A 72,089-nucleotide genomic window follows, 5' to 3' on the forward strand; every position below is an offset into this window, starting at 1 on the left:
TCCAGAAAATAAATAGAGGGAGAAACCCTCTCTCTCTCTTCCCGGGCCAACAGCCCATCTCCTTCCCTCTCTTACCTCTCATGCGCAGCCCAAACAGCGAGCCCACCTTGGCCCAAGCAGCAACAAACCAGCCCAAGAGAAACCCCGTGGGGTTTTCCGCAAAATCGCCGTCTTCCCCGCAGCTCCAAGCAGTCTGCCCGGCAGCCGCGGCCGCCCGATGGCGCCGGCGGCCGGATCGCTCGCCGCCGCCCGCCGGCGACTACATAAACCGCTCCGCCGCCCTCCAAACCCTAGACCCCCACGGTTTCCCCCTCCCTGCGCCTCCCGCGAGCTAACCCTAACCCTACCCGATGGTGCTGCCTGGCCGCCGCCGTCGATTCACGCCGTCTCCGGCCACCCCAAGCGCCGGCGACCACCGCAACGCGCTCAGGGTGAGGTCCTCGTTCTCCTCGTGCCCGCATCCCCTCCTCTTTCCCCATGTATCGCCGCCTCCACATACAACCGGGCCGCGCCGCCGCAGATGCTCGCCGCCGGCCACGCTCCGGTGTCCAATAAGTGGCGGCGCCACCACCGTTGGGTTCCCCTCGGTCGTGCGCGTCCAACGCACCCACGCGCGAGACCCCTTGAGGCCGGCATCGTCGAGGCCGTGCCCGACATGGCCGCAGATGCTCGCGCTGACGTCACCATGACGTCAGCGTGACACAGTAACTCATTTTCTTATTTTTCCAGAAATTCAATAAAATGGATAAAACTTGTTTAATTCATAACTATTTCATTTTAATTCAGAAAAATGTGTATAATATATCAAAATCTTCAGAAAAATGAGATCTACACTTTAGTATCAAAAGCATGCATTGATAAACAACTTCAAATCCTATTTGTTTTAGAAGAACTAATTGTACCCCTCTGAGGTCTCCGAATCGCTAACCCTAGTTCCGTCAAACCCCAGTTAATCTGATGATCATGTCTTAGGATTAATCCAATAACTTTAACATGTCATATCATCATCTTTGTATGCTCATTGCATCGATGGCATGTGTTGATTGTTATTTCTCTCTTTATAGCATTTGCTTCTTCACGATCGATAGCGCACGAGTCTGAGATGACGAAGATCAACGACACTGATGATCAATTCCTATCCACCGACGAACAAGTCAAGCATGGGATCTCCGAAGATCCATATTGGTTTGTCGTGGACAAAGGCAAGCCCTAGCCTGGTTCATACAAGTTTTACAAATGCTTTTACTCTGGTTCCTACATATTGAATACGATTCAATCTGTCTTTTATCGATAGGTAGAGTTATCCTATCTATTGCATGTTCCACCCTTGTAGCCTCAAATACATGATCCACTCGCTCCTAGCATAACTAGGTCGGGCATGTGTGCGTCGCTAGAGCCTTATATCTTTATGCTTAGCCATGCTTAGTTTGTTACGCTACTACTCCGGTCTTCGGACTGGAGCCATACAATGAAATGAAACTAGCATGACAGGTTGACGTGGTAAGTATAGATATGTTGTTAAACATGATTAAAGGCTCAGACGAGAGGCCACATTGGGATGTGGTGGGTTGTTTCGTTTCTGCCGACCCTAGGAACCGAGTTCTCGCCTCTTGAACCAAGACCGAGCGTACAACCACACGAGGCCCTATTATGGTACCCTCTCGACTCACTAACTTGCCTAGTAGATTCCATGAGTCACATAGTTTGCGCGTTATCTGGACATATGCATTGCATTCTGCTTTGGGGGAAAAGGTACATAACGGGTAGGTAAGCGTGGCCGTGGTGGCTGGGGGTTGCGGCCCCTGGGGAAACCCACCTCGCCTCACATCGTTAAGGACCGACTTCGGGACTTGACCCGTTACGGCGGAACAATCCTTAGCGCGTGACTCATGGTCTCGGCGACAACGAAGGTAAAGGTCGTGGTCAACCACTCTCCGCCGGCTTTCCAAGGAAGAGAGCTAATGTACTCGGCACTAAGAATCGGTTGGCACGTGTGGGTAAAGTTGTGCACCCCTGCAGGGTTAAATCTTTTCGAAAAGCCGTGTCCACGGTTACGGACGACTTGGGAATGGATTCTGTGATCATAGACAACTTGAACCTGATCGTAAAACTTGGCAAACAATGTGTGTTTACGGACACCTTCTCCGGGTGTTGAGGGGGTGATCCGAGGATAGTGGTTCGAGATGATGAAGATTTGGTGGATATTATATGATGATCAATAGAGATAGAGATATCGCTCTCTTATCCCCTTTTAAAGGTTCTGAGTAGTCGAGCTTCTCTTCTCTCTTATCTTACAAAAGAAAATTGGCTTTACGCAAAAGAAGATCTACCAGAAAGCCCGCATACCCGCTTTGCTAAAAGGTTGTACTAAGTCTTGCTGAGTCCCTGTACTCAGCTTTGCATGCTTTTGTTTCAGACGAAGTTGCTCCAACAGATGGTGGTTTCTAGGTCGACCTCGACGAGTAGCTTGGGGTTCCCAGGTGGCGGCCTGGAATCTATGGGCTGGGACGTCGCCGTTATGCTCCTCGGCCTCTTAGGCCTTTTGCTATCTTGCTATGTCTAATAGCATAACTTCGCTTCCGTTGATTGATGTATGTCGAGTCGGTGACCTCTCGCTTGTAATACTTTGGTTCTTCGCTCGCTTATGAGCTTGTATTACTTCTTTGAGTCGTAGAGTCACTGTTGTGTTACCGATTCTCTCACTGTAGTCTCTCGAGCTCTAGGTTAGGCTTATGTCAGACGAAGATCTGGTATTTGTCTAACCCTGATCCCGGGGGTGCCACACCTTGAAAGAAGTATCAATCAAAAATCATGCTTAGCCTCAACAGAGGAGTACTTTAGTACAGGAGAAGCATCAAGGTGAGAAATATGATGATTATGGTGAAGTAGAAGTAGAACCATAGTCATTATGGAAGAGGGAATGCATGGGAAATCACTTAGGATACTATATTCATAGTGTCAGCTAGTGGTTTTCTTGCAAAATAAACCCTGAATGATGAAGGAAGATGATATATGACATCATAACAGATATAAGAAGACCACAGATGGTATCAGAAGTCCACAGTTGGTATAAGATCACTACTGCGAGATAAAGTAGAAGATGTCCCGACCCATTTGGTCAAAACCTATAATAGAGTACACTTTTAGATAACAAATAGCCACAGTTGGTATCAAGTTGTCCGCAATTGGATTATTCGTACCAAGAAGTTGTGAACAAATAAAATTTTGTCAGCCAAATAATTATGACCTCTAAACATATAGTCGAAGGATTCACATTGGATATCCACAATTGAGTGGATACACCACAAATATTCTTCGCAAGACCTTAGAAGATTACAAACCATAAACTAGACCTAGACCAATATTCTAACCATAAGTCCAATGGTTGGAAGAAAAAAGAGTTGACGACCATAAGAAAACTCTAAGGGGTAGAGTAAAGATTGAGTTGGATGTACAATAACTCAATACTTTGAGCAAGATAGATGAAGAAGGTCTGTACTGAGAGGAAGTTCAATCTTATTTACATAAGATTTTTGGACACTACTTTCAAAAGGATGTCAGACCAAAAGCCGAGGTTTATACCTCGAGGAAGTAAGAATTGGACTATAACTTGAGCAAGTGAGTAATATCTACTCAGACGTACGAAAGCTCAAGTAAACCAAGGATAATGAAGTTGGACAAAGGAAATATCCGAGACCAAATAAAGCTTAAGAAGGCCAAAGACCGAAAGAGTTTGACCATACCAAAACCAAAGACTAATTGAAAGAATCATTTCATGGAACCTAAAGGAACCAAGAGAGTTATAGGTATCAATCATAATCCATGATTGGATAGACTAAGTGAGTCTAATCCATTCTTAGTGAAATAAACCGTCAAGACCATCCCATGGTAAGTACCTTACTAAGTACCATTATAGTAGTTTTGGTAGTAAGGGAAAACAAAGACCTATTTTACAAATTAGTAAAGGATATCAAATTAGTCATCAATTAAGACTATAAGCACAAGAAGAAGTCCAAATCATTGAATCTTCAAGGAGAAAGGAAACAAGCTTATAGTGTTGGAAGAATTCATATAATTGATGTAAGAAACCACTGTTTAGAGGCAGACACTATTGGATTCCAGAAAGAATCTGGACAAGGGATATATTCAATTATATCCAGTAAGATTACCACGGAGTTCGAGAAAAGTTGTAGTCTGCACAAGTCAGTTCCACACTCCGAAACGTGAGAGAGTTCAAACTTCGAGGACAAAGTTTAGTTTAAGGGGGAGAGACTGTAATATCCCAGTATTTGGGGTTACAAAAAATAGAGGAAGCAGATGTGTGCATTGCATTCATGCATAGAAAATCCCGGGAATTTCGCGCTTTCAAGTAAAACATGTCACAGTAACTGAAGTTTCACTTGACCTTGATGGAATTGAAGTAGATCATCAAGCCAAGTGTTATAAACCTCAATGTGACCTTTGTGAAAACCTTGTTTTGGGTAGAGATGATTTGATCTAAGGGGTTAGATCAAATGGAACTAAAACCAATACAATAACATATTAATCAAGGATCAACTAATTGATCTTATCAAAGATCATAACATGGTATTCCTTGCCATAACACATGAACATCTATTCAACTGGAAATCAAGTAACAATAAAATGGAGAAACTATTCTTAACTTATCTTTTCCATGTCTTAAACCAATTCATGTTCCTACCATGAACCTCATGGTATTCATTCTACTTTATTCTTGGAATCATGACAAGGAGCTCAACTCTAGAAATGTTCCCTAGTTTCCATTTGCTACATCCTTCTCTATTCAAATTGTTATACATCAAAACCTAGAGGAGAGAGAGTTCTATAATTAGTAGAGAAGCAATGTCAAACCCTGAGCTAAACCTTGGATATACATCTATATGCCCAAATCATCATCTTTAAGAATAAACCTAGGATATTAATCAAGACATTCCCTAGAGAGAGAACCCATTTATGTTAAACATAGATATTGATGATCACATCATTCTCTATGGAGCCTAACCTTAGGTTAGTATTAAAGTCCTTCCCAAATGAGAGAGACCATGCATACCAATCCTAGCTTTACCTATTTAAGAACCAAGGACAACTCTTGAACTAAAGAATTAGGATATAAACCACCTCACCCTTGGAGTGGTGAGATGATCTAGGATCCAATGGAATAATACCATATCCATGAATTGATAAAGTAAGGAGGAGATTAATCCAACTAATATAGCCAAGTGGAGCCTTAACATTCTATTACTAAATGAGATATTGTGAGTACACCATAAACCCTAGAATAACTATTCCTATATGAGAGAGCTCAAGCTATGGTGTTACACTCAAGTTAGTTGAGGCAACACTTGAAATTGAGAGAGAGAACTACCCATATATCCACATGATCATATTATCATTACTTGAGTAGAACTCTTAGTGTATATCTCAGGTATTCTCCTGGGATATAAACTATTGAGACAACCATAGCCATGTCCACCCATGAAAGTATAAAAGAAGTACTATACCCTAGCTGATCAAGACAATACTTGATCTTAGAAGTGAGAAACCTAGTTCATGAGAGATACCTTAGGAAGCCAAACCTTGATCATTATAAATTGAGTAATGATCATAAACCTAAGAACTTGAGATAGAAGACATTAAGAATAAGTTGATCAAGTATAATCATGACCATGCTTTGGAGATATACAATTACCAATTAAACTTTAGTTGGTTAAGCAGATATTATCCACCACATGAAATCATAGGGGTTTCAGTAGCAACCCTAAAACCATTTCCAATATATTTAATTGGAGAAATAACTAAATAGTAACAAACCTTGTATAGTTCAGTCCCTATATCAATCTAAATGATCTTGGATTGAATCATCATATGAGTGGTGAGGAAGAGCAACCCTAGCCAAAGTAATATGATGTTAAATCACATATAAAACCTATACCATATCTCAAACTAAATTGTAAATTACTTGATGATCACAAGTAAAACCCTAAACCATATCTCAATTCTTGTTAGTGTATCACTAGGGTGATCACAATTAAAACCTAGGCCATAATTGAGATTCAAACCATTTACCATTAGGTGAATATAACTAGAACCCCAGAATTGCTCACTAGTTAAATCGTATGCTTCATTTATTGAACATAAGATGAACTTAGTGCTAAACCCCATAATTAAACCCATGTGTGGTGATTGACCACTTATATCAACCACTTATCTTTATAACCATGACCCAACCATGAGGAGAGTAATATCAACTCTAGATATTTCAAGGTGTTAGTAAAATACAATACTAGTGCTAATTTTGAAATAGGGTTATAATAAATAGGATCTACCTAGATAATTCAACATGAGATTTAACCCCACAACACCTAATAGAATTTCACTCAAGATTTTGAGACAACCAAATAAACCTTTATATCTTCACCAATGATCTTTGAATAACCTTAATAATCTCCAAGTCTTATAAATATTTGGTGCTCACATAAAATCATATGCAAGTGACCAACTTCTCAATTAGAAACCAAATCCTAATAACAACCTCTGAAATACTTTGAGTTGAAATTATCAACTCTAATAATTCCAAACATATTTGATTCACAAGAAAAAAGGAAATTAAAATGAGAATATAAATTCATGCCTATTTGCTATTTTGAATAAGTCCACAAGTATGCAATATAATTCAATATAAAATACTTGTTTCAAATAGAATAGTGGTGTAATAATCATTGCAATAAATCTTAATGGAATTAACATAATTGATAAACCTGCAAAAATAACAGAATTCAAATATGAATTTAAATGGGCAAATACAAAATAGAAAATGAAAAAAGAAAAAGAAAAGAGGAGGAAAAAAAACCTTACCTGGCTCACCTGGCCGTGGCAGCCCAACAGGAGCCCAAGGTCCAGCCCCAAACCACGGCCCAACACCAGCCCGTACCCCTTCGCTTCGGATAAACACGAAGTAGACGTGGACGTCTTCGTCTCCTTCTTCCTCCGCATGGACGACAGCACAACGCCGACGAGCCACGTCCTGGCCGCCGAAGTGGACTTCCTCGACCATCGACGACCACCAAAGGGGTATAAATACCCGGAGAAACCCTAGCCATCATCTTCTTCCTCTCTCTCTATTTAATTTCCCCATACCGAAACCCTAGCCTAACCGGCCTCCGACCATCGCCGCCGTTTGGATCATCCCCGAGCCACGCCGTAGTCACCACCGTCCTCACCGTCCTCGACTTGCTCTGTCTGCAAGAGGAATCGACCCTGAGCGTCCCGTAGCTCCGCCGTCGAGCTCGTCTTCTCCGACGATGGGAGCAGGCGATTCCGGCGAACCAGACCTCCCCTTGCCTCGCCATCACACGCGTCGTGATCCTGGTGAGCTTCTGAGTCCCATAGCATGCCTAGCTCGCTCGATTTCGTCTCGTAGCATCACCGTGCCGATGACCTCTGTCCGCCGCCGCAGTACCACGCCACCGGCCATGCTCCGGTGACCAAATCGGAGCGGCGCCACCACCACTAGCATCGTCTCATCGTCCTCGTTCGATTGAGCACCCGCACACGCTCGCGGGAGCCCTACAACGCCGGCGCCGTCCTTGACTGGCCACCGGTGAGGCACATGGTTGCCACGTCGGCACCACGTGGCAGCCAGCGTGGCCACTGCCCCACCTGTCTGTGTCTGGGAGTAGCACAGGACCGGGTGTGTTTAGTATCTTTTTCGGTTTTTAATTTAAAATCTCATAATTGCTGAAACTTTGAATGAATTTAGAAAATTCATCTTAACTCAGAAAAATGAAAATAACATATCAAAATTCTTATAAAAGTAAATACTATCCAATAAAAATATAATATGAAATTTTTATTTTAAGTAAAAACTTAATTGTTTAATACCTATTAATTAAGTCTTATCTTTTAATTCTAAATGCAATTAAAATTCAGAAATTAAGAAAAGTTTCTAAAATAAATAAAAACCAATAAGTAAATAAAGGAAACATTAAAACTAATTTTATTTATTTGTTAACTTGTTAAATCCTTATTATTAGAATTTAAACCCTGATTAATAATTACCTTAATTATTAATCTTTCAAAAATAACAAAAGGCCAAGTCCAATATTATTTTTAACTCAAAGTTATTAATAACTTCAACTCCTGGAGCAAATTATTACCTTAAGAGTTGTATCACAAATATAAAACCCTAGTTCTATGTTGAATAAAGATTACAACCTCATCATTTTATGTGGAACCTTAAAACCCTAACTCTAGTATTTTATATGAACCTTAATTTATTTCTAAACCTAAACCCTAGGTTAAACATGTGATCATGTTACTTTCTTTTGCCTTATAGACCATAATTAGCAACTAAGTACTTGTTCTTGTTTCCATAAAATAATAGAAGCCATAGTACTTATAAGTTGCTATTCCATGAACTCATCCAAATAAAACCTAAATAATTAAGTAGGGTCAACCAAGTGTAAACCCTAGTTCATATTACCAAGGCCATCATCCTTAATGACCCATATTTAGCATCACACCATTGTGATCCATCCTAATAATAACCATGTTTAGTATTGGACCTTACATACTTATACTCACTAAACCCTACTAGTGTTTGATAATTTTGAATTATCCTATTTAGGAACCAATTATTCTTTACTTAATGGATCCAAAAGTAAACCCTAGACAACCTCAACTCAAATTGAGATACTTCTTATTACTTAAGAAGTATGTTCTTCAAAAGTTATTCTTTTGAAGTAAGTAAAGAGTCATCATCAACCTTGACTAATAGGACCTATAAACCCTAGCTATCTATCACCAGTAAGATATAACCAACCTTGATAGCACCCATGTATAATTAATTGATTAAGATAATTATACTTAACTAGAACCATACAAGCCCTAGCTATTAATGAATCTAACACTGTTGTGATCCATCTAATCCTTACTCCAGAAGCTACTTGGAACCATAGTAAACCATAGAACCCCATCAACCTAATTATCATACTTGTTTTTCATTAAAGAACATGTTCTTCAAAAGTTATTCTTTTGAAGTATATAACAAGTAATCATCAACATGCACTATAGGACTTAAAATTGACAACTGCTCTTTACTTATTATACAACTACTATCCTTTGGTGTGTATGATAGTTATTATACATTCTACTACTTGTTTATGATACCAAGTAAGCAAAACTTAATAAGGACCATGTTTGTGAACCATCTCTAAAAGTGCAACACACATTGAACTAATCTTTACAATTCACTAATCCTAAATCATCGGGGTTAGGTCACGCTTAGAGCAATTGCATCTCATACTCATGCATTATTGCATCCTTGCCAATATTTTAAACATCGTCCTTACCGGACGATGATGATATTTCAGAATTTGGAGTTATTGCGTATTGAAGACCTTGCCTGCATAATCTTGCAGTCAAGAAAGGCAAGTTCATCGCTTGCTCATGTCATTTGAATATTTTTACCAAATTACTTGGAAAGTATTATACTTATCACTGTTATCACCAGAATTTGACCGAGTCAGAGGTGGGCCGCGATCAAGATGGTTTGAAGAAATATATCTATGGAAGGAATACGTGGATCGGCCTTTTATACCAAGTTGGGCTTAATTGCCCGTGTATCTGTAACATATTAGATCGCATCTTAGTTTAGAGATAGAATCTTACTCGTGCACGGTTTAGTGCACGCCCACATTAGAAAGTCCCCTGGACTATAAATATGTACCTAGGGTTTATGGAATAAACAACAACACAACGTTCACCCCAAAACAAACCAATCTCGGCGCATCGCCAACTCCTTCGTCTCGAGGGTTTCAATCGGGTAAGCGACATGCTCGCCTAGATCGCATCTTGCGATCTAGGCAGCGACAAGCTCCACGTTGTTCATGCGTTGCCCGTATCGAAGCGTCTTTGATGGCGGGCAACGTAGTTATCATAGATATGTTAGGGTTAGCATAGTTCTTCGTATAACATGCTTACGTAGTGCAACCCTTGCATGTCTAGCCGCCCTCACGCCTATCTCGGGTGTGGGGCGGCACCTCGCTTGTTCATTATTTAGTAGATCTGATCCGTTACGATTGCTCCTTGCTCGCAAGGATTAGTTTAATATCCGCAATAGTTAGGCCTTACAAAGGGGGAGGATCCGAGTGGCACGTAGGGTGGCGTTCGCAAGTCCTAAACAGGATGTTCCGAGGATCAACATCATGTTGGTCGTTTGGCCTTGTTTAGGATCGGCTTACGAGCACCGTGCGTGGCCGCGAGGCCCAACCCGGAGTAGGATGATCCGATTATGCGGTGAAAACCCTAAATCGTCGTAGATCTCATTAGCTTTATCTTGATCAAGCAGGATCACCAAGTATTCGTGCACCCCGCACGGATCATGGGTGGATCGGCTCTTTGAGCCGATTCACGAGATAACCCGAGAGCCGATCGAGGCTCGTATTTAATATTTACGTGTATGCCATGCGAGGAACTAAGCGAGGCATCCCCATCACCTTCCCGACCGGGTATAGGTCGGGTGGCACGCCCTTGCACTTCGCATCGCCGCGTGTGACCAGAAGAGCATTGCGGGCCGTCGCTCGGAGGGGTCTCAGCCAGCCGCAGCTCTAGGCTCTTCCCGGCTCTACGGTGTTGACGAGCCGCTGCCCGCCGGTGGGTTTTGGCAGATCAACACATTCCGGCACGCCCGGTGGGACAATCGTCTACATCAACCACATCGCCATCTACATCCGAGATGGCGGCGGACGGCACGCCGGTCACCTACGAGGAGCTACCTGCCGAGCTCAAGAAAAACATGACGAGATCAAGGTCACCCTCGAAGCCGACCTCATCGGCTCTTTTCGGAGAACCCGCACCCATGGCATCGGATGGAAGGGGTTCTCACCGGAAGGTGCACTCGATGGGATAGATCTCTCCGCCCGTCGGAGGAACGCACCGAGGGCCTACGGCGGGAGATCAACTACTTGGTGGCTCACTCGCTACACCGCCACTCCGAAAACTTGGTCAACGTGTTGGAGCGTCTCGCTCTGCGCGTGATCCGAGAGATCATGAGCCACCGAGTACTCGCCGTCGGGACCAGCTCTCGGGACGCATCAAGGAGAGTTGCCACTCCGAGTCCCGTCCACCACTGCCATATGCGTTGGCAGCACCGGCTGAAGTGCCGGCTACACCGGCATTCGTCGTCTACAAGATCGGTGGTGACCCTAGTGACTACCGGTTCTTGGCTGAGGCGCCCAAGGAGATCCCTCAAGGATACGCGTGCACGTATGTGCCGGATTGTGGCAACCGGCCACTCTCAAACCAGGCCACAACGTCGGGGACTCCGGCGCAAACGGGAGGAACGTCGGCAACGAGCTTGAGAAGCGTACGTGGCTAACTAAGTACGCCACCCCGACGAAACTCCCGAGCCCAGCTCCTGCAGTTGGCTCAGAGCTGGAAAAGCAAACATGGCTGGCTAAGTACGCCACCCCGGCGAATCTTCAGAGTACATCTCCTGCAGCCAGCACAGCGGATCAGATCAGTACCATACTGAGAGACCAGTTCGGCATGGTGCCGAAAAGAAGGGCAATCGGCTATTCCAAGCCGTACCCCGACGAGTACGAGATGATCCCGCTGCCACCTAAATATCGGCTCCCCGACTTCTCCAAATTCGGTGGATCGGATGGCTCCAGCTCCATCGAGCACATCGGCCGATATTTGGCGCAACTAGGACCGGCTTCAGTGTCGGATCAGCTACGTGTGAGGCTCTTTTCACAGTCCCTCACAGGATCGGCTTTTGGATGGTATACCTCTTTGCCAGCAAACTCCATCCAGTCTTGGAAGCAGTTGGAAGAACAGTTCCATATGCAATACCATTCAGAAGCTTCCGAGTCTAGCATTGCCGATCTAGCACAACTACGTCAGAAGCGCGGAGAAACAGTGACAGAGTACATCCAGCGCTTCGAGAATCTTAGGAACCGATGTTATTCGGTTCGTATAACCGAAAAGGAAGCAGTCGAGTTGGCGTAGCTGGCCTTGCGACACAGCTCAAGGACATGGCCTCCCAAGCAGATTATCCCTCGCCGGCGCACATGGTTCGGAAACTATCGGCATATGAACAGCGCCACCCGGCACTGTACCAAGACAAGTTCAAGCGTGCGTAGTCATGGTCGATACGAGAGGAAGGTGAAGTGCCTGCGGGAGACCAAGAAGTAGCAAGTGGCTGAGTGGACTCGGGGAGGAACCCCGTGTCCTCGCAAATGGGTAAAGCCACCGGGGCCGCCCGTGGGATTTGATTTTGACGTGACCAAGACTCGAACAAATCTTCGACCTCCTGTTCAAGGAGAAACGATTGACGATTCCCGAAGGTCTCAAGTTCCCCACGGCGCAAGAGCTAAACGGAAAGCCGTACTGCAAATTCCACAACTCGCTCTCCCATGCTACCAACGACCGCAGGGTGTGGCGTCGGCACATCCAAGCGGCGATAGAGAAGGGGCGCCTAATTTTCAACCAAGTACGCCATGAAGGTAGACACCCAGCCCTTCCCCGCCGTTAACATGGTAGAAGTCATCTACCCCGAGGGTTGCCGCCGAGTCCCACATTCAGCATCAACATGGTAGGACCTGGGAACCACTCTGGCAAAGATGGAGATGAGGGCAGCTGCTCTCATAGCAAGGACACAGAGGAGGCCGCTCCACGCGATCGGCTCCATCATGATGGCAAGCGCTACGTCACAGAGGGAGAAGTGAAGAACATAAGATATCAACGACCTCTCTCTGATCACCTCCTCAACAAATATGTGAGTCAGTATGACCAACGCCGACGGTCCAACTATGATGATGAAGGAGATCGTCTGGCTAGAGAAGCCAGAAGACATCGTCGGCAGGATCGCGATGAGGAGGAGCACGAGCGCCGTGCCACGGACAAGTCGAGGGATCAAGATGACAACGCCAGACACTGGGACTGCCCTTTCTTCAGACACTGCTGGGATTCAGGAATGAGCCGATTGCCTACAATCGGCAATTGCCCAGAATGCAACAAGAAGAAGAAGGAGGCAGCCAACGTGTCTGTATTTGAGCGCTTAGGGCCTCTCCCACCACCAAGCAAACGCGCCGAGTCACTTCGTTGGGCAGATCTTGAGGATTCCGAAGACGAGGGACTAGAAGAAGAAGAAGACAGTACCACCGTCCAAGGTGGTGCCCACGACGGACTCAGCCGTTCACGAAGCCGTAGAGTTCAGCGGTTGCGCGGCCCGGAGGAAGCCGAAAGGTTATACCCGCATACGCTAAGAAAGGCACGGCCCGATCCGGCCGCAAAGGTTCAGCGAGCCCCGGATGAAGAGGGTGGTCCACGGAAAATGGAGTGGCGCCCCAAACAAAGGAGAGCCGATGATGAAACATCGGCCGGCACGAACATGGTGTTCATCCTCCCTTCGCAGTTCGGTGCTCCAGGGTTAGATGAGACATCCGTGGCACAACTTGATCTGCGGCCCACGGCCGGTTATCTTTGAGAAGCCACGAGATAAGAGCTACGAGGCATCCGAAGGCCCTATATTTGCGAGGATATATCGATGGGAGGCCTCGTAAACAAGATGCTCGGTGGACACCGGAGCGGCAGTTAACATCATGCCGTACTCTATGCTACGTCGGACCGGGACGCTCTAGCTCGGATCTAATCAAGACCAATGTGACATTGAGCGATTTCAATGGCCAAGCGTCCGAGGCACAAGGAGTTCCGAACGTGGATCCGACCGTAGGAAGGAAAACTATCCCTACAACGTTCTTCATCGTCGATAGCACGAGCGAGCTATGCTATGCTCGCTGGGAAGAGATTGGATCCACGCCAACTCGCTGTATTCCTTCCACGATGCACCAATGCATAATACGATAGGATGGAGACGAGGTAGAGGTCGTCCGGGCCGATGATTCAGCCTGAAGTTTCAACGGCTGGCATGAACGCATGGGAAGCAACGAGGCCAAGAACCCCTCTCGGGCATCAACTTAGACGATTGCGAACGCATCGATGTGACAAAGGGAAGGGTTAAGTCTGGTTTTATCCACCGGCCCGACCATATAGTTGAAGCGAAGCAACGTGCAATTTGGCGAGGCTGATCCTTGTGATCGGCCCCAAAGATCTATGAAGGGACATTACAGAGCCTTCGATCGGCGCTCCAATCATTGTGGAGGCCGATCTCGGCAATCGGCCAAAATTATCCTCACCACATGTTCCGCTTGTGTTCGCCCTTGACCCTATCGGGAGCCGACGTGCGAATTACAGAGCCGATATCCGCCATTCTTTAACGGATTCGGCTCGGGGGGCACCTAAACACGGGAGCAGATGCAGAGGTACATGTGTGCAATGAAATACTGGGGGCCGATAGGAGAGAATCGGCCGGTAAAAAAAGAAATTTTTTTGCAGCCGATGCAAGGGCATCGACTTCAGAATTGAGAAACAGCCGATGCGCAGTCATCGACTTTAGTGGAATTATGCGATGTTTATCGAGTATCCACCAAACCCAGGCCAACGGTGGTGCCTTCTGTTGCTTCGAGGGAATTTCTTCAGCAGCTTCGAGCCGATCCAGCTTCAATCTTTGGGGCTAGTTCAGCTGAAACGGAAGATTATCGGCTATCTGAGGAAAAAAGAGGATCGGCTTTGGCGCATTCTCTCTGACATTCTCGCCTCAAGTAAGGCTCGGGGGGCAGCAGGCTCGAGCAAGGCTCGGGGGGCAGCAGGCCTGGTGGATGCTCTGTTTTACTCTGTTTAAAGAGCCGATGGGGATACCATCGGCTGCTCCTTCATTACAACCTTCTTCATAATGATGAGTACTAAAGAGGATTATTGTATTTGGTTGGAAAAAGTTCAAAGGTTTCCCTGAAGATCCTGCACTTTCCACCAGATTTGGAAAATCATCAGTTGAAGAAGGGAAAGGTGGATTTCAAAGAACCGATGCGGTGCTATCGGCTCAATTCGCATTGGCAAAGGGGACGAATCGGCAAGGTCAGTAGGAGAGGGAATCGGCTAACTTAAACTCAGAAGAAATCGGCAAAATCAATTTGGGGAAAAGTTCTTCATTGACAAAGCGAGATTTCTTACATAAAGAGCTGATTGCTCTCAAAAGGAAATACTAGGGGATGCATGACCCCATCTACTACTACTGGCCCTATTCTAGAGGTCCTATCTACGGGCCATCACTGCCCTCGTCGTCACCGTCGTCGCCGCTGTCGGCGCTGCTTCCGGCGGGCTCGTCGTCGCTCCAGTGGCCGCCGATCGGGCCCTCATTGTCCTCATCTTCCTCGTCAGCATCATCGTCGCTGTCGAAATCGCTGAGGTTGCCCGGCCAGGGGCAGAACCGTTTGGCCGGCGGCTCGTCGGAGGAGGTGTCATCCTCCTCCTCTTCCTGCTCCTCCTCCTCCCCGGGAGAGGTGAAGTCGCAGGAGAAGCGGTCGTCGTCGCTCTCCTCCTCCGTTTCCCCAATGGCGAGGAAGCGGAGGTCTCTCTCCCCGTCCGTCGAGGATTGGTCGTCTTCGGACCAGATGGAGAAGTCGTGGTCTGACTCCTCCCCGGCCGCAATGGCGCGGCGGGTGTTCTCTGCGTGGACCTCTGCCGGGTTGTACTCCGGCGTCGGCTCTCGGGAGGTGGAGGACTGGCTGGAAGGATCCGATGGAGCAGAGGAGGAAGAAGACATGGTGGCAGGAGGGCTTTTGGAGTGCTAATGCGAAGGAGATGCAGAGGGGAACTGTTCGCAGCGGTTAAATAAAAGGGGATATAGTGGAAATTCAATGCCACAGCAGTTTCCGAGGAAGTGGTGCCTAAAAAAAAAAAACTGCCAAATCACGCGGAGAAGTTGAGAAGGCAAGGCATCATGATGAAGGATACTGCGACGGTTCTGCCACGACATGACCCGACGAAAGAAAGCGAGTGATTTTGGAATTACCAATTCCAAAACCAGGGGGCATGTGTTATCACCGGAATTTGACCGAGTCGAGGTGGGCCGCGATCAAGATGGTTTGAAGAAATATATCTATAGAAGGAATACGTGGATCGGCCTTTTATACCAAGTTGGGCTTAATTGCCCGTGTATCTGTAACATATTAGATCGCATCTTAGTTTAGAGATAGAATCTTACTCGTGCACGGTTTAGTGCACGCCCACATTAGAAAGTCCCCTCGGACTATAAATATGTACCTAGGGTTTATGGAATAAACAACAACACAACGTTCACCCCAAAACAAACCAATCTCGGCGCATCGCCAACTCCTTCGTCTCGAGGGTTTCAATCAGTAGCGACATGCTGCCTAGATCGCATCTTGCGATCTAGGCAGCACAAGCTCCACGTTGTTCATGCGTTGCCCGTACTGAAGCGTCTTTGATGGCGGGCAACGTAGTTATCATAGATATGTTAGGGTTAGCATAGTTCTTCGTATAACATGCTTACGTAGTGCAACCCTTGCATGTCTAGCCGCCCTCACGCCTATCTCAGGTGTGGGGGCGGCACCCTGCTTGTTCATTATTTAGTAGATCTGATCCGTTACGATTGCTCCTTGCTCTGCAAGGATTAGTTTAATATCTGCAATAGTTAGGCCTTACAAAGGGGGGGAGGATCCAGTGGCACGTAGGGTGGCGTTCGCAAGTCCTAAACAGGATGTTCCGAGGATCAACATCATGTTGGTCGTTTGGCCTTGTTTAGGATCGGCTTACGAGCACCGTGCGTGGCCGCGAGGCCCAACCCGGAGTAGGATGATCCGATTATGCGGTGAAAACCCTAAATCGTCGTAGATCTCATTAGCTTTATCTTGATCAAGCAGGATCACCAAGTATTCGTGCACCCCGCACGGATCATGGGTGGATCGGCTCTTTGAGCCGATTCACAGGATAACCTCGAGAGCCGATCGAGGCTCGTATTTAATGTTTACGTGTATGCCATGCAGGAACTAAGCGAGGCATCCCCATCACCTTCCTGACCGGGTATAGGTCAGGTGGCACGCCCTTGCACTTCGCATCGCCGCGTGTGACCAGAAGAGCATTGCGGGCCGTCGCTCGGAGGGGTCTCAGCCAGCCGCAGCTCTAGGCTCTTCCCGGCTCTACAGTGTTGACAGGCCGCTGCCCGCCGGTGGGTTTTGGCAGTCAACAATCACTCTTGCATGAAAAGCAAAAATGCTAATTTCATAATTATGAATATGACTATGTGGTGGGCAATGGAACCATGGCATGAGTATGGTGGAGGTTCCATTGCAATGGGTTTGTATCCATCTAGGATTAACAACAAATGTCGTCCAGTGATTCTTGTGCCATAAGACTCGTGTTAATCATAAGATCTGGAGTGGGACAGAATAGTCAGTTGTGTTTCTTTCTCTCGTTCATCAACAGATGCTCTTACCGTAGTCAGTTGAATCCCGAGGGACAACCGGAGTGGTTGGGGAGCCCTAAGTCCCCACGGTAATGTGGTCTATGATGGGTTGCAACGACCGGCGAAGGTATCGGGTCAGGAAACCTGATAGTAGTCGAGGTCGGATGGTATCCTATGGATACGCTGGCCGGCGAGGACCCAAGGTCGGAATTGCAACAAAGGGTGGGTGTTCGGGGTCGTGGAGAAACACAATGATTGGCTAGGACCTTATACCGGGCCTCACACCAAGGAAGTGTGGACGGGAAACTCGAGCCCGGTTGGCACCAAGGTTAAGATCTCTTATGGGTAAAGCAACACACCTCTGCAGAGTGTATCAAATCGTGACCTATCACTCCCTGTTCCGGGTTATGGAACTGCGAACTTGGCCGGAAAGGAACTCCATGAAGTTCTAGACACCCGGTGAAGGCTGACGGACATAGTTCTTCAGAATAAAAGCAACCACTTGAAGAAATGATTACAAAAACCTGCATAGCCTTGGACTTTCTGGTCCATGGTTGTAGCTAGTGCATTAAACACCTCTTTCCTATAATGAACTTGTTGAGTACGCTCGTACTCATCCCACCCTTAAATCCCCTGCTTAGATATGGAGGCATCAAAGGAGAATCTACGGTGCAACTCGAAGGCCGAGGAGTCAACAACTACTTCAAGGGACAGGACCCTGTCAGAAGAGTCAAATACCACATCTACCATGGAGTAAACCTAGACTAGGAATAGAAGGGAACTAGATTCCTAAACCTAGCTTCTAATTAGCTAGAACCCAGTCATAGCCTCTATAGTTAGTCAAATCCTCAATAGATAGAGTTCGTGATAAGATTAGATTACGAGTCGTTCTTCTGGAGTTAATTTGCAGTTTTACCTCATTGTAAAGTAGGAGGCTATGTTGATCTTCTGTAAAGAGTCAGAGTTGTAATTCTATAGACATACCTTGGACCCGCATATGTTTCTGTTGTACCACTCTGAGCGATGTAATACTAGTGGAACGGTGTTTCATTGGTGTTATGTCAGACTTGCATACTACACCATGCAGTGGTATGCTGGGTCACCAAAGCAAGCTCCGGGATGCCGAGCTCGGCCAAATCGGGCGGTGCGGCGGTGGCAGCGGCGGAGTGTGTTGGCGGCGTGGGGGAGGAGGGAGAGAGTGAGCAGTTGCGTGCGGTGAAATTTTAACGCGCCCTAGATATGGATCCACCGTAACCAAAAGTCCGAACTGATGGAAAGAGACTAGGTAGTGTATTTATATTTAACACTCCCCCTCACATCTAGGCTATTTTAGTCCTTCGTGTGGGTTCCGTGCAGGCTACAGAATCTTTTTTTCCTTTTAGTTTTAAAATTGCGTGAGCAGGGTCTTGAACTTGAGACCTCTTGGCTCTGATACCATGAAAGATTGTTGCACTAGCCAATTAAACCAAAAGTCCAAACTGATGGAAAGATACTAGGCAGTGTATTTATATTTAACATGGCCTTCTACGAGCTCCGCTAGAGATGCTCTTAGGCTTTCGCGATCTTGAACCGTTTAATCTGGCATTGTTGGGTAAACATGGCTAGAGGTTTTTAATGCATCCGAATTCTCTATGTGCTAGAATGTTGAGGGGGAAATATTTCCATAATGTGGACTTAATGCAAGCAACTGTCCCCAGAGGCTCTTCGGCGACTTGGAGAGCTATTGTTGCTGGTAGAGCAGCCCTAGCCATGGGGCTTATTAAACGTGTGGGTGATGGTTCCTCGATCAATACGTGGGAGGACAAATGGATACCAGGTCTGATACCCTGAAGCCGATGGGACGAACTGGTACTGTACCTTTGGTGAAGGTATCACTGATCAACTCTGCTACTGGTACGTGGAAGATTGATGTCAAATGCTGAAGCTATTTTGAACATTCCATTGAGAGCAGATGGTGGGAATGATACTTTGGCGTGGAGTTTTGATAATACGGGCATATACTCAGTTAAATCAGCATACCGTGCTCTAATGATTCGAAAAGAGTTTTCTACTCTAGAAGAAGGGGCGGATATGGGATCCCCATCAGCACAAGAGGATATGTGGAAGCCTCTCTGGAAACTCCAGGTTCTACCAAAGATAAGGGTGTTTTGGTGGCGGGTAATCCGTGGTATTATACTGAAACATAGACATTTAAAAAAGATTGGGAGATGTGAGGTATGTTTGGCGATAGATGAAACTCTTATGCATGCTCTGCTTACATGCACGCATGCACAAGCTTTTTGGGAAGAAGGCCAGCGAGTTCTCGATATGAAGCTGCCTTGGCTGCATCGGGACACATGGGCAAGGGACATCTTATGTGACCCAATGTTCAGCGAAGATCAAAGAGCCATTATCATCAGTATAATGTATGTGATCTGGACTTCCAGAATTCGCTGGGTTCATGATGAGGAAAAATATAATCCGATCACATCTGTTGTAATGTTCATATGAGAAGGCCATCTTAGAAGGCCTCATTGTGTTTCTCTTGACCATGTTAGAAGGCCAGAATATGACATTTAATTACTGGCGACCGTTCAGGTTGCTAGCGATGCTGATTCAAGTGACAAAGGCATTGCTGGCTTACTTAAAAGAATGATCTTAGTCATTAACAAATGACGAATAAGGTGTGCACTATTTACTATGTAAATCAACTTATTTTGATCTTTTGTCTGCATGCTTGGCCCAAGAAGGGTAAAAGAAAGAGCTTCAGCATCTGAACCTTCAAGTCACCTACCTAATAAGATGTCCGATGGCCTGTCTGACCCTTACAAAACCGGGATTAAAGGGGCTTCAGCAGGGCATGGCAGGCCGTGGCAGGCCTCGGAACCCTTTAATCCCGGGGACCAAAAGCCTACCCTTTGGTCCCAGTTTGCCTTACCAACCGGGACAAAGTTCCCATCTGCCTACATATACCTTGCCCCTGCACAAGTGTGAGCCACACTTAGCCATTTTTTCACACTGAGCCATCACAAGAGGGGTGTATGTTGCTTTGCCCTCTTCATATGCACAAGAGGTGATCGATGAAATGCCTAAGAGGTTTTGCCACTTGAGTTCACACAAAACAACCCACACTTAACTGTCTTTTTTCTTCTCCATCGAGGTTAACAACTTTATCCTTTCATCTGTCATTGATAAAATGCATGTGTATATATATACATCGTTTCACTAGCTAATCTTGATGTTCTGTAATGGTTTTTGATAAGCTTAATTATATCATGCAGATGAATCGGCAATGGATGTACATTGACCGACGCTTTAACGAGTTCACTTCAGGCCTGAGAAATTTTATCAACGTGGCTGAGGCAAACAAACATGGTGGCTTTATGTATTGTCCATGTGTTGACTGTAAGAATGTCGTAAATTACTCTTCCTCGAGGACCATTCACAGCCATCTGCTGCGGTCCAGTTTCATGCCACAGTACAATTGTTGGACCAAGGACGGAGAAAGAGGGGTTATGATGGAAGACAATGAAGAAGAAGAGGATGATGACAACTATCCCATGTTCGGTGAATACGGTGATACTGGAAAGGGGGTTGTTTTCCATCAGAAGGCAATGAAGATAATGAAGCAGAAGATCAAGAGGCACCAGATGAGCCTGCTGATGATCTTGGTCGGGCCATTGCTGATGCAAGGAGAGAATATGAAACTGAAAAGGAAAGGTTAAACTTCGACCAGATGTTAGAGGATCACAACAAATTATTGTACCCAACTTGCGAAGATGGTCAGAAAAAGCTTGGTAGCACACTGGAATTGTTGCAATGGAGGCATAGAATGGTATCACTGACTCAGGATTTGAAAAGTTGCTGAAAATAATTAAGAAGTAGCTTCCAAGGGGTAACGAATTGCCCGCCAGTACGTACGAAGCGAAGAAGGTTGTCTACCCTCTAGGATTAGACGTGCAAAAGATACATGCATGCATTAATGACTGCATCCTCTACCATGGTGAGTACGCGAATTTGGATGCATGCCCGGTGTGCACTACATTGCGGTATAAGATCAGACTAGATGATCCGGGGGATGTTGAGGGTGAGCGCCCCAGGAAGGGGGTTCCTGCCAAGGTTATGTGGTATGCTCCTATAATACCACGGCTGAAACGTTTGTTCAGATATAAAGAGCACGCTAGGTTGTTGCGATGGCACAAAGAAGACCGTGAGAAAGACGAGATGTTGAGGCACCCTGCTGATGGGTCCCAGTGGAGAAAAATTGATAGAGAGTTCACATACTTTGAAGAGGATGCAAGGAACTTAAGGTTTGGTCTAAGTACAGATGGCATGAATCCTTTTGGAGAGCAGAGCTGCAGCCATAGCACCTGGCCTGTGACTCTTTGTATCTATAACCTTCCTCCTTGTTTGTGCATGAAGCAGAAGTTCATTATGATGCCAGTGCTCATCCAAGGCCCGAAGTGTAACATCCCAAAATTTTTGAATAAAACAAATGAATTTCCCTAGTTCCAAATTTTGGAACCAACAAAAACTTTTATTCAATTAAGTTTGATACATAGTGATCTTGTTGAATCTTGTGCTATTGCCATGTTTGCTTGTTATTAGTATTGGAAATAATCTTAAACCCTAAACCTCACCCCTCTTTTCATCTTCCTAATTAAAATAAAATAAAAGGAAATCAAATAAGAAAAAGGCATATGTGCCTATGGCTATATTCATAAAACCTTACCCTAATCTTTTCTACTTTGCTTAGAGGTTTGGAAAACCTTCATACACCTTACCTAGTACTTGTCAAACCAAATCCAAGTGGTTTCCAAAGAAAATTGAGGATCTTGACCCTAAGACTTGATGTGAATGGTTGAATCACTCCTATATACCTTTTCAACACTCAACAACATCAAATGGGCCAAGAACACTCAAATCAAAAATCAAATGCCACATATGCATAGAGGCATATGTGACACATAACCATTTCACCAAACTTTGACCTATGACTCTAAACCTTGACCAAATGATGGGAAACCATCTCTCAACCTATTATAACCCTAAATTGACCCTAACCCATGCCCAAGTAAAGCAAGGTGAACAATTTACAAAAATAATAAAATTTAACACATCACCTCTTATGTGTTATGGCCAATTTTGCAAATCTTTGATCAAGACCTTTTGAAATGGATTCAATGGTTTGAAAATGTTTCTAAACTAATAAGAATCACATTTGAGTCAACAAAAGTCAACTCAAATGGGGAGAAATCAAATAGGGAGAAAATCCCCAAAATTCACTCACATACACTTAGCCAAATGTGCAAATCTTCAACCAAGGCCACCATTGCTTGATCTATTATTTGTAGAATACTTATATATGATAAACAAACACAATTGCATCAAGGAAACAAGAATCAAATCAAAGCAAATCTCAAAATCAACATCACATATGATAATGGTCATATGTCACATTTATAATTTCTTCCCCACTTTGCACCCACCTATCTTTTGTTTCTGCAACCAAACTTGGTCAACTATGACCATGTCATCCAAGACCATATGAAGGTGAACAACTTTCATGTTGACCACCATACCTCATGTTGACCAGGTTGACCAGTATAGTGTTGACAAGAGGGGACTTTGAAACAAAGAGAAGATGACCAACTTTTTGAAAACTTGCAAAACAACACCAAATTGACCACCACCACCACCATTCCATCTCTATGATTATATGAATGAGATCCACCAAAGGAAATTCCAAAATTTGAAAACATTTCTCTTTCGGCCATTTTCACAAACACCTTGTGAGCAGAATCATATATGAAGCCCATGCTGGATTTTGGCTTGGACCAAGTCCACCTCTGGCCTCCACTGCCTCCCTCTGCACCCCTGCTAGCCTCTCCATGCCTCTGTCTCCCTGTTGCTTGGTCACCACGACCATGACCGTGCATGCCGTGGCATGCCAAGTCCTCTCCATGCCATCCCCTCTCCTCTCCCATCCAAGCCCATCAACCTTGTCACTGAGCTTGCCTGGACCTTGCTGATGCTGACCATGCCTGCCCTTGACCAAGACGACGTCCACATTGACCGGGCCACGCGTGCCCAGACGCGCCCAGAGACACCCAGTGGCTCGCCAGGACGCGCACCAGGACGCCTCTGGACGCGCCAGAGCATCGCCATGCCCCGTCGCCTCACGCCTCCCCTCGCTCTCCCCAGGCACAGGTCGCTTCACCACGATGCCCTCTACCTCCCAGACACTGCTGCTTGGCCACGGACCTGCTGTAGACGACGCAATCATCCACGACTTTCCGCCACCGTATGCGCCATACTGAGCCGAAGAGGACGACGCGACTACACCACCTCTGGCCTCGCCATGAAGCGCGTCAGCATCGCCTTGACGTCGCCAACACCCTGCACCCCACACTTGCCCCTTCGTCACCCTGGAACGGCGATCTCGCCGTCAACCTACCCCGAGCGCCACGGCCACCCCTTGAACCTATAAAAGGAGTGCTCCTCGCTCCAATTCCACCACACCATTCGCTTCCCCTCTTCCTTCTGAGACGCCCAGCCACCTAGCCCCTCCACATTACCCCGTAGAGCCGCCCAATTGCAAGATCAACGCCGCCGCCAGTACACGGAGCCCGCCGGCGAAGGAGGCCACCCCTGGAGACGAGACTGCTACAGGCTGCTTCCTCTACCTCGCCAACGTCTTCTCCACGCTTCGCCAACCCTCGCCGCGCCGCCGGTGAGCCGTCGACCCCCTACCAGCGCCGCCCGTGCCCTCCCTTCTCGTCGGAGACGACGACGCACGTCGTGCGTCCGATCTGCATCTAATCCGACGGCTCCCTTTCCTCGTACCGATTCGGTGTTTTAAAACACGCTGACGTGTGGTCCCCGCACTGTCAGTCGGCCCATTTCGTGGACGCGCTACTGGGCCGGCCCACCTTCCTTTTTCCCCTGTGCAGCCCATTTAGTTTCCCGCCCCCGTTTGAATTCAAACTTGTTTAATTCTTTTTCATTTAAATTGCAATCTGATGCTAGTTTCAAAATTTAATAGGGACAAATCTACTGAGCCAAATTTTACAAATTTTATATATTTAGAAAGCTCATGAAAGGCCCCATCCAACCACACTGGATTCAAATCAAAATATGTTGTAGAATAAATGTGACAAAAATAACAAGGCAGGGCCTTTTTCCACTTCAAATAATTATTAAAAATTATAGAAAAGTGCTTTTAAGATAATTCCAACTCTCAAAAATCACATGTCACATTATCTACCAGAATATATAAAAATATGACATAGTTGCTTTACATGATCATGGCCTAGTTTAAAGATTGGCCCTATGGCTAGTTCTAGATCATTGAAAATTGGGCAAGATAATTTATTAAAATGTATGAGAGCTTCCCTCTCATTTAAATCTTGTCTCAATTAATTCAACATGAGTTAGATACCCTGGTTAGTTAAATCTCATATTGAATTATTTGATGATATCAAATCATTATTAGGTGTTATTAAAATGCATGAGGTGCACCATCTCATTTAAATTATGTTCACCATTAGGGGTCAAATCTATGAAGTATCGCACCTCATTTAAATCATCTTCTCAAGTTGTATGAAGTAATGTGATGACCCTTGTTGCTTGGTCTCATATTTGCTCACTTAAGAATATTAAATGATTGCCATAGTAGCATTTAAATTGTTCCAGCAAATTATTAAATCTTATGGGAGTGTTTCTCTCATTTAAATATTGTCATGAACAATTCAAAATGAGGTAGAGACTCTGGTCATTTAGGTCTCACATGAATTGTTGATGATATTAAATCTTTACCATGTTAGGATTAAAAGGTATGAGGTGTTCACCTCATTTAAATCATTTTCTTAAATGATAAGTGTGAAGAGGTTGACTCTGGTCAACCTAGGTCATATATTATTCATAAGAGAAATTAAATCTTAATAAGATAATGAGAGGAAATTATTTCTCTAAGTAATTAAAAGTAACACCTTATTTAGTATGAGAGGAAATTATTTTTCCTAAATAAGAAAAACAACACATTTACCCACTTAATAGTAATGAGTGATGCTAGTTTAACTTGTGTAAATTATATGAGGTGTTTCACTTCATTTAAATCTTGTCCCAAGTACTTTCATATGAAGTTTGAACCCCTGGTCAAATACTCTCACATGAAATACTTGGAGATTTTAAATCATAATAGGCATTATTAAATGGTATGAGGTATCCCTACCTCATTTAAATCATTTTCTCAAATGATGATGATGAATGGTTGACTTAGGTCAACATAAATTCATGTGTGATGGTTTGAGAAATTAAATCTGAAAGAAGATTCAATGAGAGGAAATTATTCCTCAAGAACTATATGGAAACTATCATTTACCTATATAATGAGAGGAAATTATTTTTCTTAAGAATAAAACCATATCAACCCACCTGATGACAATGTGATAATGCTAGAATAGTTGGTGTGATTTATGTGTGTGCTTAGTATAGCTCTTGAACTTGTGTGGTGATTGTATCCTCGTATTCGTTTATAGACGCTAGTACCGGAGACTATCAAGAGGAGGAGGTTTTCTACCAAGAAGATGAAGAAGAGAACTTTGATCACCTCAACCACCAAGGCAAGCTAGTATTCTTGCAAGCTATTACCAATGCAAGCTAGACTACTGCAAGTTATATTGTTGCAAGCTAATATTCTTGCAAGATAATACCCTTGCAAAGTGCAAAGCTCACCATGAGCAAGGCATTACCCATTTACTTTGTGCTCATGATCCTACTTCCCAGTTTTACTTTTCAAGTTTATTTATTTCTATTTTATCAAAGTACTTTTTGATTTATGATTCACTTGGTTAGTATTGGATTAGTACAAGAGTATCAAACTTAGCCTAGAAAGCTATAAGCTAAGTTAGCACCCCTCAAGACTAGTTGCTAGTGCTAACAAGTAAAATTGACTACTCTAGATGGGAATAGGTGAAATGAAATGACTTTGAAAACCTTGGAATGATGATTCATTCTATTGAAAGATTTTGAAGGTGAATATGACTTGTGAATGACTTGGTGAATTTTACGAAAACTGATGGTTGGGTTCGGATGCGATACCATTCCAATTTTGCAAGTACCCCCACAATACCTGATATGGGTAGGGCTTAACTAGAAGTTTATGTATCTTAGTATGGGTTCCCTCTAAACAAGCGTCATCGGGGTTATGCCAAGGGCTGCCTCCAAAGAAATATGAAATGATGTGAAATGACGTGAATATGAGGTGAATGTCCGGCCCAAGCCTCCGTGCGGTTCCCAGCCGACAGTTTGTCTTCACTCGGGAGGCCAAGCTCATGGGGAGAGGTGCCTATACTAGGGTATGTAAGTGAAAGGTTATGGTTGGTAGTCCGCACACGGAGTGTGGTAAATCAGGGCCAGTTAACCCTGACGGATTATTGCAAATGTTGTGGCACAAGTGTACGACCTCTGCAGAGTGTAGATCTATTCGAATAGCCGCGTCCACGGTTATGGACGGTTGGAAAGGCCATACTGTTCCGTCATCAGACCATTTTCAAAATGTGACATGTGAAGGGTGACTTGTGACTTGAACTTGAAAAGGGTGAATGGTGAATTTGACATGAATCACAACAGAGTTGTGGGAATGACACTAATGTTTCCACTTGAGTTAGTTAGCAAATGAAGAGGCTTTTACTAAATGTTTGTGAACTAAAACTGGCTTTATGCAAATGAAACTAGAGCTTAGCATCCCCTTCCATAGTTGATAATACTTACCTTAGTATTAGTTTGCGAGTACTTTAAAGTACTCATGGCTTTGTCCCTGGCTATTCAAATGGCCAGACTATGAAGAGGAGTACCAGAACCCGGAAGAAGGACAGCAGGACGTCTACGACAACTAGGATCACTCCTGACGTCAACAGTTGCCTGTGGAATAGATGGACCACAACCGTTACTACTTCGCTTCCGCTATGTGTTTTGTAATTGATCAATAGATCAACTAGTATTGTAATGAGACTGGATCAGGTGATCCCTTGTTGTAAAACAATTATGCGTTGTAATGAATGATGTGTTGTGATATTAATCTATTATGTCTCGCAAAAACAATATTCCTGGGATTGCGATGAATGGCATAATAGGCATCTGGACTTAAAAATCCGGGTGTTGACAAGTTGGTATCAGAGCCATTGTTGACCTTAGGAGACCCTAGTTAGAATGGACGTCTGAAAAACTTAGTTTCAAAAACCAATGAAGTGAATATTTGTGAAACTTGTTCTTACTCTTATCCTTGCGATCTTTTGCAAAAATGAGAAATCTATACTTTACTTTCTTTACAAGCCTACCTAAAATATTGCACACTTGACTACTTCTTTAACTTACTTATCCTATTTGCTCACAGATGAAGTACCAATGGGAGTCCTATCAGCTTGGTTCCGGAGGCGACCTAAGGTTCGAAAAGGAGTTGAAGCAACTAGTGGACTATCTAGGACACCCGTATCCCGAGTTCTTCGGAATACCCCTCAAAGCTCAGTTAGGAGAACCACCTCAGTGGGACGTTTCTACTGATCTACAAAGGAAGCTTGATGCCCCGGTATGGGAAACCATATGGTTTTCTGTAACGGGAAACACTTGGAAGGAAGGACTAGCTAAAGCTATGCAAGAAGCAATTTCCCGTCTGTGTGGACAAAATGAGGACAAGATCAAGAACACTCGCTTCATCTACTACCCAAGACATGACTCCATGGGAAGATCGATGACCATGCCACCACACCCGGAGATGAACCCCTATGTAGCACATCAGGACTTCAGTGCCGTACAAAACCCGCGAGGATTTGGACAACGCCCTCGCCTCTCACCAAGCACCTCACCCGTCAAGACGAAGAATCCACCCTGAAGAGTAGTATCACCCCAGCACTTAAGTAGGTGTGAGTTGTATCAGGATCCCCCTTGTATCGTAGAGCGATGAATGGTTCTTCAAACCAACGGTGTGTTAGAATTGTAATATGTGATGCTTGGTATGAATGAAAAAGTGTTGTTGGTTTCTACCTCCGCAACACTACTCAAATTTTCAATATTATGAACTTTTTAAATTTAACAAAACAAACCATAGAAATTTCCCTCTTATCTTATCATCTACCTCAATGTTCAGATGGCCCCACCAACCCGCAGCGCCAATCAAGATGCCATGATGCAGATGTTGCAAACCATGCTAGAGGATAGGCAAGCTGAACGAGCTGAACGCCAAGCCAACATTACCGCACTGCAGCAGATAGCTCAGAACAATCAAGGCCACGGAAATCACGAGCACCCTGGATCAAAGCTGAAGAACTTTCAGCACACCAACCCTCCGATATTCAACAAGACTGAAGAGCCCCTCGATGCTGATGACTGGCTCCAGACCATGGAGAACAACCTAGAAGTTGCGGGAGTAGAAGCCGCAGAGAAAGTACTGTTCGCCACCCACTACCTGTCAGGACCTGCTAGAGCCTGGTGGACAAGTGCCCGTGCAATGAATGCGGGACAGATGATGACCTGGGAAGACTTCACGCTAAAGTTTAGCAAATATCATGTGCCCCAAGGACTGATCAAGAAAATGAGAGACGAGTTCCGTGAACTCAAGCAAGGAAAAATGTCCGTGGTGGAATACCACGACAGGTTTCTCACTCTGTCAAGGTACGCCCCGGATGAGACCGACACCAATGAGAAGAGAAAGGAAAGATTTCTGAACGGACTGCACGACGAGATGCAGACTGTGTTAGTGAACATTCCGTTTGCTGACTTAGAAGCCCTCGTAGACTCAGCCATACAGATGGAAGGAAAACTGCATCAGGCCAATGAAAACCGCAAGCGCAGAATGATGAACCAGAATGGACCCCACCATACCCAGAAGTACCGCAATAACTCCTCTGGAGGATTCACCCCAAGATACAACAAGCCCCCTGCCCAGAATTATCGCCCCAACTACACCAACAACAACAGAGGACCCCCGAAGCCCGGAGGGAACAACAACAATAACAACCACCCCAATGGCAACAACAACCACCCCAATATTGCCCCCGTGACTGGAAGTAACGCTATTCCCGTCAACCCCAAAGACAAGTCCACCGTCAACTGCTATGAATGTGGAGTTGTGGGTCACTTTTCCAATGAGTGCCCCAAGAAGCTTGCCAGGATTGCCGCCAATACCGCAGCACCTGCTCAGCAACAGCGCCGCTTTGCAGGACGAAGGAACCAGAACAACAACAACGGTCGTTTCTACCACATGACCGCCAATGAAGCCCAAGAAGCCCCTCAGGCTATGCCAAGTATGTTCCCCCATTAATATCACTGCTCAATCTTTCTTAGGAACCTAACTTTTCTTAAAATCTCGGGACGAGATTTGTTTAAGGGGGAAGGGTTTGTAACATCCCAAAAATTTTGAATAAAACAAATGAATTTCCCTAGTTCCAAATTTTGGAACCAACAAAAACTTTTATTCAATTAAGTTTGATACATAGTGATCTTGTTGAATCTTGTGCTATTGCCATGTTTGCTTGTTATTAGTATTGGAAATAATCTTAAACCCTAAACCTCACCCCTCTTTTCATCTTCCTAATTAAAATAAAATAAAAGGAAATCAAATAAGAAAAAGGCATATGTGCCTATGGCTATATTCATAAAACCTTACCCTAATCTTTTCTACTTTGCTTAGAGGTTTGGAAAACCTTCATACACCTTACCTAGTACTTGTCAAACCAAATCCAAGTGGTTTCCAAAGAAAATTGAGGATCTTGACCCTAAGACTTGATGTGAATGGTTGAATCACTCCTATATACCTTTTCAACACTCAACAACATCAAATGGGCCAAGAACACTCAAATCAAAAATCAAATGCCACATATGCATAGAGGCATATGTGACACATAGCCATTTCACCAAACTTTGACCTATGACTCTAAACCTTGACCAAATGATGGGAAACCATCTCTCAACCTATTATAACCCTAAATTGACCCTAACCCATGCCCAAGTAAAGCAAGGTGAACAATTTACAAAAATAATAAAATTTAACACATCACCTCTTATGTGTTATGGCCAATTTTGCAAATCTTTGATCAAGACCTTTTGAAATGGATTCAATGGTTTGAAAATGTTTCTAAACTAATAAGAATCACATTTGAGTCAACAAAAGTCAACTCAAATGGGGAGAAATCAAATAGGGAGAAAATCCCCAAAATTCACTCACATACACTTAGCCAAATGTGCAAATCTTCAACCAAGGCCACCATTGCTTGATCTATTGTTTGTAGAATACTTATATATGATAAACAAACACAATTGCATCAAGGAAACAAGAATCAAATCAAAGCAAATCTCAAAATCAACATCACATATGATAATGGTCATATGTCACATTTATAATTTCTTCCCCACTTTGCACCCACCTATCTTTTGTTTCTGCAACCAAACTTGGTCAACTATGACCATGTCATCCAAGACCATATGAAGGTGAACAACTTTCATGTTGACCACCATACCTCATGTTGACCAGGTTGACCAGTATAGTGTTGACAAGAGGGGACTTTGAAACAAAGAGAAGATGACCAACTTTTTGAAAACTTGCAAAACAACACCAAATTGACCACCACCACCACCATTCCATCTCTATGATTATATGAATGAGATCCACCAAAGGAAATTCCAAAATTTGAAAACATTTCTCTTTCGGCCATTTTCACAAACACCTTGTGAGCAGAATCATATATGAAGCCCATGTCGGATTTTGGCTTGGACCAAGTCCACCTCTCGGCCTCCACCGCCTCCTCTCGCACCCCCGCTAGCCTCTCCATGCCTCTCGTCTCCTCGTTGCTTGGTCACCACGACCATGACCGTGCATGCCGTGCCATGCCAAGTCCTCTCCATGCCATCCCCTCTCCTCTCCCATCCAAGCCCATCAACCTTGTCACTGAGCTTGCCTGGACCTTGCTGATGCTGACCATGCCTGCCCTTGACCAAGACGACGTCCACATTGACCGGGCCACGCGTGCCCGTACGCGCCCGCAGACACCCAGTGGCTCGCCAGGACGCGCACCAGGACGCCTCTGGACGCGCCAGAGCATCGCCATGCCCCGTCGCCTCACGCCTCCCCTCGCTCTACCCAGGCACAAGTCGCTTCGCCACGATGCCCTCTACCTCCCAGACACCGCCGCTTGGCCACGGACCCGCTGTAGACGACGCAATAATCCACGACTTTCCGCCACCGTACTGCCATACTGCGCCGAAGAGGACGACGCGACTACACCACCTCTGGCCTCGCCATGAAGCGCGTCAGCATCGCCTTGACGTCGCCAACACCCTGCGCCCCTCACTTGCCCCTTCGTCACCCTGGAACGGCGATCTCGCCGTCAACCTACCCCGAGCGCCACGGCCACCCCTTGAACCTATAAAAGGAGTGTTCCTCGCTCCAATTCCACCACACCATTCGCTTCCCCTCTTCCTTCTGAGACGCCCAGCCACCTAGCCCCTCCACATTACCCCGTAGAGCCGCCCAATTGCAAGATCAACGCCGCCGCCAGTACACGGAGCCCGCCGGCGAAGGAGGCCACCCCTGGAGACGAGACTGCTACAGGCTGCTTCCTCTACCTCGCCAACGTCTTCTCCGCGCTTCGCCAAACCTCGCCGCGCCGCCGGTGAGCCGTCGACCCCCTACCAGCGCCGCCCGTGCCCTCCCTTCTCGTCGGAGACGACGACGCACGTCGTGCGTCCGATCTGCATCTAATCCGACGGCTCCCTTTCCTCGTACCGATTCGGTGTTTTAAAACACGCTGACGTGTGGTCCCCGCACTGTCAGTCGGCCCGTTGCGTGGACGCGCTACTGGGCCGGCCCACCTTCCTTTTTCCCCTGTGCAGCCCATTTAGTTTCCCGCCCCCGTTTGAATTCAAACTTGTTTAATTCTTTTTCATTTAAATTGCAATCTGATGCTAGTTTCAAAATTTAATAGGGACAAATCTACTGAGCCAAATTTTACAAATTTTATATATTTAGAAAGCTCATGAAAGGCCCCATCCAACCACACTGGATTCAAATCAAAATATGTTGTAGAATAAATGTGATAAAAATAACAAGGCAGGGCCTTTTTCCACTTCAAATAATTATTAGAAATTATAGAAAAGTGCTTTTAAGATAATTCCAACTCTCAAAAATCACATGTCACATTATCTACCAGAATATATAAAAATATGACATAGTTGCTTTACATGATCATGGCCTAGTTTAAAGATTGGCCCTATGGCTAGTTCTAGATCATTGAAAATTGGGCAAGATAATTTATTAAAATGTATGAGAGCTTCCTCTCATTTAAATCTTGTCTCAATTAATTCAACATGAGTTAGATACCCTGGTTAGTTAAATCTCATATTGAATTATTTGATGATATCAAATCATTATTAGGTGTTATTAAAATGCATGAGGTGCACCATCTCATTTAAATTATGTTCACCATTAGGGGTCAAATCTATGAAGTATCGCACCTCATTTAAATCATCTTCTCAAGTTGTATGAAGTAATGTGATGACCCTTGTTGCTTGGTCTCATATTTGCTCACTTAAGAATATTAAATGATTGCCATAGTAGCATTTAAATTGTTCCAGCAAATTATTAAATCTTATGGGAGTGTTTCTCTCATTTAAATATTGTCATGAACAATTCAAAATGAGGTAGAGACTCTGGTCATTTAGGTCTCACATGAATTGTTGATGATATTAAATCTTTACCATGTTAGGATTAAAAGGTATGAGGTGTTCACCTCATTTAAATCATTTTCTTAAATGATAAGTGTGAAGAGGTTGACTTTGGTCAACCTAGGTCATATATTATTCATAAGAGAAATTAAATCTTAATAAGATAATGAGAGGAAATTATTTCTCTAAGTAATTAAAAGTAACACCTTATTTAGTATGAGAGGAAATTATTTTTCCTAAATAAGAAAAACAACACATTTACCCACTTAATAGTAATGAGTGATGCTAGTTTAACTTGTGTAAATTATATGAGGTGTTTCACTTCATTTAAATCTTGTCCCAAGTACTTTCATATGAAGTTTGAACCCCTGGTCAAATACTCTCACATGAAATACTTGGAGATTTTAAATCATAATAGGCATTATTAAATGGTATGAGGTATCCCTACCTCATTTAAATCATTTTCTCAAATGATGATGATGAATGGTTGACTTAGGTCAACATAAATTCATGTGTGATGGTTTGAGAAATTAAATCTGAAAGAAGATTCAATGAGAGGAAATTATTTCTCAAGAACTATATGGAAACTATCATTTACCTATATAATGAGAGGAGATTATTTTTCTTAAGAATAAAACCATATCAACCCACATGATGACAATGTGATAATGCTAGAATAGTTGGTGTGATTTATGTGTGTGCTTAGTATAGCTCTTGAACTTGTGTGGTGATTGTATCCTCGTATTCGTTTATAGACGCTAGTACCGGAGACTATCAAGAGGAGGAGGTTTTCTACCAAGAAGAAGAAGAAGAGAACTTTGATCACCTCAACCACCAAGGCAAGCTAGTATTCTTGCAAGCTATTACCAATGCAAGCTAGACTACTGCAAGTTATATTGTTGCAAGCTAATATTCTTGCAAGATAATACACTTGCAAAGTGCAAAGCTCACCATGAGCAAGGCATTACCCATTTACTTTGTGCTCATGATCCTACTTCCCAGTTTTACTTTTCAAGTTTATTTACTTCTATTTTATCAAAGTACTTTTTGATTTATGATTCACTTGGTTAGTATTGGATTAGTACAAGAGTATCAAACTTAGCCTAGAAAGCTATAAGCTAAGTTAGCACCCCTCAAGACTAGTTGCTAGTGCTAACAAGTAAAATTGACTACTCTAGATGGGAATAGGTGAAATGAAATGACTTTGAAAACCTTGGAATGATGATTCATTCTATTGAAAGATTTTGAAGGTGAATATGACTTGTGAATGACTTGGTGAATTTTACGAAAACCGATGGTTGGGTTCGGATGCGATACCATTCCAATTTTGCAAGTACCCCCACAATACCTGATATGGGTAGGGCTTAACTAGAAGTTTATGTATCTTAGTATGGGTTCCCTCTAAACAAGCGTCATCGGGGTTATGCCAAGGGCTGCCTCCAAAGAAATATGAAATGATGTGAAATGACGTGAATATGAGGTGAATGTCCGGCCCAAGCCCTGTGCAGTTCCCAGTGCCGACAGCTTGTCTTCACCGGGAGGCCAAGCTCATGGGGAGAGGTGCCTATACTAGGGTATGTAAGTGAAAGGTTATGGTTGGTAGTCCGCACACGGAGTGTGGTAAATCAGGGCCGCTTAACCCCGACGGATTATTGCAAATGTTGTGGCACAAGTGTACGACCTCTCGCAGAGTGTAGATCTATTCGAATAGCCGCGTCCACGGTTATGGACGGTTGGAAAGGCCATACTGTTCCGTCATCAGACCATTTTCAAAATGTGACATGTGAAGGGTGACTTGTGACTTGAACTTGAAAAGGGTGAATGGTGAATTTGACATGAATCACAACAGAGTTGTGGGAATGACACTAATGTTCCCACTTGAGTTAGTTAGCAAATGAAGAGGCTTTTACTAAATGTTTGTGAACTAAAACTGGCTTTATGCAAATGAAACTAGAGCTTAGCATCCCCTTCCATAGTTGATAATACTTACCTTAGTATTAGTTTGCGAGTACTTTAAAGTACTCATGGCTTTGTCCCTGGCTATTCAAATGGCCAGACTATGAAGAGGAGTACCGTAACCCGGAAGAAGGACAGCAGGACGTCTACGACAACTAGGATCACTCCCGACGTCAACAGCTTGCTCGTGGAATAGATGGACCACAACCGTTACTACTTCGCTTCCGCTATGTGTTTTGTAATTGATCAATAGATCAACTAGTATTGTAATGAGACTGGATCAGGTGATCCCTTGTTGTAAAACAATTATGCGTTGTAATGAATGATGTGTTGTGATATTAATCTATTATGTCTCGCAAAAACAATATTCCTGGGATTGCGATGAATGGCATAATAGGCATCTGGACTTAAAAATCCGGGTGTTGACACGAAGTAACCCAGCAACACCATTGATGTGTACCTAAATCCATTAGTTGAAGAACTTTTACAGCTGTGGTCCATAGCAAGTGTACCTGTGTGGGACGAGCACAAGCAGGAGGTATTTGACCTACGAGCGCTGCTTTTTGTAACCATCAATGATTAGCCTGCTCTTGGTAACATGTCAGGACAATCAAACAAGGGATACAATGCATGCATGCACTGTTTAGATGAGCTCGAAGGTGAATATTTGGATAAATGTAAGAAGGTCGTGTACCTGGGACATCGTCGATTTCTTACATGTACCCATCCCGTAAGAAAGAAAGGCAAGCATTACAACGGTGAGGCAGATCACTGGAAGAAGCCTGCCCACCGTTAGGGTGCTGATATATTTGGTATGGTCAAGGATCAAGAAGTAATATTTGGAAAGGGTCCTGGCGGCCGGTTTGTTCCGAATGACGCTGTCGGACACGCGACCATGTGGAAGAAGAAATCTATATTTTGGGAGCTAACCTATTGGAAAGTCCTAGAGGCCCGTGATGTCTACGCACGCTTCTATTCCTGTAGACAGTGTTGGGCCTCCAAGAGCAGAGGTTTGTAGAACAGCAGCAAGTTTCCCTTAAGTGAATCACCCAAGGTTAATCGAACTCAGGGAGGTAGAGGTCAAAGATATCCCTCTCAAGCAACCCTGCAATTAAGATACAAGAAGTCTCTTGTGTCCCGAACACACCTAATACACTTGTTAGATGTATAGGTGCACTAGTTCGGCGAAGAGATAGTGAAATACAAGTAATATGGATGATTGTAAGTAGTAATTGCAATCTGAAATAAAAATGGCAGCAAGCGAACATGTAGCAGAACTTGTTGGAAACGGTGTTTCAATGCTTAGAAACAAGGCCTAGGGATCATACTTTCACTAGTGCACACTCTCAACAATGATCACATAACTGAATAAATAAATGCTACTCTTAAACACTCTCTTGTTGGATAACAAATACCATTCATTGTGTAGGGCTACAAAGCACACCTCAAGCCGGAGTAAACAAGCTCCACAACTTCATAAAGGAATCACACACGATGCGCACACTGTCACCATCACACCGTGGAGAGTGAATCCGGAGTTCATATTAAAGTAACCTCTAGAGTGCATAATAGACCGTTGCAATTTAGACCGAGTACTAACATAGCATACACACTGTCAACAATAGCTATGAAAGGGGGAATAGATCACATCAATACTATCATAGTAATAGTTAACTTCATAATCTACAAGAGATTACAATCATAACCTACGCCAAGTACTACATGATGCACACACTGTCAACTTTACATCATGGAGGAGGAATAGACTACTTTAATAACATCACTAGAGTAGCACATAGATTAATAGTGATACAAAGCTCATGATCACATAAAGATCACACCATGGGAGAGAGAGATTAACCACATAGCTACCGGTAGAGCCCTCAGCCTCGGGGGAGAACTACTCCCTCCTCATCGTGGGAGACAGCAATGGCGATGAAGATGGCGGTGGTGTCGATGGAGATGACTCCGGGGGCAATTCCCCGTCCCGGTGGCGTGCCGGAACAGACACTTCTGTCCCCCGAACTTGGCTTCGCGATGGCGGCGGCTACGGAACTCTTCGTGGAATATCGTCAACTGTCTTAGGGTTTTCGGAGACGGAGGAATATATAGGCGAAGGGGCGATGTCGGTGGAGTCCCGAGGTGCCCACCCCATAGGGTGGCGCGGCCAGGGGTGGGGCCGCGCCCCCCTAGGGTGTGGCCGCCTCGTGGCTCCTCTTCATCTCCTCTTCGGTGTTCTGGAAGCCTCCGTGAAAAATAAGACCGTGGGCTTTTGTTTCGTCCAATTCCGAGAATATTTCCTGTGTAGGATTTCTGAAACCAAAAACAGCAAAAAACAGGAACTGGCGCTTCGGCATCTTGTTAATAGGTTAGTCCCGGAGAATGCATAAAAATGATATAAAGTGTATATAAAACATGTAGGTATTGTCATAAAACTAGCATGGAACATCAGAAATTATAGATACGTTGGAGACGTATCAAGCATCCCCAAGCTTAGTTCCTACTCGCCCTCGAGTAGGTAAAGGATAAAAAGAATAATTTCTGAAGTGACATGCCACCAACATGATCTTGATCAATACTATTGTAAAGCATATGAGATGAATGAAGTGATTCAAAGCAATGGTCTATAGTTTGCTAACAAAAAGGTAATGACTAAACAATTGAATCATATAGCAAAGACTTTTTATGAATAATACTTTCAAGACAAGCATCAAAAAGTCTTGCATAAGAGTTAACTCATAAAGCAATAGATTCTTAATAGAAGGTTTTGAAGCAACACAAAGGAAGATTTAAGTTTCAGCAGTTGCTTTCAACTTTCAACATGGATATCTCATGGATAATTGTCAACACAAAGTAATATGATGAGTGCAAATAAGCAAGTATGTAAGAATCAATGCACACAGTTGACACAAGTGTTTGCTTCTAAGATAGAAAGAAGTAGGTAAACTGACTCAACATAAAGTAAAAGAAAGGCCCTTCGCAGAGGGAAGCAGGGATTACTCATGTGCTAGAGCTTTTTATTTTGAAAACATGGAAACAATTTTGTCAACGGTAGTAATAATTCATATGTGTTATGCATAAAACCTCCTATAAGTTGCAAGCCTCATGCATCGAATACTAATAGTGCCCGCTCCTTGTCCTAATTAGCTCGGATTTCCATGGATTATCATTGCATTACATATGTTTCAACCAAGTGTCACAAAGGGGACCTCTATGCCACCTGTACAAAGGTCCAAGGAGATAGATCGCATTTGATCTCTCAATTTTGATAGATCTCAACTTGAGGACATCCATACCGGGACAACATAGAAAACAGATAATGGACTCCTCTTTTATGCTTTAAGCATTCAACAACAGATAGTATTCTCATAAGAGATTTGAGGATTAATGTCCAAGCTGAAACTTCCACCATGATACATGGCTTTGGTTGGCGGCCCAATGTTCTTCTCTAACAATATGCATACTCAAACCATTCAACTCATGGCAAATCTCCCTTACTTCAGACAAGACGAACATGCATAGCAACTCACATGATATTCAACAAAGGTGTAACAGGTTGATGGCGTCCCCAGAAACATGGTTACCGCTCAACAAGCAACTTATAAGAAATAAGATACATAAGCGACATATTCATTACCACAATAGTTTTTAGGCTACTTTCCCATGAGCTATGTATTGCAAAGACAAGGAATGAATTTTTTTAAAGGTAGCACGCAAGCAATTTACTTTGGAATGGCAGAAAAATACCACATAGTAGGTAGTTATGGTGGACACAAATGGCATAGGTTTTGGCTCAAGGTTTTGGATGTACGAGAAGCATTCCCTCTCAGTACAAGGCTTTGGCTAGCAAGGTTGTTGAAGCAAACACAAGTATGAACCGGTACAGCAAAACTTACATAAGAACATATTGCAAGCATTATAAGACTCTACACTATCTTCCTTGTTGCTCAAACACTTTTACCAGAAAATATCTAGACTTTAGAGAGACCAATCATGCGAACCAAATTTCAACAAGCTCTACGGTAGTTCTCCACTAATAGGTTTAAACTACATGATGCAAGAGCTTAAACATGATCTACTTGAGAGCTCAAAACAATTGCCAAGTATCAAATTATTCAAGACAATATACCAATTACCACATGAAGCATTTTCTGTTTCCAACCAAATAGCAATAAATGCAGCGACTTTCAGCTTTTGCCATGAACATTAAAAGTAAAACGAAGAACACAAGTGTTCAAATGAAAAAGCGGAGCGTGTCTCTCTCCCACACAAGCATGATAGGATCCAATTTATTCAGAGAACTAAGATAACAAAACGAAAATAAAAACACACAGACGCTCCAAGTAAAGCACATAAGATGTGACCGAATAAAAATATAGTTTCACTAGAGGTGACCTGATAAGTTGTTGATGAAGAAGGGGATGCCTTGGGCATCCCCAAGCTTAGATGCTTGAGTCTTCTTGAAATATGCAGGGATGAACCACGGGGGCATCCCCAAGCTTAGACTTTTCACTCTTCTTGATCATATTATATCATCCTCCTCTCTTGATCCTTGAAAACTTCCTTCACACCAAACTCAAAACAATCTCATTAGAGGGTTAGTGCATAATCAAAAATTCACATGTTCAGCAAGGACACAATCATTCCCAACACTTCTGGACATTACCCAAGATTACTGAAATTTAATGGAGCAAAGAAACCCGCTCAAACACAGTAAAAGAGACAATGCGAAATAAAAGGCAGAATCTGTCAAAACAGAATAGTACGTACAGACTAATTTTTTCGAGGCACTTAACATGCTCAGATGAAAAAGCTCAAATTGAATAAAAGTTGCGTACATATCTGAGGATTACTCACGAATTTTTTCAAGATTTTTAGATTTCCTACAGAGAGAACAACTCAAATTCGTGACAGCTAAAAATCTGTTTCTGCGCAGAAATCCAATTCTAGTATCAACCTTCTATCAAAGACTTTACTTGGCACAAAAATGAAATAAACATGATAAGGAGAGGTTGCTACAGTAGTAACAACTTCCAAGACACAACAAAACAGTAGCAAAATAAAAACATGGGTTATCTCCCAAGAAGTGCTTTCTTTATAGCCATTAAGATGGGCTCAGTAATTTTAATGATGCTCACATAAAGATGAGAGTTGAAAAGAGAGCATCAAGAAGCATATATAAAACATGTTTAAATCTAACACTCTTCCTATGCATAGGAGCCTTGTAAGAAAACAAGTCAATGAAGAACAAAGTGAGTAGCATAGGAAGGCAAAACAAGTGTAACTTCAAAAATTTCAACACAAGGAGAGGAGACTTAATATTATTGTGATATATGAAATCGTGTCTCCCTCTCTCATAAGGACCAGTAGGTCTTAAAGTACCCAGCAAATAAAAGCAAATCAAGAGAAAGCTCAAAACATTCATCATAAAGAGAAGAAATTTAGTAACATGAAGATTTCTATACCCATACTTTCCTCTCTCAAAATAATTTTCAGTGGTATCATGAATAAACTCAACAATATAGCTATCACATAAAGCATTCTTATCATGATCCACATGCATAAAAGTATCATTACTCTCCACATAAGCATAATCAATTTTATTAGTAATAGTGGGAGTAAAACTATCACAACCATCATTGTAATCATCATAAATTGCAGGCATGGTATAATCATAATAAACTTTATCCTCCATAGTAGGTGGCACCAAAATACCACTATCATTATAATCATCATAAATGGGAGGCAAAGTATCATCAAAGTAAATTTTCTCCTCCATGCTTGGGGGACTAAAAATATCATGCTCATCAAAACCAGCTTCCCCAAGCTTAGAATTTTCCATAGCATTAGCAACAATGGTGTTCAAAGCATTCATACTAATAACATTGCCATTAGCATGCATATAAAGTTCCATAGGTTTTTTAATTTTCTCTTCAAACACCTCATCTCCTAATTCAATATAAATTTCATAAAGATCTCTAATTTTGTTGTTGTTTTCCATTAAGCCTAACTAGTGAAATAAAAACAAGAAACAAAAAGATGCAATTGCAGGATCTAAAGGAAATAGCTTCGAGCACTCACACACCGGCAACAGTGCTAGGAAATAGCTTAGTAGTCAGAGGATGTGAATACCTTTTACCTTACCTCCCCGGCAACGGCGCCAGAAAATAGCTTGATGTCTACGCACGCTTCTATTCCTGTAGACAGTGTTGGGCCTCCAAGAGCAGAGGTTTGTAGAACAGCAGCAAGTTTCCCTTAAGTGAATCACCCAAGGTTTATCGAACTCAGGGAGGTAGAGGTCAAAGATATCCCTCTCAAGCAACCCTGCAATTAAGATACAAGAAGTCTCTTGTGTCCCCAACACACCTAATACACTTGTCGGATGTATAGGTGCACTAGTTCGGCGAAGAGATAGTGAAATACAAGTAATATGGATGATTGTAAGTAGTAATTGCAATCTGAAATAAAAATGGCAGCAAGCGAACATGTAGCGAACTTGTTGGAAACGGTGTTTCAATGCTTAGAAACAAGGCCTAGGGATCATACTTTCACTAGTGGACACTCTCAACAATGATCACATAACTGAATAAATAAATGCTACTTTTAAACACTCTCTTGTTGGATAACAAACACCATTCATTGTGTAGGGCTACAAAGCACACCTCAAGCCGGAGTAAACAAGCTCCACAACTTCATAAAGGAATCACACACGATGCGCACACTATCACCATCACACCGTGGAGAGTGAATCCGGAGTTCATATTAAAGTAACCTCTAGAGTGCATAATAGACCGTTGCAATTTAGACCGAGTACTAACATAGCATACACTACTGTCAACAATAGCTATGAAAGGGGGAATAGATCACATCAATACTATCATAGTAATAGTTAACTTCATAATCTACAAGAGATTACAATCATAACCTACGCCAAGTACTACATGATGCACACCACTGTCAACTTTACATCATGGAGGAGGAATAGACTACTTTAATAACATCACTAGAGTAGCACATAGATTAATAGTGATACAAAGCTCATGATCACATAAAGATCACACCATGGGAGAGAGAGATTAACCACATAGCTACCGGTAGAGCCCTCAGCCTCGGGGGAGAACTACTCCCTCCTCATCATGGGAGACAGCAATGGTGATGAAGATGGCGGTGGTGTCGATGGAGATGACTCCGGGGGCAATTCCCCATCCCGGCGGCGTGCCGGAACAGAGACTTCTGTCCCCCGAACTTGGCTTCGCGATGGCGGCGGCTACGGAACTCTTCATGGAATATCGTCGACTGTCTTAGGGTTTTCGGAGATGGAGGAATATATAGGCGAAGGGGCGATGTCGGTGGAGTCCCGAGGGGCCCACCCCATAGGGTGGTGTTGCCAGGGGTGGGGCCACGCCCCCCTAGGGTGTGGCCGCCTCGTGGCTCCTCTTCGTCTCCTCTTCGGTGTTCTGGAAGCCTCCATGAAAAATAAGACCGTGGGCTTTTGTTTCGTCCAATTCCGAGAATATTTCCTGTGTAGGATTTCTGAAACCAAAAACAGCAGAAAACAGGAACTGGCGCTTCGGCATCTTATTAATAGGTTAGTCCCGGAGAATGCATAAAAATGATATAAAGTGTATATAAAACATGTAGGTATTGTCATAAAACTAGCATGGAACATCAGAAATTATAGATACGTTGGAGACGTATCAGCCCGCTCTTCAATCGACGTGATGCACGTGACAAAGAATCTTTGCGTGAACCTGCTAGGCTTCCTGGGCGTGTACGGGAAGACAAAAGATACACTAGAAGCATGGGAGGACCAGCAACGTATGAAAGACCCAAAAAACTGCATGAGACAGATAAAGGACGTCATTACTCCAGCTACGCTCTTACAAAAGCAGAGAAGGAAATCTTGTTTGAATGCCTAAATAGTATCAAGGTCTCGCCTGGCTTCTCCTCCAATATAAAGGGAATAATAAATGTGCAGAGAAAAAATTCCAGAAGCAGAAGTCTCATGACTGCCACGTGATAATGACGCAGTTGCTTCCGATTGCATTGAGGGGTCTTCTACCTGAAAATGTTCGAGTGTCCATTGTGAAGCTATGTGCATTCCTCAATGCAATTTTTCAGAAGGTAATCAATCCAGAAAGTCTACAGAGGTTGCACAATGATGTGGTCCAATGTCTTGTTAGTTTTGAGCTGGTCTTCCCACCATCGTTCTTCAATATTATGACGCATCTCCTTGTTCACCTGTTCGATGAGATTTCCATTCTCGGTCCTGTGTTTCTACACAATATGTTCCCCTTTAAGAGGTTCATGGGAGTCTTAAAAAAATATGTTCATAACCGTGCTAGACCAGAAGGAAGCATCTCTAAGGGCTATGGAACAGAGGAGGTCATTGAGTTCTGTGTTGACTTTATTCCTGACCTTAAGCCGATTGGTGTTCCTGAATTGCGGCATGAGGGGAGACTGAGTGGAAAAGGCACGCTAGGAAAGAAAGCAATGATATGTAGCGACGGGCATTCTTTCACTCAAGCACACTACACAGTTCCACAAAGTTCCATCTTGGTGGCTCCGTATATCAATGTACACAAGAATTTTGTACGCTCCCAGAACGCCGAGCAGTCGGACGATTGGATTATACGTGAACACATGTCGACTTTTGGCGGTTGGTTGCAAAAACATCTCATGAATGACACCACTATTGGAGATCAGCTATACTTGTTGGCCCAGACACCATCTTCGACTGTATTGACTTTCCAAGGGTACGAGATAAATGGGAATACATTTTACACGATCGCCCAAGATAAAAAGAGCATCAACCAAAACAGTGGTGTCCGCTTTGATGCAACAAATAACAAAGGCCAAAAGGACACATATTATGGTTACATAGAGGAGATATGGGAACTTGACTATGGACCTTCTTTTAAGGTACCTTTGTTTAGGTGCAAATGGGTCAAGATAATAGGAGGCGGGGTTCAGGTAGACAAGTTGTATGGAATGACAACAGTGGATCTCAACAATCTTGGGTATAGAGATGAACCATTCGTCCTAGCCAAGGATGTGGCACAGGTTTTCTATGTGAAGGACATATCTACCAAACCAAGAAAAAGGAAAAATAAGGAAACAAATACATCATACGATGAGCCAAAGCGCCACATAGTTCTTTCTGGAAAAAGAAACATCGTGGGAGTGGAGGACAAGACAGACATGTCAGGAGATTATAATAAGTTTGATGAAATTCCACCCTTCACAGTGAATATTGACCCAAGCATCAAGTTAAATGATGAAGATGCTCCATGGTTACGGCCGAAGAAGGTTCAATGATGAAGATGCTCCATGATCAAGTTGATTGAAGAAGGTTCATGGCACAAATGAGTATCTCAACATGGCAATCAATTTCCCATTTATTTTTGTGTAATCATGTAACTGTATGTAAGATATTAATAGTGGAGATGGTTGGCTTTTTGTACCATATATATATATATATATATATAGGGAGATTCCCCAACACTGTTAGATGAGATGAAGTCTTTCACGGGCTTGCAGGAAAAAAAATCCGAGGCGGAACTTCCGAAGATGTCGTAGGGCATGTGCACCAAAAACATCTTCGAGAAGTTCCGCCACGGGAGATTTCCCAACCCTTTCCCCAACACTATTAGAGGAGATGGAGTTTTTCACGGGCTTGGAGGAAAAAAAATCCGAGGCGGAACTTCCGAAGATGCCGTAGGGCGTGTGCACCAACGACATCTTCGAGAAGTTCTGCCGCGGGAGATTTCCCAACCGTTTCCCCAACACTGGCGGAGCTTCCGAAGATGTCCTAGGGCGTGAGCACCAACGACATCTTCGAGAAGCTTCCGGGCAGGAGTCCTGCTTGCGGGAAGAGTTCGCTCGGGCAGAGCTTCCGAATATGTCTAAGACGGTCGGCCATCTAAGACATATTTGAGAAGCTCCACCGGAGGGGCTCTTTCCTTCCTGGTCGTTGCCTCTCCTCTCTCTGCTCCCGAGCTGCTCTCTCTGCTCTCCTCGGAGGGGCTATACATAGCAGCGTGCCTCCAGATAATCCCCCCCCCCCAGATAAGGCAAACACCAGATAAGCCACCCCCAGATTAAGCCCCCCCCCATCTTTTGTCCCGGTTTGAGCCCCCACCCTGGATAAATGGGGCATATAAACTAAATTTAAACTAAAACAATGACAACGACTTTATTGAAATTTAACTAGATACATTAACTAAATTTAAACCAAAGTAACGACTATGACTTCATTGGAATTTAACTAGATACGATAACTAAATTTAAACTAAAATAACGACTTCGACTAGTTCTTCCGAGCATCCGCTGCTGCCCTCCTGGCTGCCGCCTCCTGCCGCAGCTGCTGCTGCAGCTCCTCCTCACGATGACGGTTATGTATCTCCTCACTATCCAGCTCCGTCACAAGCCGCCACTTATGCAGCTCCTGGAGACTCCGCCTCTCAAATGCTTCTATGGTAGCAGCTAGCGCCGCCTCCTCCCACTCCTCTATCTCCGCAAGATGCAGGTCCACCTCCACTGGCGGCGGGTGCGGCTTTGTGGGCATTGTGAATTGGGCTAGGGTTCGGTGAGTGAAGTGGGAGATGGAGACGTAGGAGCTATTTATAGATGCGTGTAGGCGGGAAATCTCCCGCGTGGCGTCATTGGCATGAAACTTTCCCACGCGGCGTCGTGGGAGGAAACTTTCCCGCGTGGCGTCTTGGCGGGAAACTTACCCACCAACCGGGAGTAATGGTTGCCCGCACGTCCTTATCCTGCCGACTGTTTGGTACATGGCTTCAAATTCATATTCATAAGTTATTCAAATTCATAAGTTATTCAAATTCATATTCAAATTCATATTCATAAGTGATTCAACTTCATATTTATATTCATATTCATAAGTTATTCAAATTCATATTCATCAGTTATTCAAATTCATATTCATAAGTGATTCAACTTCATATTTATATTCATGTTCATAAGTTATTCAAATTCATATTGAAATTCATATTCATAAGTTATTTAAATTCATTTTCATAAGTGATTCAACTTCATATTTATATTCATAATCATGAGTTATTCAAATTAATATTCATAAGGAATGTAAATATTTAAATGTTCATAATGAATAAATTACATTTTTATTACATAGAGATTTCTTTTCTAAACATTTTGATATATCATATGTTATTTTTTGATTTGAAATAAGGCGGGAAACAAAATTATTTGAAAAGGCACATAGAAATTTGCCTTTAGCCCGGTTCGTGCCACGAACTGGGACATAAGGGTTATTTTGCGCGTGCAGTGAACAGCCAACAAAAATAGGCCTTAGGTCCCGGTTGGTGGCACGAACCGAGGCCAAATGGGGGCCTTTAGTCCTGGTTCGTGCCACCAACCGGGACCAAAGGTTCCTCCTGTATAAAAGCCAACACTTCGTCTTCGCGGAGATCAACCCGGCAGAGACGAAGTAGTTGGACGCCGCCAAGCTGCCCAACTGCCGCGCGCCCGCCGCTCATCGTCCACCGCACCCGCCGCTCGCCGTCCACCGCACCTCCCGCTGCGTCGCCGCCGACCGCTGTGCCATCACCCACCAAACCACCCCTTCGCGCGCGCGCCCGGCTCAGCCGCCTCCTCCCCGGCCATTGTCGCGCCGCCCGCCGCGTCGCCGCACCGCGCCGCCCGCCGATGCCCCCGACGCCCCCAGCCGCCGCGCCTCCTCCCGTAAGGCCGCCCTTCTCCCTCTCCTCCTCCGACCGGCAGACCGGCGGGCCATAGTTCATCCATTTCATTTAATTTTTTTAATTTTTTGTTAGATAAAATTAGTTAGAAAATTTTAGTTAGAAAAATTAGTAGTAGTGAAAAATTTGTTAGAAAACTTAGTTAGAAAAATTAGTAGTAGTGAAAAATTAGTTAGAAAAATTTAGTTAGAAAAATTAGTAGTAGTGAAAATTTTGTTAGGAAAATTAGTAGTAGTGAAAAATTAGTTAGAAAAATTTGTAGTAATGAAAAATTTGTTAGAAAACTTAGTTAGAAAAATTAGTAGTAGTGAAATTAGTAGTAGTGAAAAAATAGTTAGAAAAATTTATATGTTAGAAATATTAGATAAATTTATATGTTAGTGAAATTTATATGTTACTTACTAAATATTAGTTATAGAACTATATTAGTAGTATGTATATATATTTAGTTTATTTAGCACAATATTATGTTTTCATAGCTACGATGCCGCGCCCGCCGCGTCGTGGAGGGTCTACGACCGTTCTGGACCCGATGCTGTTGATGGGGGGGGGGGTCCGGGACTGGGCTCCGCCGGGGTGGCACTGGGAGGTGTTATCTTGAGGGGCGCGCACCTTGGTGCGGAATCTAGGTCCCGTCGTCGACCCGGATCTTCTCTGGTAGAGGTCGCGTGGGCCACGGTCCTTTCAGAGGGAGCCGGCCCCGCAGGAGGTGGTAGCTCGGCGCATTACAGAGGAGGATGAGCACGTTCGCCGTTACCTGCATGTGTTACACACCGTGTATAGGACCGGATGGCCAGTTCTGCAGGGATCTAACGTGAGCTATGATCCCGTGATTGTTCTATGGCTTTGGGTGTTCAGCCGGCGCAGCTCAGGACCCGGTCGGCGCCGTTGAGAGGTTCTAGTGATGTATTAGGGTTAAATAAAAATGGACCCGAGCTATATATGCATGTAACTGCACTATCTGCTTTCAGTACTACATTATCGATCCTTAATTAATGAATATATATGTAACTCCAATTTTTGTTTTGTACATTATCCTTAATTAATATCTATATATGTTATTATATGATGGTTCCTATAACTTGCAAGTCGTTGCAGAAACTATGGACGCTCACAGAAACGAAGCCCAAGAAGAATTCATGGCTAACCTCATAGCTGGCGGTATTCTGGATGATAGCGGTGACGATGTCACCGCAACTTATTTGAATGACTCCGGTGAGGGAGCGGAGATATTGAGCGAAGAGAAGATGGCTCCGGTGAGGGAGCGGAGGATATTGAGCGAAGAGAAGATGGGTTCGGTGAGGGAGAAGATCATAATGGCTCCCTGATGGAACCTTAGTTATTACAAAGTCCACCAAGGTATATAAATTAAGCCGCTGCTGACTAGATGCATTAACTAATTTGTATATATATATTGACGATAAATTATTTCTTTTTTAGCCCTCCGGATCGAGCAATTCTTCTGTAAAGTCAAAGCGAGGCCCGGCCAAAAAGTTGGCCGACGGTGTTAGGCACGACATCGTCCAAATCAATCAGAGTGGCCGACCGACTGCTCCCGAGAAGGCTGCAAAATTATTTATAAGTCAATGCGGAGTGCTTGTTAGGGACTGCATCCCGATCACCGTTCAAGAATGGCACAAGCCGAACGAAGAGGTTGAACCATGTCATTATGTCGATGATGTAGCCAAACCCAACCTTTTGACTAAGCTCATGGCACATTTCAACATACCTCTAGAGGAGAATGAAGATAGAGCCAGACAGATGGAGGAGGCAGTCAAGGAGTTTGCTCTAAAGAAGATGGCCTAACTATTCAAGCACCACAAGAAAAGATTGCATGATCTTGTCAGGAAAAAGAAGACTCCGGACTTCAGTGCAGGGTATGAGAAGATAAAAGATCACTGGACCGAATTCGTGAAGTCCGTCACGGAGTCAGAACAATTTAAGAAAAGGTCGGCAACAAATAAGGAAAATGTTGCGTTGAAGAAATATCACCAAATTACGGGTCCAGGTGGCTACAGGGCTAACCGGCCTAAGTGGCAGGCAGCTGAGGTGGAACTGGTCAGCAAAGGCATACAAATAGGGACATTTGATTAGACCGAACAGTCGAAGGAGTGGTTCTACGTGATTGGGGGAAGGTTGGACCTAGAAACAGGGAAGTGTATTTATAATAAAGAACATCTCAAGAACCCTCGTGACGCCCTTATAGCTGCACATAGAGACGTGCGGGAGGGGAGGTTCCATCCGGAAAGAGAGAACGACGAGCTAACACGCGCCCTTGGGAAGAAAGAACACGACGGATGAACACGAGGCACAGAAGGCTCCGTTCCGTGGAAGTATGGCTTTCCCGTGGAAAGGAAGAGATTTCCTGATAAAAGCCATGCGAGGAGAAAGGCAAAGGAAGCAGACCGCATAGTGTCCTTAGAGGATTTTGTGAGCGTCCTGGAGCCCAAGTTGCCCAAGTTAACGAAGTACTTGCAACCCAGCGATCTCAGGGGCATCATGTAGATCCTACATTCGATGCTATTGACCCGCAGCAATCTCAGCACCGGAAAAGCAGCGTGGCTTCCACTTAGCTCGATAATGATGAACAGGTGATGGAGCCTCCTCGCTACCCCGTGGATGATCTCACAGAGGGCCGTCCTTGTGAGCTGCATGTCAAATTTGTAAACATATAAATGAAGGCGGCGGTTGGCTATGTCTTACCTACAACAACTTACCATTGCCGTCTGGTCCAAGATGGCTATGCTGTTGTGCTGGTGGATGTAGTGACGGGAGGATATGAGCCGTTGACACTTGACCACCCTGCAGGTGAAGATGGGGAAATCACTGAACTCGGAGAAGCCCTTAGAACCACCGTTCAATGGCAGAAGGAGCTCATTGTGTTTCCAGGTTCGAAGCCAAGCATGCCACCTCCAGCTCATTCTCCGCCACCTCCACCACCTCCGCCACCTCCGCAGTCTCCTCAGCGTGATGATTATCCTGCGCGTGATGACTTTCCTCTGCGTGATGATTCTCCTCCGCGTGAGCGGTCTCCTCCACGTGAGAATACTCCGCCACCTCCTCCTCGCCGGGAGACTCCGCCGAGTCTGCAACCTAAGCAAAAGAGGAAGAGTTCCGTGGCAAGTACTCAAGCTCCGAAGAGATCATCAGCTCCGAAGAGGTCTAAGACTCCAGATATGTTACCATATGAGCGGATTGATGAGCAAAATGACGCAATCGCAGACGCCCAGCTGAACGAGTTTCTTGCGCCGAAGAAGCCTTCGCCAAAGGTGTATATAGCATCGAATACAATGAAGCACTCTGCCGAGACGAGACAAAAGAAAGCTGAGTTGGCATGTGATTATGACCGCTCTCTTGGACAGTCCTCTAGATCGAGAAAAGAGAAAAAAAAATTGCCTAGCTCGGACAACAGGAAAATCAATCGCTAACCCCCTTCGTTGTGCACTCCTATGATGATCTGGAGACGGCATCGATGATCGAACGGGCGGCTAGAGATCTTGGATCAGATGTTCGGTACGATGATTACTATCCAATGGCTGAAGTTAGAAACAAGTATCAATACGGAAAGGATCTCGTCAAACCTGGCGAGCTTGCGCATCTAGGGACTCATATGCGAAGGTTGCATGCATGGTACCAGCAAGCCTGTCGGAACGCGGATCACTATCTCACGGTGGGAGTTAGAGATGAGCATTATTTCCGGGGGAAGGAGGAGATAAACCTTGAGTTTGAAGAACTATTTCAGTTATTCAATCAAGACGCCCTCGACAAATCTGTCATCAGTTGCTACTGCCTGTAAGTGATTTATTTATGTAATTAAGTCTGTAGCTCAGCTCATTCATTTGCACCAACAATTATCCTCACTATATTTTTTTTTACGCTATATATTATGCAGAATGAAGATGATCGAATGCAAAAGAGGTGGGCTCTATGACATCGGGTTCATTGACCCAAACACCGTTCATGAAGTTACGGTTTGACGGTACGCCAAGGACACAGAGGAAAACTTGCTAATGTTTTTACTGAAGCAAGCAAACAAAGAGGAAATATTCTTTCCTTACAACTTCAAGTGAGTGTTATAACTGTCTTACATACATTCGATTTCACTTACTCGATGTGAAGTCTAAATAATCTGACGAGTTATGCGTGTGCAGCTTCCACTATATTCTCCTAATCGTTGAGCTTAACAAAGGAGTAGTACTTGTCATGGACTCGAAACGTAAAGACCATGGGGAATGGGCGAACATGGCTGCCCTGCTCCAGAGGTAATTTCAATCAATATCGTATCGGCATCTTCATCTATCTCATTCGATGATATCATCAACTAATCAATAACTCATTTACTCATTTTTTGTTTGCCAGGCAGGGCTTGGAAACGGTTCATAAATAATGTTTCGGGTAAATGGAAACCGAGCTTACATTTAAAGATCACCCTGTAAGTAGTACTATATATAGCTATGTCCGCGAATCTCTTTGATATTTTGTTTCAATACCATGATTGATTATTAGTTTGATCGAACTATTTTTTCGTAAAGTGTTTGAAGCAGGAACCCGGGAATAACTTATGTGGATACTACGTCTGCGAGTTCATTCGCGAGATGACCTGTCACAGGGACCCGGACGAGGCATTTTTCACAATTAATCTTATTTTATTACCATCAATTGTATTGAGTTCCATTCATATATATTGATCTCCTTTTTTAATTTAGATGGAACGCATGCGGGACTCTCTCGTAACGGAGGATCGCATACGAGAAATTCAAGAGGAAATTGCGGGATTCTTTCTTAGTGAGGTCATAGCTCGAACTGGAGAATACCATCGGGAGTTCATATACGACGTTAGGCATATGAGATAGATATAGTAAAGAGGTCCGACTTTATATATATTGTAAACATGCATTACTTGTACTGTATTTCATGACGATGTCTATATATACATAACGATGTTTGTGGTTTCTTGAATGATGTATGCATTGTAGAATTGAATGAATAATATAAAACCCTGAAACTCTGCCGTGGCAGAGAAACGGCCAGTTTCTCTGCCACGGCAGAGAAACGCTGCTCCACCATTAACCTCTGCCGAGGCAGAGAAACGGCCATTTTCTCTGCCGTGGCAGAGACCCTCACCACGAGACCCCTGGCCGCACCACGTGGCGGGGCCTTTGGTCCCGGTGTATATTTGAACCGGGACTAAAGGGTTGAGCCTTTAGTCCCGACTGTTTGGTCACGGTTCAAAAACCGGGACTGAAAGCCCAAATGCACCGGGACTGTAGGCCCATTTTCTACTAGTGAGTAGTACTTAACCTTCTAATCTGCAGCATATAAGAAAAGCCCCTATATTCACTTGTACTATATGTACTTCCATTTCCTATTTCTTATCTCAGCCTCAAAGAACCTCAGCAAGCATTACAAATTTACAATACTACCATCGCCCCTTTTTAAAAAGAATTACCACCTGACTCCGTAAATGATGATGCAAATTCTACCACTGGAACCAGGATAAGGTTATCTACTACTACTTTTATCATAAGGCTCGACGAGCCCAGCTTTGAATTAACAAAGCCATCAACCTGCCAGGAGTACAAGGTAGCACGCAACAAAGAAAAAAAAAAGAGAAAAGAAAAAACTGGGGATACCAGCTAGAGATACAAGCCCAGGTGGTGAAGAGCTAAAGCCTACCACAAAGGAACAAGCAGACCAGGGCCAGGCCCTAAACTACAAGATCTCCGAGAGCGCCCAAGACTTCAGCAAAACAGCGGCGGCTTTAGCTTGAGGCCCCAAGCCCCGAGACTCCACTCCGCGGATCTGAACCACGCAGGACTAGCACACTGAGCAACCTGTCCAACAGAGGACCACCAACACCCCGAGAACTGGCTAACTACGCTAGTGAAGCCGGCGAAACTCCAGAGCTCAAAGGGGGAAGCTTCATGACAACGCCTCCAGGAAGGAAAATGGCGCTCACGAGCGTCATCGTTGTCGGCACAGACTAGTTGTGCAGTGCTTTCGCGGAGGCTTCGGCACCCACCCCAAGAGAACGCCTAGGTCTCAGCGCATGACATCACGACAAACCACCAGCTGTTGAGGAACACCGGGGTGCCTCCTGCCACGGCGCACCCACAGACAGCCACCCTAGGCTCGGGAATGGTCGCGCAAAGGGGAGACACACCGTCTATATGGAGCCGGGTACTGCCTGACGCATGGCCTCAACGAAAGGGATTTCGAGGAGGAGCTCAGATGGATCACTAGTAACTAGGGCAGCAGACAAAGCCCAGGGGCAGGCAACCGGCGACAAGATGTGTGTCATGGCCACGCCTCCAAGAAGGTGAATGGCGTCCAAGGACGTCGTCGTCGCCGGCAATGGCAAACGCCTTGCATTGCTTTCGCAAACACCCCATCGAGCCCGCCGGCGTCCCTGTAGGTCAAGGAGTCCAGTGGTTCCACACCAGACCTGCTGGAACAAAAACCGAGACACACCGTCCCCCGGTGGTCTAGGGTGGCCGGAGGGCAACAGGAAGGCGATGACGGCGACCGCCACCGCACCATTGGAGCACCCCCTCCCAACCACCAAACCCCACCATACTCCAGCCGGAGCAAACCAGAGATGACATCTTGGTCCCTACCAAGATCGAATTCAGAGGACGCACGAGCATTGCCAGCCCGGCCAGACTCCAGCGACGGCCTCGACCCGTACCATCCTCTGCCATCGGGGGGACTGGGCAACACCCGGCTGCCCAGGGACGAGACCCCTCAGGCCAACCCAGCCCGAGCCAGTCCCCGCCCAGCCCAGACCTAAGCCCGCCGGCCCAGATATAGGCCCGTCGCCGCCACCCATGGCCACGGATGCACCGGCGTCGGGATGTGCCAGCAAAGAGACCCAGCCGCACCGCCACCCCGCCGGAACCACGCAGACCTCGCACCGGGTGGGCGCTGTCGCCTCCTGCGCAGAGACGCCGCCCCTGCCGACTGCGCCGGCCCGCGCCGCCACCGCCAGACGAGGGGGAGAGAAGGCCCCACCGCCGCCGGCGCCCCGGGGCTTTGCCCGGAGACGCCCTCCGGCGGCGGCGTGGGAGGGATGAGGCGGAGGGAGGGGTGGTTGCGGGGCGTGGGTTAGGGTTCCGCCCTGCCGCTCGCGGGAGCGGGCAGGACGAAAAAAACCAGGACTAAGTCGGTTATCTACTACTACTTACTGGAGATGAATCTTCATTTGGTCTCTCTATGTACCACAATCATTGACGAGTATTCCTTCGGGCATCTCTACAGTGTACCTTCAAAATGGACGGACACGACAACACATGCCTTTATCATTGCATATATCAGCGCCATGGGGAGAGTACTTGAAGAGGCTCTCGTTGAGTATTGATAGCACAAGAAGCAATGGTTAAAATACAATAATCCTTTATCCCCTCATCGGAAAAGAACTCCTGCTTATCGCATCATCTCAAAAAGTAAATTTTCCATACCCAGCTGGGTGTCTACAGACTACAGTAACAACGTTTTGTTTCTAAGATGTGTCTCAGTCGGTTCTAAGTGGACTGCCTTAGATGGCTTCAGTTTCGTGTAGACTTTGTCGCCTGTCATCGATGGTTGGTTATGTATGTACTAGTACGAGTATATCTATCAAATGCCTAAATGTTAAGCCTTTAAAATAGTATACAAACTCCTAAAAAAAACTTTACAGGATCAGAAGGATACGTCTAAAGCCACGCGCCTAAAAAGTGCGATCCTTTACTGCATGAATTTTACTCGCAACTTTGTTCGTAAAACCATTAGTAGGATTGCAAAATTTTAGTTGCCTTGTCACTGGAGTAGAAACCCATGAGTTACCCTAATGGCTGGTCTTCGTCACAGAACTGGTTTGCGTGTTGCATTGACCGAGTCAATGGAAATTATAGATAGTGATGATGATATTCCCGCGGTTGTGATGGTATGCATCAAGGTTTTATTTGCACGTTTGTGATCACACACGTTGAGTGTGAGAAACTGAATTATAAACTAATGTATATTTGAATTCGAATAGGTTGACCGTCTTGATTTGTACACATTTGAGTGCAAGAACCCGGTGTACTCCCAACTTTTTTTTTTTCTCGCGGAGGTGTACTCCCAACATGAAACACATCGGATTGCCTGAACCCGGTGTATGGTTTTCATGGAGGCACCACATAGTTTAATCGGTGGTGATTTTTTAAATGTAAGTAGTTTAAGTCATACCTTGAAGAGACACGTTTTAGTCAACAAGATCCAGATCCGACATGGATAGCCCTACGAATCGTTAGTAATTCTTACGCTGCGAGCACCCAAGCCTAGTATCTAGACTATTACACATTGTATCTTCATAAGAAATTGTTGGACACTTTATCACATATAGATCTACGTGGCGGGATCCGTTGCTCTATATTTCATATGTCCGTTGCTTTATCACATAATGATACAGTAATGTTTGTGGGTTACAGCTCTGTGGATGTTCGGTTGACTTATATCGACACAGTTTTTAAATACATATTTTAGATGTCAAAATTTCTAATTATCACGTGACTTGGTTGTTATTAATGAGTGGTGGCATGGACATGATGGGTTAATACATGGGGTGTTGCAAATAGCTAAATACAAAAATTATATAAGATAGATAAACCCATATAGTTCAGGAGGTTATTAAGACATTTGTTTTGTAAAAACTATTACCTACCGTAGGAGTGAATTCACTATATTAGCTAAGTATTTTACAGATAAATTGGCTGTCCTATCCTTGGTTGCTCCCAAAAATAATCACCAAATTTATATTTAAATCTGTCTTGTTACATTCTTCTTTAGGAAATGATGTCCTATCCTGTGCCATTGTGCAGTATGTAATAGCAATGTTGGTTGTGTAAAAAATTAACTCAAATTTTGAAGACCACTTTATCTTCTTTTTTATCTAAGTATAAACCATGTCATATCAAAGATACAATGCCATTAGATGTCATAATTAGAAAAACTAAACATTAATAAACATACACACATAGGTCATATGACATTTATAATAGATAATGATCCGGTGGATCTAGTTCTTATTACCAACCCTTCTGGCCTCTGCACACTAAGGTGTAACCGGCCCTTATTTATTACAAAGTTCAAAAAAAAAAGATGAACTGAAAATAAAAGGTACAGTATGTAGCATATCACACATGATCGCTACTAGCAACACTGTTGCATCATTATTACAATATTTAATTCTCCACCAGATCTAGTACATTATTGCTCAAGCTTGTTTAACCAAGGAATACTGCACCAGCAGCAGATTTCCCGGTAGGGCCACAAATGCTAGCATAGAGTGAGGTTCCAGTCTCCAAGTCATACGCCTTAGCAATTGTCCCAGATTTCTCCAGTTTCTGTTCAACTTGTGCCCAATTGATGTTGCGGAATTTACCTTTAAGGCCACATTCAGCAAATACCTGCCCCATTTCAAAGAAGATGACAAGATTATTATTAATTATAGAAAATGTTCAAATTCTTAATGGAATTAAGAAAATAAATCAATGCCACGTGTTTAATTTCGGACACATTTTATTACCACATCTATAATGATGAGCTTATTTCTTCAAAAAGAAATGATGTTTCATGTAATCATCTCATCACTTTATAGTTTCCATTTTAGTAAAAAAAAATTCTAAGAAGTTGAGCCTTTTAAAATATAAAATGATAATCAGTTTTTAGTAAAAGAGCGTGTATGATTGTGTACTTACCCTCCCTCCAACAGCATTGTTGGTATCGGAAAAGGCAAGGAGCCATCCACATTCAACACCATTTTTGTTTTTGGCGGAATACACCACAGCAGCCTTGACACCTGTCACGTACTTGCCTGACATGGCGAACCCATCCAAATTGCAAAGAGGATTGGGGAAGTTTCTGACAACCTGTCCTGCAAATATCTTGGTAGCCACAATGCTCAGGGGGCCCACTGTTTGATTCTTCAAAGCACCTGCTAACAGTTCATGAGACTCCAAGGAACGCTCAGCTTGCTTGATCATCTCGTCTAAACATGCTTTCTCCTCCAAAGTGAGTTGCACATCCTTCATCTCACACTGGACTGATGCCATTTTCCCGCTTCAATCCTTAAATGTAAATATATTAAGTTAAGCTGGTATAGTAGATGATTTTAATATTGTAGATGGTTTTTGCATGACAAAAAAATTCAAAGATTAATCAAGATAAAGTAATCCTATATGTTGATTAATCTCCAACTTTGGACTTATTATTTTTATAGTGTTTACGTACCATGCATGTATCCATACATCTGCACGTTGCCCTCCTAATTCATGGAGTAAATATAGTATTCCCACAAAAGCCAGCGGGAAAATATGTTTATGATCAGTAGTAATTTCAGTACAGAGGAAAAAAAAAACCTGTATAACTTGAGATTTTATCCAAACTAGTACGTAATAATTTATTTGGCTACTACTACTACTGATTAAGTAAAATAGAGATATAAAAAAGAAGCTACCTGTATGGAGATAGAGCAGGTGGTGATTGAGATCAGCCTAGGAGATATTGCAGATATGAGTGCAATGGGATGAGTACTTGAAGAGGCACCCGTTGGGTATTTATAGCATTAGACTCAATGGTAAAAATATTTTGAAAAAAAAGACTCAATGGTTAAAATAGAATAATCCTTTATCCCCTCATCGGAAAAGAATCCATGCTTATCGCATCATCTCAAAAAGTAAATTCCCTATAAAGCTAGGTATCTTCAGTAAAGTTGTATTGTTACTAAGATGTGTCTCAATCGGTTCTAAGTGGATCACAGCCTGAGATGGCTTCAGTTTCCTGTAGACTTTGTCGCCAGCCATTGATGGGTTTGTTATGTATGTACTAGTATGAGTATATCTAACAAATGCCTAAATATTAAGCCTGTAAAATGGTATACAAAATCCTAAAACAACATTACAGGCTCAGAAGGATACGTCCGGGAGCCTAAAAAGTGTGATGCGTAAATCTTTGCTTGCACATGTGTTCCAGTTGTTAGTGTCACAAGGCTTTTTTTTTCTTTCCTCTTTTTCTTACCCTTTTCCCCATTTTCTCTCCATCCGCGGCCCGTGGTGTTCAAGTTGGGGCAGGGCAGTCGAATTCTGCACCGAGACTGGCACCGAAGTGGTTGGATCCACAAAAATAAGCGGACAGAATCTATTTGACGTGGATCAAAGGATTTGACCTTTAGTACCGGTTTCCTTACGAACCGGTACTAAAGGTTGCATTAGTACCGGTTTCGCTGCCCAGCGCGACGGCAACCTTTAGTGACGAACCGGTACTAAAGGGTTTCGCGCCAAATTTGAGACGGAGGTGGGGCCAGCGCTGCACCTTTAGTACCGGTCCCCCCCCCCCCCTGCGTGGATCGCCTTTTTTGCTTTGTACAATACAAAAGAAAATGATAGAAAATTCAAAAAATAAAATCCTTCGAGATTCTTGTATGTTATGCAACCTACTATTCGATGAAATTAAGAAATTCAAATTTTGACTTTTTTTGCAAAAAAAGTTTGAAAAATGGTCAAATGGCTTTTTCTGGTTGTAGGAACATTTTAGTTTTCGCTAGAAATTCAGGATTTTATATATTTTTATTTTTATTAAATTTAAATTTATAATTCCTTCCTGCATAAAGATTACTATTACTTAACCATAAAAGTTAGTAAATTTTTATATTTACAAATTTTCAGGTTTTTGATTTCGCAAAAAAAAATTAAAATATATTTAAAAAGTAAAAATAATTAAAAAATTATTGTTTATTTATTTATTCAATATTATTTTTACATCTTTACTTTTGTTTATTAAAATAATCATGTGGAATTCAAACAATAAAAAAAGTGTGATATCGTGACAAACATGTTAATAGGATTGATATGATACTACTATCAATAACATGCGCGCGAAGCACTTGGAAGTGAGATGGGAAGAAACTCGGAAGTTAAACGTGCTGGTGCTGGAGTAGTGGGATGATGAGTGACCGAGCGGGAGTAAGTAATTTGACTAGAGATAAGTGTAGCTAGAGACTAAACTTGTCAAATAACTAAAATATTAGAAATTCTAAAAAAATAGATAAAAAGAGAGAGTGGAAAATAATTCAAAAAAATAGATAAAAAGAGGGAGAGAAAAATAGATAAAAAAAATGATATAAAAAAAGGCACTGGTACCCTTTGGTACCGGTTCGTGCCTGCGAGCTCCTCTGTGCCCGCGTGGAGGCACCTTTAGTACCGGTTCGTAAGGAACCGGTATCAAAGAGGGGGAGGCTTTAGTCCCGAATCTTTAGTACCGATTCCAAAATCGGTACTAAAGGCCCATGAGTATGTGCGCGAACATGCAGGAGCGATCTGTCGGGCATAGTGTAACTCTGCTTGCATCATATAGAAGAACAACCTTCAGATTAATGCAAGATTAGAGCATCTCCACCGGCAGCTCCCAAATAGTCGCCGGCAGAGGCGCCGGCACCTCCATATGGTGGACGTCGGCACTGCATCCTCTATTTGGGGGAGCTGTTCCCACCACTAGTAGAAACAAGGGCTTTGGTTTTTTGCTCCAAAGAGCTTTTGCACCGGATTTGGCACGAACCGGTGCTAAAGGGGGTCATTAGCACCGGTTCGTGCGGTCTGGACGTCCAGGGGACCCGCTGGGGCATTTGCACCGATTCGTGCTGTATCTTTAGCACCGGTTCGTGACACGAACCGGTGCTAAAGGTTTGTCGCCAAGCACGTGGCAGCCGCGGAACCTTTAGCACCGGTTCGTGTTCCGAACCGGTGCTAAAGATAGCTCATTAGCACCGGTTCGTAACACGAACCGGTGCTAAAGCTTCCTTTGCCCTATATATTCAGCTCACCCCCAACCAGCCCCCTCACTTCATTTTTTGTTGGTGGAAGGTGTGTGGGTTGAGTGTTTGCTTGCTTTTCTTTGCCATGCACATAAGGTGCTCGATGAAATGTCTGAGAGAATGATGTCGGTTGATTTCACACAAAACAACAATGATATGAGGTGCCGAAGTGACACTTAAGATTTCTCCTCTTTCTTTCCTCCTCGATTAAGGTTAAGCAACTTTACCCTTTCATTTGTACGGTGGTAATTTTCACTATTTATATATATTATGATGTTTTGTAATGGTTTTTTGATAAACTTAATTATTTGATGTAGATGAACCGGCGGCAATGGATGTACGTTGACCGACGCCTACCCGAGTTCACTTCGGGCCTGGAAGATTTTATCCGTGTGGCTACGGAAAACCCACAGTCGGATGGTTTTATATGTTGTCCATGTGTTGGTTGCCAGAACTTGAAGCAATACCCTGAATGGCAAGTCATCCACTCACACCTGCTTTGGAAAGGTTTCATGCCCAGCTATAATTGTTGGACCAAGCATGGAGAAAGAGTGGTTATAATGGAAGACAACGAAGAAGAAGAAGAGGATGATGATATGTACCCTAACTACGGTGATACTGCAACAGGGCATGATGAAGATGAAGAAGCAGGTGGAGCTGAAGATGAAGAGGCAGGAGGAGGTGAAGATGAAGAGGCATCAGATGAGCCCGTTAATGATGATCTTCGTCGGGCCATCGCTGATGCACACAGAGAAGCAGAAACTGAAAACGAGAAGCGAAAGTTAAATGGCATGTTAGATGATCACAAAAAAAAGTTATGCCCAAATTGCGAAGATGGCAACAAAAAGCTCGGTGCCACAATGGGAGTTACTGCAATGGAAGGCAGAGGCTGGTATATGTGACAAGCCATTTGAGAAGTTACTGAAAATAATGAAGAGGAGGTTTCCAAAGGATAACGAATTGTCTGACAGTACGTACGAAGCAAAGAAGGTTCTCTGCCTTCTAGGATTAGAGGTGCTGAAGATACATGCATGCATTAATGACTGCATCCTCTACCGCGCTGAGTACGAAAATTTGGAAAAATGCCTGGTATGCACTGCACTGCGGTATAAGATCAGGCGAGATGACCCTGGTGATGTTGAGGGCGAGCCCCCGAGGAAGAGGGTTCCTGCCAAGGTTATGTGGTATGCTCCTATAATACCACGGTTGAAACGTCTGTTCAAAAATAAAGAGCATGCTAGGTTGTTGCGATGGCACAAAGAAGACCGTAAGAAAGACGAGATGCTGAGACACCCCGCTGATGGGTCGCAGTGGAGGAAAATCGATAGAGAGTTCCCGGACTTTGCAGGTGACGCGAGGAACTTAAGGTTTGGTCTAAGTACGGATGGAATGAATCCTTTTGGGGAGCGAGCTGCGGTCATAGCACCTGGCTCGTAACTCTATGTATCTATAACCTTCCGCCTTGGTTATGCATGAAGCGGAAGTTCATTATGATGCTAGTGCTCATCCAAGGCCCAAAGCAACCCGGCAACGACATTGATGTGTACCTACGGCCATTATTTGAAGAACTCTTACAGTTGTGGGCCAAACCAGGTGTACATGCATGGGATGAGCACAAACATGAGTCATTTAACCTACGAGCGTTGCTTTTCGTGACCATCAATGATTGGCCTCGCTCTTAGTAACCTTTCGGGACGGACAAACAAGGGATACAATGCATGCACGCACTGTTTAGATGAGACCGAAGGTGCATATTTGAATAAATGTAAGAAGGTTGTGTACACTGGGCATCGCCGATTTCTTCCAAAGAGGCACCCGTCAGAAAGAAAGGCAATCATTTCGGAGGTGAGGCAGATCACCGGGAGAAGCCTGAACTCCGTACCAGTGATGCTTTACTTGATATGGTCAAGGACATAAAAGTAATCTTTGGAAAGGGTCCTGGCAGTCAATCTGTTCCGAATGACGTCGCTACCGGACACGCACCCATGTGGAAGAAAAAATCTATATTTTGGGAACTACCATATTGGAAAGTCCTAGAGGTCCGCTCTTCAATCGACGTGATGCACGTGATGAAGAATCTTTGCGTGAACCTGCTAGGCTTCTTAGGCGTGTATGGGAAGACAAAAGATACACCAGAAGCACGGGAGGACCAGTATCGTATGAAAGGCCCAAAAAACAAGCAAGAACAGAATTACAAGACGGATACAGGGAGTCGTTTAAGTCCTGCCAGCTACGCTCTTACCAAAGCAGAGAAGGAAATCTTTTTTGAAGTCCTTTACAGTATCAAGGTGCCATCTGGCTTCTCATCAAATATAACGGGAATTATAAATACGACAGAGAAAAAATTCCAAAACCTGAAGTCGCATGACTGCCACATTATTATGATGCAGTTGCTTCCGGTTGCACTGAGGCGGCTTCTGCCGGAAAATGTTCGAATACCCATTGTGAAGCTATGTGCATTCACAATATTATGTGGTAATCGATCCAGCTAGTCTGCCAAGGTTACAGAAGGATGTGGTGCAATGTCTTGTTAGTTTTGAGTTGGTGTTTCCACCATCTTTCTTCAATATTATGACGCATCTCCTGGTTCACCTTGTCGAAGAGATTGCCATCCTCGGTCCTGTATTTCTACACAATATGTTCCCCTTCGAGAGGTTCATGGGCGTCTTAAAGAAATATGTTCATAACCGTGCTAGGCCAGAAGGAGGCATCTCCAAGGGCTATGGAACAGAGGAGGTCATTGAGTTCTGTGTTAACTTTATTCCTGACCTTAAGTCGATTGGTGTTCCTGAATCGCGGCATGAGGGGAGACTAAGTGGAAAAGGCACGCTAGGAAGGAAATCAATGATATGTAGGGACGAGATTTCTTTCACTCAAGCACACTACACAGTTCTACAAAGTTCCACCTTGGTGGCCCCGTATATCACTGAACACAAGAATATTGTACGCTCCCAACACCCGGGGCAGTCAGAAGACTAGATTACACATAAACATATGCAGACATTCAGCGGTTGGCTGCGAACACATCTCATTAATAACAACGATATTGGAGATCAGTTGTACTTGTTGGCCGGGTCACCATCTTCGACTGTAGTGACTTTCCAGGGGTACGAGATAAATAGAAATACCTTCTACACGATCGCCCAAGATAAAAAGAGCACCAACCAAAACAGTGGTGTCCGCATTGATGCAACAAACACTAACAGTGGGGAAAAGGACACATATTATGGTTACATAGAGGAGATATGGAAACTTGACTATGGACCTTCTTTTAAGATCCCTTTGTTTCGATGCAAATGAGTCAAGCTGGATGGAAAAGGGGTACATGTAGACCAGCTGTACAGAATGACAACTGTGGATCTCAACAATCTTGGTTACAGAGACGAACCATTCGTCCTACCAATGATGTGGCTCAGGTTTTCTATGTGAAGGACATGTCCTCCAGACCGAAGAAAAGAAAACATAAGGAAACGAACTCATCCGATAAGCCAAAGCGTCACATAGTTCTTTCAGGGAAAATAACCATCGTGGGAGTCGGGGACAAGACAGACATGTCAGAAGATTATAATAAGTTTGCTGAAATTCCGCCCTTCACAGTGAAAATTGACCCAACCATCGCGTTAAATGCTTAAGATGCTCCATGGTTACGGTCGAAGCGATCATAATGTATTATTATCCTGTACCTTGAGCTCATATTGTGAAGCATTTGTTGTGATGTATCAGTAACATTGGTCGTTTGACCTAAATGACATGAAACCTCGAACATGATAGCTCATATTGTGAAGGATTTTTTGTGATGTATGCAATTATCCAAGTTTATTATTTTTTGTTGCAACTATGACACATAATATGACAGCACGCTAGGGTTTCGCGTTGTTTGGATCATTTTTGAAATTTTTATGCTCGTTTCAAACTATATTCAAAACGGCGGGCATGAAGATCCTTCGCTCGGGGCGGAGTTTCGCTAAACTTTCACTGGATCTCTGATGAAATAACATGTTGTGAACCCAATAAATATTTTTACAAAAAATCTTGAGCATTATATCATGTGCCTGTAGTTCAAATCTGGCTGGCCTCCTGCCGATTCGGCAGGAATTTGTCTTTTTCACGAGGGGTGGACGGAAAGGTTCCAGATACACTGGTTGGGAAATTATCCATCTTAGGTGGTCTAGTATTTTTGAAAAATGTGTTGGTACCAATGTGAAACTTTAATTTGGTGGTTGCTTCACAAAACACCCCATTTTCGGCACCTCGAAAATGGAAAATAGATTTTTCGTGCGATGAAAAGGAAAACCGGTTCTAGCCTGGAACCGGGATAAAAGAAGGTATATAAACTAATCCACCATCTTTAGCACCGGTTCCAGCCAGGAACCGGGATAAAAGGGGTATATAAACTAATCCACCATCTTTAGCACCGGTTCCAGCCAGGAACCGGGATAAAAGGGGTATATAAACTAACGACAACGACTTTATTGAAAGTTAACAAGATACATTAACTAAACTTAAACTAAAACAATGACAACAACTTTATTGAAATTTAACATTAACTAAATTTAAACTAAAATAACAACTTCTACTAGCTAGTTCTTCCGCGCATCCGCTGCTGCCCTCGTGGCTGCCGCCTCCTGCCGCAGCTGCTGCAGCTCCTCCTCACGACGACGCTTATGCACCTCCTCACTATCCAGATCAGCCACACGCGGCCGCTTATGCAGCTCCTGGAGACTCTGCCTCTCAAATGCTTCTATGGTAGCCGCTAGCGCCGCCTCCTCCCACTCCTCTATCTCTGCGAACTGCGGGTCCACCTCATCCGCTGCTGCCCTCCTGGCTGCCGCCTCCTGCCGCAGCTGCTGCTGCAGCTCCTCCCACTCCTCTATCTCCGCGAGCTGCGGGTCCACCTCCACCGGCGGCGGGTGCGGCTTTGGGGGCATTGTGAAATGGGCTAGGGTTCGGTGATGAGTGAAGTGGGAGAGACGGGGATGTACTATTTATAGAGGGCGTGTAGGCGGGAAATCTCCGCGCTGCGCGTCGTGGAGGGAAAATATCCCGCGCGGCATCGTGGCGGGAAAATATCCCGCGTGGCGTCGTGTGGTGGAAACCTATCCCGCGCGGCGTGCGGGATGCCAAAATTTGGGCCTTTTACACCGGTTCGTGGCTGGAACCGGTGTAAACGGGTCTTTTACACCGGTTCCAGCCACGAACCGGTCTAAAAGGGTCTTGGTATAAAACTTCGCGCCTGCCCCCTTCTTCCCCAACTTCTCCAATTCGCGCGGAACTGTAACGACACCGGTAGGCTGCCGAATTTTCGAGCCACCGGCGTCGTCTGCCCAATCCCGCACCGGCGCCCGCGCCGCCGCACGCCGGCCTCCCTCGCCGCCCGCGCGCGCGTCGGCCTCCTTCTCCCGCGCGCAGCTCCGGCCGCCGCTCGTCCCGCGGCGCCGCCTCCCTCCTCCGGCGCCGCCTCCGGCCTGCTCCCGTGCGCCGCAGCCTCCCTCCTCCGCCCACGCCGCCACCTCCCACGCCGCCCGCCGCCGCCGGCCTATTCTCCGGCCTCGCCGGCAAAGGTGAGAGTCGGCTCTGCTTTTCATTTTTTTTATTTTTTTTGTTTTAATTAATAGTTAGATTTAGTTAGATAAAATTTTAGTTAGATAAAATTTTAGTTAGATTTAATTAGAAAATTTAGTTACAAAGTTAGAAAATTTAGTTACAAAGTTAGAAAATTTAATTAGAAAATTTAGTTACAAAATTTAGTTAGATTTAATTTTAGTTAGGAAAATTTAGTTAGATTTAATTAGTTAGGAAATTTTAGTTAGAAAATATTAGTTAGAAAATTTAGTTAGGTTTATTTAGTTAGAAAGTTAGAATTTTTTTGTTAGTAATATTAGTTAGAATTTTTTTGTTAGATACAAAGTAGTGAAATTTATAAGTTAGAAATATTTGGTAGATAAAAATGTATATGTTAGCAAAAAGTAGTAATATTTGTTAGTAATATATATTCATAAGTACTTTATTCAAATTCAATATTATATTTGTTAGTTTGCATACGATGCCGCGCCCGCCGCGTCCTGGAGCTAGGACAGTTTTTGACTAGATGCTGCTGATGGGGGAGGTTCGGGACTGGGCTCCGCCGGGGTGGCACTGGGAGGTGTTATCTTCCGGGGCGTGCACCTTGGTGCGGAATCCGGGTCCCGTCGTCGACCCGGATATTCTCTGGTGGAGGTCGCGTGGGCCACGGTCGTTTCAGAGGGAGCCGCCGCCACAGGAGGTGGTAGCTCAGCGTATTAGAGAGGAGGACGAGCACGTTCGCCGTTACCTGTATGCGTTAGACACCAGGTATAGGGGTGGATGGTCAGTTATGCAGGGATCTCACATTAGCTATGATTCTGTTATTGTTCCGTGGCTTTGGGTGTTCAGCCGGCACGGCTCAGGACCCGGTCGGCGCCGTTGAGAGGTTCTAGTGATGTATTAGGGTTAAATAAAAATGGACCCGATCGAGCTATATGTGTAACTCAGATCTTTGATTATGTATTGAGCATTATCCTTAATTAGTACCTATATATATGTGTAACTCTAATATTTGATCATGTATTGAGCATTATCCTTAATTACTGCTTCGTTGTGTTTATAGAATTAGAATAACTTGTAAGTGTTTGCAGAAACTATGGAACGGGGCCTAGAAAAGGAATACATCGTCGAGGACATTATCCGTGACGATGACGATATCACCTCTCTTTATCTGAACCAATCCGGCGAGGGAGACGAGCAAAACCGTGGAGACGGTTCCGGTGAGGGAGATGAGCAAGACCACCGTGGAGATGGCTCCGGTGAGGGAGAAGGTCACGACTCCGATGAGGGAGAAGCTGATGACGCCGAGGTGTATATATATTAATTAACCAAGCCTCCAGATTTGTGCATATACATATATTAACATTGTTTCTTCTTTTAGGCCTCCCGTTCAACAAACTCTACTGGCCGAACTAAACGAGGCGCGGCCAGAAAGATGGAAGACCATGAAAGCTGCACCATAACGGAAATCGATAAAGATGGCGAACCGATTTCTCCCAAGGCTCACGCAAAAAGGTTTGTAAGTCAACGCGGAGTTATTGTTAGGGACACCATCCCGATCACCACTCAAGAATGGAAGAAACCTGCAAAGGAGGAAGGAGTTAGTTATGTCAACATGAGATCCAAAAATCTGATGTTTAGGAAGCTTCTGATAAATTTCATCTTACCGAGCCAACTGACTCTGAATGTGAGAATAACAGGCCAGACCCTGAGGATCCCGAGCTGAATATCGTACCACGAAGAGTTAAGAAGTGGGCTCTTAAGAAGATGGCAATACAGTTCAACGACTACAAGAAGAAATTGGACAACTTGTTTGTCAAGGAAAAAAAAGACTCCGTATTTCAATGGCCCCTATGAGAAGATAAAAGACCACTGGGAGGAATTTGTGAAGTACAAGACATCGGAGAGGGCAAAGAAAAGGTCGGCCACCAATATGAAAAATGCTGTTAATAAGATGTACTTCCATACCATGGGGCGAGGAGGCTACAAGGTTGGCAGGCCTAAGTGGGAGAAATGGGAGAACGACCTAATTGAAAAGGGGATCCAGCCAGAGGTAGTGAAATGGAACCAGCGGTCAAGAGATTGGTTTTACGCGCATGGGGGCACGTTGAAACCACAAGGGTAATGTATATATACAGCAAGACATAAGAAAAACCCACTTCCCATCGAAGCCTTTAGAAATGTTGCAAAGGAAGTTGAAGAGGGGAAGTTCCGTCCCGAAAGAGAGAAGGAACAGCTCGCACGCGCCCTTGGGAATCCTGAACACCCAGGACAAACACGAACCATACCAGGTGGCAAGCCATGGTGTATTGGGTTTCCTGAAGAAAAGAATAAATATCCCGATAGAAGCCGTCAGAGGAAAAAAGGATGTGGTTCAAGAACGCGTTGCTAAGCTAGAGGAGCAAGTGAGGCAGATAATGTCATCAGGCTCCCAAATGGTCACCCAACCTCAAGCTAATCCGCAGATAGAAGAAGCTGCATTCGATGCTAGCGGCCAGGGATCTCAGAGGAAGAGCAGCGTGGCTTCCACGGAGCTGCCAGGTGATGATGCAGATGTGGATCCGCAGATGGCTCCTCGCTCCCCTGTGGATCCGCAGATGGCTCCTCGCTCCCCTGTGGATCCGCAGATGGCTCCTCTCTACCCTGTGGATCATATCACAGAGTCCACACCTTGTGAGCTACATGTCAAAGTGATGGGCTACTTATCGCTCAAGGCGGCGATCGGCTATGTCTTACCGCCAGCACCTGATCAAAGATACCACTTCAAACCGGTTCCACATGGCTACGATGTTGCCGGGGTGGATCAAGTTATGGATGGGTATGAGCCGCTAAAGCTTGACCACCCTGCCGATGAAGGGGATTTGCTAGAGCTGGGAGAAGCCAAGAACACTACAGTTCTATGGCGAAAGGAATTCATTGTGATTCCGGGTTGGACGGCGCCAACAAGTTCTCCACCGAGCCAGCATTCTCCACCGATGCAGCCGTCTCCAGTGCGTGAGCCTTCTCCGCCTCCGTGTGAGCCTTCTTCGCCGCCGCGTGAGCCTTCTCCGCCGCCGCAGCCCACCACTAAGTCAAAGAGCAAAAGGCGGATCGCTCTGGCAATGAGTCGTAACCGATCACCGAAACGCCGACTAGAGCCCCTCCCAAGACTACCTAAGGTTCCTCCCAAGAGACCTTATGACTATACAGAGGAGCAAAATGACAAGATCGCAAAGGAACAGCACATGAAATCGATGTTTGGCAAGAAAAAGCCCCAGCCTGAGCCCGAGCCGCCTATATCTAAGGAAAAAAGTTGAAAATGCTAAAGTACCTTCATCAACCTGAGCCAAGTCTTACATCGAACTATGACCGGTCTATTCGCAAGTCAAATGTGGTAGCAAAAGAGCGGTGGGAAAAGAGTAAGGTACAAGGGAAACCAGTTCCCCAGCTTGGAACCCAGAAAAACTCGTGCCCCCCGCTCAATGTGTATCCCGATATCATAGACTGCCTTGATCCAACGCTGGTAGCACTATACAAAGACGAGGCAGATGCAAACGATATGAGTATTCCTGAGTACTTAAGCCGCCTCGAATTCATTCACACGGATGATGTCCAAATAGCATACCAGTACAAGTACGGGCAACCTCTTGTCAGAGCTGAGGAGTTGCCTAAACTATCAACACAACTGCGAAGACTGCATAAGTGGTACTTGGATGCATGTAAGGACGGTCAGAACTGGATCATGGTGGCAATCAAAGATGAGCACTACGGGCGAACTGATGTGATGAACATCGAATTTTCTGAATTATTTCAGTTATTCAATCAAGACGCCCTCGACAAATCTCTGCTGAGTGCCTATTGTCTGTAAGTATTATTTATGTAATTAAGTCTCTACCGCGGCTCATCCATTGCATGCATATAACTATACTCTCACTATATTATGCAGAATGAAGATCCGCGAATACCGACTTGGGCAAATCTATGATATTGGGTTCGTTGACCCATATACCGTGAATGAGTATACTGTCAACAACTCTCCCAAGGACACGGAGAATAACTTGGTATATGCCTTAAGGAAAAACGCATACAAAAGGGAAATTCTATTTCCTTACAATTTCACGTGAGTGTTACTGTCTTCACACATTAAATCTTTTTCGCTTGCTCCATGTGTTAAGTGTAATTGATGAGTTATGCATATATATGTCCGCAGGTTTCACTATATCCTGCTAGTCATTGAACCCGACACCGGAGTAGTAGAAGTCATGGACTCAAAGAGTAAACCCCTTGCGGCGTGGGGGGACATGGCTGATATCCTCCAGAAGGCTTGGAAACGGTTCACCAACAAGGCTCCGGGTTTACGGAATAAAGAGCTTCGAATAAAACCTGTACCGGTAAGTACTACTAGCTAGGCCGCGCATCTCTTTGATTCTAGTTTCAATACCATTATTACCATCCTTGATTATTATTTTGATTGAACTTTGTTCTCGTAAAGTGCTTGAGGCAAGAGGACGGGAATAATTTATGCGGGTTCTACATTTGCGACTTCATTCGCCAGACAACCCACCATGTGACCAAAATTTTGGATCAACTTGAAGTACGTAAACAACATTCATGACTTTATTTTATCACCTTGTGCTTCATTCACATACATATATATACTGACCACCGTACCTTCTTGAAATTATTAGATCCAACGGTTGCGGAACGGTTTTCTAGCAACCGAGCGTGTACGAGCAATTCAAGAAGAACTGGCGGGATTCTTACTTGAGCACGTCATAGCTCCAGACGGAGCACACTATGTGCCCACCATCCAATATTGAATAGAAATTATTTTAAAAGTTGATGTAGACATATATATATGCATGAACGTGTGTCACTTCGATCGATATATGTAATATAATGGTTTCCTATATATATGTGTCTGCATTATAACGTGTTTCGAATGGAGGCAGACTCTGCCGCGGCAGAGTCTGCCGCGGCAGCGTTTTAGTGCAATTTCCTGCCGCGGCAGAGTCTGCCGTGGCAGGGAAGGGCACCAAAACGCTGCCGCGGCATAACCCTTTAGCACCGGTTCGGTCCTCCGCCGGGCGCTGCTCTGCTGGCCACGTGGTGCCCCCTTTAGCACCGGTTCCTTTTGCACCGGATCCGTTGCACCGGTTGGGCATCCGGTGCATATAGCCCTTACCAACCGGTGCAAATGGCCCATTTTCTACTAGTGCACCAGCGCCCCCAAACCGGCGGCCTCGATAGTTGTTTTCAATTAAAATCATATATAAAAGCATAAAAAATTGAATAAAGAGAAGAAATATTTCATTGCACAAACTAATACATAATTGGGAACGTGGTCTACACGAAGATATAATTTGGAACATGGTTTTCCACAAACTAATACATAGTTTGAACCATGGTTGATACAAATATAAAACATTGCAAAATAACTAAACCTAACTAGGCCGGTCATCGTAGGTTTCGTGTGTTCGCTGCCAAGAAAGAACACTCGCAGAGACACCCAGTCACCCAAACTGGAAAATCCAACTGGTGATGGTGCCTCTGTTGGTTCTTACGAGGAAAAACATCCAAAAGCATGCGTGCATATTTTCGCTGCGAAGAAAGAACACTCAGTCGTCGTCCTCCCCGGCGCTGTCGCCGTGGTAGTGGCGGCGGCCGCGCGTCTCGTCGAACACCTTGACGCTCATGTCCCTCTCGCCAAAGTAGGAGAACACGAGCACGAAGCAGGCTTGGAGGCGGTGGTAGAGCGCGAACTTCTCCCAGCCGATGTGGAGGTACATCTTGCCGCGCGCGTCGTAGATCACGTCCACGATCCACCGACAGTAGCCGCAGGCAGCCTCCCGCAGATGCAGCGATCCCGGGCGCCCGTCACCGGCGACGAAGTCGGCGAAGGTGCCCAGCAGCCTCTGGATGGCGTGTTGGTCGCCCTTGAGGACGACGACGAACTCGAACAGCACGGGGCCCTCCTCGTCCTGCATGTCCGACGATGAAGACGACGGTGTCGCAGGCGACGGCGACCATGCAGCTCTACCGCGGCCACGACCATGACCACGGCCGCGAGCTCGGCCTGCGCCTCTACCAGCCATGGCGTCGACTCTTGAGATGGTGGCGGCTAGGGTTGGGGAGAGAGGCGCTAGGGTTTCTGTGTGAGAGGGACGATGAGAGGCGGCCCTTTTTATAGGCCGGAGGGAGGCGGGGGAGCGGTGGCGCTCATTAACGCCGGCACGCAGAGCTAGGCGCGACAGGACGGTTCGTTGCGCGTATACGGAAACTGCACCGCCGCTGCGCCCCAATAACTCCCGTCGCGAGGTAGGCGACGGTTAGGTTAAAACTGAATGTGCTCCTGACGCATCGGTCCCGCCACTCCGCGCTGGCGTCGACTTTTGGGATGTGTGGCTGACAGGCGGCTCCCACGCCCAAAAAATTTCGTCTCGCGAGGCGCCGGCGTACCCGATTCACGTCCTTGGCCAAGGGGCCGGCACGGGGTTGCCGGCGCTTCTATTGGGCTCGAAAAATCGCCGGCGCTGTTTGAGGCGCGCCGGTGTGAGCCTATTTTCGCTCCCAGCCCCAAAACGCTATCAGGGCCGCTGTCGGGGGCGCCGGTGGAGATGCTCTTACTAGCTGCCTTTCTTCGTAACTGACATACGTGAATGCACTTCATCTTCGTGAATTATACTCCTTCATGGTAGATGGTTGATGCCGATTCCTTAGATCAAACTGCAGTTCTCCCACTACCGTGCTCGATCTCGTTGTCACGCTGCAGATTTACTTCTTGTGGTAAGAATCAATATCGTTTATTTCTTTTTTACCACTTCTTGACGCAAATGATATCTGCTACCGCTAAATCACATAAACGAGAATGTATGCTGGCTACTATGATATGATTAGTTCCAAATAGCAGCAGTTGTTTTCATCGCACGCCAATGTTTTTTGGAGAATTTTATTGAAGTACTAAACAACCTCCCAGACATTA

The 72,089-nt window shown here is 44.5% G+C and overlaps 1 protein-coding gene and 2 pseudogenes across 2 annotated transcripts; 2 read left to right on the top strand and 1 right to left on the bottom strand.

Annotated features, from left to right (window-relative positions):
* Window positions 1-20,622: 20,622 nt before the first annotated feature.
* LOC124660320 lies at window positions 20,623-44,293 on the top strand (annotated as a pseudogene).
* An 11,461-nt stretch (window positions 44,294-55,754) lies between these two features.
* LOC124667310 (jasmonate-induced protein homolog) lies at window positions 55,755-57,304 on the bottom strand. 2 transcript variants are annotated; one of them, XM_047204612.1, is made up of 3 exons: window positions 57,215-57,304; window positions 56,457-56,825; window positions 55,755-56,165 (listed from the first exon to the last, which is right to left on the bottom strand). In XM_047204612.1, exons 2-3 carry the CDS (start codon window positions 56,808-56,810, stop codon window positions 55,983-55,985), a joined length of 537 nt encoding a protein of 178 aa, XP_047060568.1. In that variant the 5' UTR covers window positions 56,811-56,825; window positions 57,215-57,304; the 3' UTR covers window positions 55,755-55,982. The 2 variants fall into 2 exon arrangements, with proteins under 2 accessions (XP_047060568.1, XP_047060569.1); XM_047204613.1 differs by having other exon boundaries at window positions 56,457-56,821; window positions 57,215-57,296.
* Window positions 57,305-59,901: 2,597 nt separating this feature from the next.
* LOC124664332 lies at window positions 59,902-66,452 on the top strand (annotated as a pseudogene).
* The last annotated feature ends 5,637 nt before the right edge of the window (window positions 66,453-72,089 follow it).

This window comes from Lolium rigidum, chromosome 6 (assembly GCF_022539505.1).
Source record: "Lolium rigidum isolate FL_2022 chromosome 6, APGP_CSIRO_Lrig_0.1, whole genome shotgun sequence".
NCBI lineage: Eukaryota > Viridiplantae > Streptophyta > Magnoliopsida > Poales > Poaceae > Lolium > Lolium rigidum.

Coding starts and splice junctions, on each gene's coding strand:
- LOC124667310 (XM_047204612.1), bottom strand. CDS start 56,810: ATGGCATCAGTCCAGTGTGAGATGAAGGATGTGCAACTCACTTTGGAG. Junction 56,166..56,456: donor ACAATGCTGTTGGAGGGAGG/GTAAGTACACAA, acceptor GAAATGGGGCAG/GTATTTGCTGAATGTGGCCT.